At 38.9% G+C, this 72,089-nt stretch overlaps 1 protein-coding gene across 7 annotated transcripts; it reads left to right on the top strand.

The window, feature by feature from the left end:
- Positions 1 to 40,565: 40,565 nt before the first annotated feature.
- On the top strand, positions 40,566 to 70,081 carry si:ch211-195m9.3. 7 transcript variants are annotated; one of them, XM_042413371.1, is made up of 18 exons: positions 40,566 to 40,730; positions 47,086 to 47,137; positions 49,922 to 49,967; positions 55,332 to 55,492; positions 55,740 to 55,874; positions 56,196 to 56,378; positions 57,786 to 57,953; positions 60,004 to 60,138; positions 60,461 to 60,643; positions 61,419 to 61,432; positions 61,857 to 61,879; positions 61,998 to 62,098; positions 64,758 to 64,849; positions 65,646 to 65,731; positions 67,203 to 67,359; positions 68,147 to 68,294; positions 68,392 to 68,445; positions 68,554 to 70,081. In XM_042413371.1, the coding sequence occupies exons 4-18, from the start codon at positions 55,342 to 55,344 to the stop codon at positions 68,850 to 68,852; spliced, it is 1,929 nt and encodes a 642-aa protein (XP_042269305.1). In that variant the 5' UTR covers positions 40,566 to 40,730; positions 47,086 to 47,137; positions 49,922 to 49,967; positions 55,332 to 55,341; the 3' UTR covers positions 68,853 to 70,081. The 7 variants fall into 7 exon arrangements, with proteins under 7 accessions (XP_042269305.1, XP_042269304.1, XP_042269306.1 ...); XM_042413369.1 differs by lacking the exons at positions 40,566 to 40,730; positions 47,086 to 47,137 and adding exons at positions 49,350 to 49,486; positions 49,581 to 49,613; XM_042413370.1 differs by lacking the exon at positions 47,086 to 47,137.
- Positions 70,082 to 72,089: the final 2,008 nt, after the last annotated feature.

Raw genomic sequence — 72,089 nt, 5'->3', positions numbered from 1 at the left:
ACACAATAAGTGTATCTGAACTTAAAAAGAGGCTGTGCGAATTTAAGCATGTGGCACAGCAGATGTAATTTCATTAGCACTAGTTTGGTCAGGATCTAAAAGTAGTTAATGCTCTGTGTTTTGCCACACATCTACACAGGTCAACGGTTACACACAGATTCCAGGTTGATATGGTGGAATTATTTGTAATAAAGCAGCCCATATGAATGTGGATGCCACTGTCAGCTGTAATGACCAAAATAAATATTCTTCTTAGCCTCAGTGAGACACTTTGACTTGCTTCTGGGAAATAATGAGACCAAATTGTCGATGGACTGGTGAAAGTAAACATGTCAAATTATCCCTCCTTGACTCTTTAGTTCTTGAAGCCCTCAATTTGATCTGAAACTAAAAACAATTAGCTGTTTCATTGTTGCACTGATATATTGAGCTGATTTAACTGGTCAAATATATCTGATAAGCAGGCCAGTTTTGCACAAAACAGTAAAACACCTTGAGTTGAGTGCATTTTTCTGACTATAGTTAACAGTTTCTACAGCCATGTTCATGACTTTGTTGGGACTTGGTTAGGAGCAGGTTTGGTTATCAGCAATAATTAATGGTTATCAAAGATTACCACAATATATATACAAACAATACCAAAACAACTTCTCTTTAAGGTATAACAGAGTTTATTAATGTTAGCGATGTAAATTAATCAATAGCACTTCAATCAGTAAAGTAAAATCAAACACAAACAACTATAAACAACAAGTAACTACAAACAACAAGCAAGCATATGGTACATGTAGATGTGTGTGTGTGTATGTAAGAGAGGAAGAGGAGAAGCAAGATGACAGATGCAAGAGTTCCGGTCAGAGGAGGTGACCACAAGATTTGAACAGAGACAATGGCTAATGGCGTCCACTGGCTTAACACATGTCTCTGACAATAAGATAGCTTGGGGACAAAGCTAAGCTCTGGTACTGAGTTATCTGCTCATCAAATGTGTTAGTGTGAGAGTGTGTGTGAGTGTGAGTGTGTGTGTGTGTAGTGTGTGTATGTGCATGGTTAATAAAAGGAGAAAGGGGCCAAAATATGAATCAGCTTAGTGTGATAAACACAACCAAAACAAACAGCAAGCAACACGAATACTTCCACGGTATTACGAGCAGCAACAACTAGACTCATGTTCTGTTAATTCACAACAACAGCAATAAAGCTTAAAATAACACACACTTTAGTAACTTATCTCTGCCCAGACTCAAGCCTCTTACTTGTATTGTTTAAGGAGGCAAGTAAAGTGTATTTCAGACTGTCTTTGGGGTCCGGCTCGGTTCCTTGGGCTTGGGTGATGACAGGGCCGTGTTCCTGCTCTGTCGGCCGGTTTTACAGCAGCTTATCCTCAACAGGGTTGCGAAGGAACAGCAGAGTCAACTAATTTGAAGAGAAGCGGGGTTATCCTACTTTTTCACTTCTGCAGGACAGGGTGAGAGCGATGGGTTGTACAGTGGTCTTCTTCTTTGGATCGAGTAATGTGCTTGGTTGAACACAGAAAATCTGCTCATCCAGCTAGGTTTAGATTGTGTGTCCTAGTTAGAGTACATATGGGGGTACTTCCTATGGAAGCAGAAGTCACAACTGGAAGCATGGTTTTGGAAGTGTCTCAGGTGTTTATATCCTTGATGATGACATGGTCGAGGAGTGGGACCCCTCATAGGTTCCGGCAATCTTGTCCAATGGGAGCCAAGAGTTTGAATCTGCTGGATTTCGCACCTGGGTGTGAGTTGAGCAAAGCATGGTGGGAAGTGAAGTTTGTATTGGACTCCTTTTGCTCGACTTGGTATAAGGGTTATAAGGGTGAAGAGGTCCCTACAGGCTTCAGTCAGGCTTTATGACTGTGTGCAGGCCTGCCTTTGTCTCGTACACAGGACGTATGAGGCCCAACAACTTAATGCAGTTCTGGTGATATCTGCTTTGTTGCTAGACTTTGTTGCTTCGTTTATGTATAAAACCTGTTTGTTCCATATTGATAAGTTTGGGGAGGAACCTGTTTAATCTGTTGGTTAAGGCCTTAGTCTGAAATTTGTCCCCAAAATTACCCTATAGGCTATGACAGACAGACAGACAGACAGACAGACAGACAGACACACACACACACACACACACACACACACACACACACACACACAATCACTCTCTCCCCAAGTATCTCATGGTGACTTTTCCTGTCCCTCTCACTTCAAAGTGTCCTCAGTGAAAAGCTGGCCAAGTTACTTCTTGTGTGTAACGGTACGTGTAACCAGGGGCGGTGAGTACAAGGCTAGACAAGGCTAAGCCTTCCCTAAATTTACTGCTGGCTATTGTGCACCCTACACTGCATACTGGTAAAGTTTAAATAATTAAAACACCTGTGTCAGCAGTTCAGCAGTTGAAAAGACAGCAACACATTATGTAGCCCTGAAGTTAGCAACAACTTGTTAGCTACGCTGTTAGTTAACATTAGCGCTATTGAATCTCAAGCACTCGTGGTTAGAATGCCTATTTTGTCAGTCAAATGTATATCGAACCTGTGAGTGCTATAGCTCATTTTGGTCCGAAAAATTAGGACTTTCCAGTCAATATAATCTCACAAGCAAGTGGACATATCTGAGAGCATGACAAGTGAAATAAAAATACATGGGCTTTACTAATTTGGGAGGCTTCCTGCAGCAACTTCTAGTGTGGCATGACTGACATTATAAGCTATTGTATGACGTAAACCGTCATTGTTCATTTTTTATTGGTAGAGAGCTTATTGGCTCTGAGGAGACCCAAAGTGTTCATAATTAAAGAAATATTATGAAAACAATATCATCAAACAAATATTATGAAACAAATAGGTTAATCATATGAATAAATACAGACTAAATATAAAATATATCCATAAAAATGTGAAATAATCCAATAGCAAAAATTTAAAAACTCAGTCTAATATTATTGAAACCACAAAAGAGTGTATTGCATACCATTTTATTTCACTCCAGCACTTTTTATTATTGAAATTTTTTCCCCTCAAAGTCTATTTATGTCTCAGTTTTATTTTATATCATGTTTCATGTCTTTAATCTAAGTCTACAAATAGGGCAGGTTCAGTTTTGTGATTGACTGTTGCTATATGGTCAGAATGAGCGAGAGGCCAATCACATTGTAGCTACCTCCAACGTCAGCTGTCACAGTCATGGGTCATTTTAACGTCAGCTGTCACATGTTCAAACTGAGCTTGGAAAAAAACGGTTTCAAATACTTTACTCCCTACAGATGGAATGAATTATAATATTTGCACTTCCACTTCCATGCTTAATCATATATGTTTATTCTTTTATACAGGTCTCTAAAATGAATAATTGGCTCTGCCCTATTTGTCTTGTGTGAAATATACTGTCAAAGAAAACGGGCATCTGAAGGTGAAAGAAAAAGAAAGCAAAAAAAAGGAGAAATCATCATCATCATCAATGATGTATTAGTCAGCAACCCACTCAACAAAATACGTGATAATTCAACCGTCAGAGAAGAACCAGCATCAAGGGTCAAGTGTTGTGGTCAGTACTCCTGGAATTAGAAACCTGGTAATATTGCAGGGAAATGTGTGTCATGTAACCTGTATAGCACAGATATTTGTGTTTATGGAAAATTGGCATAATCTCACCATTTGATTGTAAAGTTTCATCTCTCCCAATAGAATTTTTTAATAAATCTATAGCAGTGAGCAATGCTGTGAAGAACATAACACACTTATATCAAAAATTGAGTTGTTGTAAAGGTAATATCTTAGTTTACCCAACACAGTTTCATTCAAATCATAGAAGTCTGTTTTACATTGTACATGTGCTTACTGTTTAATGGAAACAGTTCTGAAATAATCATCGGGGCACCTGTTTAATTGAAAAACTATGATGTTTTCCACAGATGATGTGCTTCTAACAAAAAGAGACAGGACAGAAAATGCATTTACAGGAAATTACAGGAAATCCACAAATGCTGTGGGTAAGAAATATTTGACAGTCACCAATGCCAGGAAGAAAACCATACACTTACAAAAAACATTTGGCTGTTGTGAAGGTAATCTCTGAGTTAAAGTTACTGGTTAAAAATGTTCACACAAAAAGTTTATTTGTGTTGGAAAAACACATTGGATACATTTTAAGAGTGGAATTATAAAGGAGTGATAGATTTCTGGAGGATCTGGAAAGGATCCAGTAACATACTGAACAGACACAGAGCTCTACTGTCTGAAACATGTTAGTTTAATGTCTGAATCTTACAATTATGTCATCCAGATGTCCCTTAATGTATCCGGGATTTCACACAAACATCCGTACCGATGTTCTATTTGTTTCCCACAGCTGGCTGCGCAACAGCAGCTGACACAATAAGTGTATCTGAACTTAAAAAGAGGCTGTGCGAATTTAAGCATGTGGCACAGCAGATGTAATTTCATTAGCACTAGTTTGGTCAGGATCTAAAAGTAGTTAATGCTCTGTGTTTTGCCACACATCTACACAGGTCAACGGTTACACACAGATTCCAGGTTGATATGGTGGAATTATTTGTAATAAAGCAGCCCATATGAATGTGGATGCCACTGTCAGCTGTAATGACCAAAATAAATATTCTTCTTAGCCTCAGTGAGACACTTTGACTTGCTTCTGGGAAATAATGAGACCAAATTGTCGATGGACTGGTGAAAGTAAACATGTCAAATTATCCCTCCTTGACTCTTTAGTTCTTGAAGCCCTCAATTTGATCTGAAACTAAAAACAATTAGCTGTTTCATTGTTGCACTGATATATTGAGCTGATTTAACTGGTCAAATATATCTGATAAGCAGGCCAGTTTTGCACAAAACAGTAAAACACCTTGAGTTGAGTGCATTTTTCTGACTATAGTTAACAGTTTCTACAGCCATGTTCATGACTTTGTTGGGACTTGGTTAGGAGCAGGTTTGGTTATCAGCAATAATTAATGGTTATCAAAGATTACCACAATATATATACAAACAATACCAAAACAACTTCTCTTTAAGGTATAACAGAGTTTATTAATGTTAGCGATGTAAATTAATCAATAGCACTTCAATCAGTAAAGTAAAATCAAACACAAACAACTATAAACAACAAGTAACTACAAACAACAAGCAAGCATATGGTACATGTAGATGTGTGTGTGTGTATGTAAGAGAGGAAGAGGAGAAGCAAGATGACAGATGCAAGAGTTCCGGTCAGAGGAGGTGACCACGAGATTTGAACAGAGACAATGGCTAATGGCGTCCACTGGCTTAACACATGTCTCTGACAATAAGATAGCTTGGGGACAAAGCTAAGCTCTGGTACTGAGTTATCTGCTCATCAAATGTGTTAGTGTGAGAGTGTGTGTGAGTGTGAGTGTGTGTGTGTGTAGTGTGTGTATGTGCATGGTTAATAAAAGGAGAAAGGGGCCAAAATATGAATCAGCTTAGTGTGATAAACACAACCAAAACAAACAGCAAGCAACACGAATACTTCCACGGTATTATGAGCAGCAACAACTAGACTCATGTTCTGTTAATTCACAACAACAGCAATAAAGCTTAAAATAACACACACTTTAGTAACTTATCTCTGCCCAGACTCAAGCCTCTTACTTGTATTGTTTAAGGAGGCAAGTAAAGTGTATTTCAGACTGTCTTTGGGGTCCGGCTCGGTTCCTTGGGCTTGGGTGATGACAGGGCCGTGTTCCTGCTCTGTCGGCCGGTTTTACAGCAGCTTATCCTCAACAGGGTTGCGAAGGAACAGCAGAGTCAACTAATTTGAAGAGAAGCGGGGTTATCCTACTTTTTCACTTCTGCAGGACAGGGTGAGAGCGATGGGTTGTACAGTGGTCTTCTTCTTTGGATCGAGTAATGTGCTTGGTTGAACACAGAAAATCTGCTCATCCAGCTAGGTTTAGATTGTGTGTCCTAGTTAGAGTACATATGGGGGTACTTCCTATGGAAGCAGAAGTCACAACTGGAAGCATGGTTTTGGAAGTGTCTCAGGTGTTTATATCCTTGATGATGACATGGTCGAGGAGTGGGACCCCTCATAGGTTCCGGCAATCTTGTCCAATGGGAGCCAAGAGTTTGAATCTGCTGGATTTCGCACCTGGGTGTGAGTTGAGCAAAGCATGGTGGGAAGTGAAGTTTGTATTGGACTCCTTTTGCTCGACTTGGTATAAGGGTTATAAGGGTGAAGAGGTCCCTACAGGCTTCAGTCAGGCTTTATGACTGTGTGCAGGCCTGCCTTTGTCTCGTACACAGGACGTATGAGGCCCAACAACTTAATGCAGTTCTGGTGATATCTGCTTTGTTGCTAGACTTTGTTGCTTCGTTTATGTATAAAACCTGTTTGTTCCATATTGATAAGTTTGGGGAGGAACCTGTTTAATCTGTTGGTTAAGGCCTTAGTCTGAAATTTGTCCCCAAAATTACCCTATAGGCTATGACAGACAGACAGACAGACAGACAGACAGACACACACACACACACACACACACACACACACACACACACACACACACACAATCACTCTCTCCCCAAGTATCTCATGGTGACTTTTCCTGTCCCTCTCACTTCAAAGTGTCCTCAGTGAAAAGCTGGCCAAGTTACTTCTTGTGTGTAACGGTGTGTAGCGCCCTCTTGATCACATTCTTCATATATATTGTAAATCCAACATAGTGGGGTCATTAGGTTGAACATTGTTACGTCCCCCAAAGAGGCTCTTTACAACAAAGGTGACACATAACTCATAGAGTCAAGAAGGAGCAGAAGAAACAATTACTTTTATTTGTAACCAACAAATTAACACTAACAAACAATAATAACATATCAGTGACAGGCCGGCCAAAATTAACAAAAGGGAAGCCACACACCCCAACCCCACAATGAGTTGTCGAATCTGGGTGCTTCCCCCAAACCTGAATCAACATTAAAACTAAGCCTGTACAGAAATAAAGTCACGAAAATAGGACTAATGGACCCATCAAAAATGCAAACAACCAACAAAAGTAAAGGAATAACTCAAGGCAGTCAGATATGTTGCTATATATATATATATATATATATATATATATATATATATAAACCACATGACCAGAAGGACTAGACAACAGAAGTGTAACCATGGAAACCCCCAAAGAACACAAAAACACAGAGTCCAAAAAACAATCCAAAAAAAGTCCATTCAGGGTGTGACAACATTGTCCAGCATCATGTAAGGAAGCTGGATTGCAAGCAAACTTAACATCAAATAGAACTATCAGTCCCACACCAAACGACTCATCCGACCACATTTCTGAATTATAACTCAGTGTTCTGCACCTGGCATTGCCCCTCAAAAGGCAATCAGTGAGAAAGAAAGAGAGAGAGAGAAAAAAAAAACACCCAAGTACCCCGCCAATGCTTCTCCCCAACCTTGAAACAATATACAGTATATGTTAATAGTCAGATCAAAAAACTATTTAACATTTAGTCCAGGCTGTGATGGCCAGCTGAATAATTGCAGCAGTATTGTACAGTATCTCTTAGGGTGACTCATTTTGGTCACCACTTCCACAAAGAAAAACCAAAAAACAAACAAGAGGCTTCATTTTATACACTGGGCCTTCAAAGTGCTCTCTGAAACTGGGAATGGGGTGGCTTGTGTCCATGAAATGAGAAACTTTGTCATAGAGCTAAACCAAATACATTGTTGGAAAGGTCTCGACTTGGAGAGTAACATATGTCAGTATGAAGATTCTACATGACTTCTGCTTTGAAATACTGACCTTTGAACCTTGACCTCGGTGCTTGTTTGAAGTCTTATAATTCAGCAACTAAAGGGACTGCAGACATGGGACTAACTGTTAAAGAGAGCTCTTGACCTCAGCTATAATGTGGGCCCTGTCAAATATGGCTAAAATATGCTTAAAATTAATTTTCACCCATTTAACAATTAGATATTTAAAATCTGATTATACAAGTGTGATTGCTATCCCCTTAAACTCCTCATTGTACTCTCAATTTAGTATTTATAACTTCCAATGCTAGGAAAAACACTAATATTTTTTAAAAAACAGACTGTCTGGACTGCTGCTAATGCAACGCCACTAACACACTATTAGCTTAGCCTCTTAGCACCTGCTACCGCCAATGTTACTGAGAAAAATACATAAAACATCTTGCAAGCTTAATAAATCTACAAACTGTGTGAAAGTTAAATTGGGATCCTTTCTAAGAAGTGGAACAAAACCAGCTGATACAGACATGGCCGAAATTATTGGTACCCTTGTATTTTATTTAAATAATACACCGTTTGCCCTTAACAGTGTTCACATTTTAGACATTTTATTATCGATGCATGTCTATGATTGGTTTGCGGTGGACAAAAAAAGTTGTGAAAATAACTTTTATTGTCTTTTTTGATGGTTTGTTACATTTACAATTTAACCATAGTTTCCTGTTTTGTTCTTGTTGGTTGTTTTGGGTTTTTTTTGTTTTTTTACTATAGTTAATCATTTTATAACTACATTTTGATGTTATGAATAAAAGATATTTTATTTAATCATGTTCAATAATCTTTTCTCATTGTCTGTTCAAAATGTATTTCCTGTCTATTTTTAATGAAATGTTGCATGGTGTATGTTTGGGGTCACAGCTAGTCTTGGGTCCCTTATTGTAACATCATATGGGCATAGGTCCTGTAATGTTTGACAATGTTTACTGTGATCATTTGTTTTTACTGGGTAATTATACAGTAAGAATGGGAGAACACATTGTTGGTTCTATGAATTTACAGAGTAAGACTGGGAGAACAGTGTACACTTCATAATCCAGCCCACCCCCTGTTTTTACTCCAGACTTACAGAGTAAGAACAGGAGAACAGCACATACCTTGTAGTTTCTGTGTAGTTAAAGAATAAGAACACCTTTTTATAACTCCCTGCATACCTTATTGTGTAATTAAAGATATACCATTACATTACTGTACCGTTAGTTTTACATTACTCTGGGAACTGATTTTCAAAAGTATAGACCCATTTCTTGACTTGTCCTTATTCAAATGAATAATTGTATTATGTATAATAATACAATGAGGTAGAAGACATAAGAATAATAGATCCCTGGAGGGTGGGTGAAGCTTGCCTGCCAAATTCACATGCATAAAAATGATTGTCACAACTGCCCTGAGCAAAGAGCGAAACATTTATTGCACTTCATCCATATACGTATGTCACAGGGTGGTGAGTGTGCATGTGTGTGCAGGCCTGGAATTAAGTAATTTTTAGGGCAAGGCCACTTTGGCCTTTGATAAATACAAATTTATTGGGGCATCGCAGCCAAAATGTAGGGCACCAAGGCCAAAACCAATGGTTCAATAACAATAAGTGATAATTACATTGTATGAAGACAAAACAGTATACAATCAACAATTAGTAGACAGTGTACTGAAAAACAGTACTGAGTTTATTACTGTACACTGAATGTTTGACTTTTCCACAAAATGCTGTCTGAAAAAACGTGAACAATTCATTATATTAATTGTTATTGTTATATTTTAGCGATGAAGTCTATAAATGGGTAACGGTGATCAAAATTAATCTGAACAAGTTTCAACACGTGTCCAACTACTAGCATTTGAGTCTGAGATCATAGGAGCTGACACAAAAATGACTTAACACTTTTTTAAATGTTAAACTTTAAACACACTGAGAAACTTCTCAAGGAGAGACAATGATGAGAACTGTGAATCAAGTAACAGCCGACACACTCTCCTGATCTGTCTTAACTGAGAAGTGTCTGCTTTCAGAGAAGTGTGTGTGTGTGTGTGTGTGTGTGTTTGTGTGTGTGTATGCGCGTGCGTGCGTGCGCGTGTATTAATGTCGCATCGCGCTGAAAAAGTAGCAACCCATCAGGTCTCACTGCAAGTTATAAACACTATGTACATTCGTAGTTAGCTAAGTTCACACCACACAGCAAATATCCTAGTTAGGATGTCAACAGTTAACTGTGAGAATATTTTTGACCGGTTACGTATGTTGGTCTACAGGTTAATTTGCGTACACACTCCACCAACGGCTTGTTCACATCAGATCTTCTTTTTCAATGGATGAAGTACTGGTGTGAAACCGACTTCAACACAGAGTTTTGCATTATGGGTTGTTAGTAGCATTAATGTTGCTAAGCTAGTGAGTGTCATAAAGTCTGTTTATAGTGAGTGTGTTAGAGTCAGTCAGCACTAAAAGTGTTTTGTTAGTTCAGTTTAACCTGCAGCAGTTTCTGAAGGATCGTATATCGTGTTTTTCTGCCATGGAGGAAATAAATTCATGAAGAGTGAAAACGAGTCCAAAGTGTCTTCCAAGGTCTCTACTGCAGAAATGGATTACATCAAGCTGCCAGATGAGTTTTACCACTGTCACAGACAGGTGACACAGGCAGTCTTATAAATACTACGTTAACAGCCAGGGAAAAAAATTTTGACTGCTCCCGAGAGCCTGTTACCTTTGAGAGCCTTTGTTACGTGTAGTTTTAAATGAGGAAATGCGCAACTTTCTTTTAGGGGCACAACGGTCAGTTCAAAACAGGGCATGCCAAACTGGCCATGTGGGTAGTTAATTTTTGAAGGGCATTACGGCCACACTCCAGGGCATCTACGGCACTAGCCGTTTGGATGTGGTATAATTCCTGCCCTGTGTATGTGTGAGACATCCTGCGATGATTATGCCCTTTTTTTTATGGGGGGCCCATGGGTGCCAAAATTCAGCGGCACTGGGTCTGAGGTTAAGTTTGGAGAATGGAGATCCCAGATGGAGACAATGCTGAGTTTCCAGCCAATCAGAGACTCTCAGAATGCAGACTTTATATTGGGCTCATTAGAAGGGGAGGCAAAACGGGAAATTTTGACTTTAGAAAGAACAGAAATTTTTGATGTGTTGTCCGAACTGTACAGTGATAACACACATGCCCTTGAGGGCCCAGTTTCTCAACTGTAGCCACGAATCTAATCAGTCACTTATGGGGATGTCTTATCGAGGGATCACTTCATCATGGGTCTGAAGGAGGGCCCCACCCACCAGGAGCTCCGGTGACAAGTGAGGAAAGCCCCCCTTGTGATTTTTGATAAGGTAAAAATGGAGGTGTTAGTGCTGGAGGAGGAACAGGAGGAACAATGGATGCCCTCTGGCTGCTTGGTGGTGAGTAAGCCAACCTTTGGTGGTCCAAAACCTGAAACAGATTGGAAACAAGAGCTGCGTACTGAGATTTTGAATGAGGTAAAAGAACAAAAGACAATGACTAAGACTATTTTAGATGAGCTGAGGGACTCTAACAGAACAAGTGAGGTTGGCCCTCGCCCCCATGCTGCTTCAGAGGGCCCCAATCAAGCTCATAGGCCCAGAGCCCAGCACAATAATGTTAAATACAAATGGGACTCCCAAGGCTGCCCAATATGCAATGTTTGTGAGGAAGTGGGACACATTAGCCGTTATTGCCCCTCCAAGGCATCTAATCAGGATTATTAAGATCCCCAACCGCTGCGGGTCAAGTCCCAGATAGCATACGGAAGTGGGCCACTTCAGGCAATGATGCGGCACTGCTGGCCTTCTTCTGGCCTGGACAAAATGGATGTGAGCCTGAAGTGGCCTACATGTAAAATAACAAATATGGCCCAAATATCCCAAAACAAATGTGAGCCATTTTTGGCAAAGATGTGGTGCTCTTGGCGATGTGTAAACTGGATGTGACCCTAAAGTTGCCCATGTGATACATAGTGAATATGGCCCAAATATCATAAAACAAATGTGGGCCACCTTTGACAAAGATCCGGCACAGTCGACAATAGTTAATGTGGGTGTAAACCAAAAGTGGCCCACATATGGTGCAGCAAATGTGGCCCGGTTATCTTAAAATATACCTAGGCCAGTTCTGACAAAGATACGGCACAGTAAGCACTGGCTTTCCTGATAGCATCAACATTTGGGCCATATGTGGCATTTAACTGGCACATGTGGCTGAGATATGGCATGGCAAAACACATGTGGGCCAAATCATAACCACTTACGTTTCGCCATACCTTCAAAATTGGAGGGAATTTCACTTCAGGATCACCTCTGAAATGTAGGTACCTGGCCCAGATAAGAATTGACAGCTTGGGACCACACCTGGTATGGTAATGGCAGTCATGAGAACTTACATGCATTCATGTTCCCCAAACATCACCAAAATACATTTATACTACACCCGTGTCAAATAGTTCACCTAATCTAGATCTATGCTACACATTACAATAGAATCATAGAAAACCTAAACAGCAGATTATAATACACTAACACCCCTACACTAATTACCACATAGTATCTCCCAGAACCTTTAAATTGGTGCTCAGGTAGCCTGGGAACTCTTTTAGCCCGAACACCCTGGAGAGGAGACAGAACAGAGGTTTGTCAGTGTCAGAGGTTTGTTAATTGTCAACATCATAAGTTATTTTTGTTTCCTCCCACTGTAAACGTCTCTGTACTTATAAACTTGAAAGGAGAGAAGAAACTCTCCAGAGGAAACAGAATAAACTTTTAGGTTCTGAAATATTTTAGACAGCTGCGATGGAGCCACGGAAGTGCGGGAGCCAAAAAGTTTCTGTGTGAGTGTGTGTTTTGCAGACACGAATGCATTCCACATGTGCGCACTAATGAACTTGGTTGCAGACTTTCCAGAGTTGTGAATGTCACCGCTGTGCAGTGTTTTTCCGAACAGCCTTTAAACGCAATAATCTGTTACTCCACCCGGACTGCTGGATCATAATTCATGTGTCTCACTGACACTTTAAACAACACGTCCACACCAACGCAGCCCCTTATTATTTTACACAGGACTACTTTTTCACCATAAGGGCTTCTTTATTACAAACAGTTCCACCGTATAAACCTGGAATCTGTGTGTAACAGCTGACCTCTTTATATATGTCAGTGGTGTAGATTAGTAGCAGAACACAGAGCATTAATTATCGTCAGATCCTGATTGATCCTTTTTAATGACGTTACCGCTGCTGTGCCAAATGCGTAAATGCGCACACCACTCTGTCAATTTAAAGACGCACTTATCGTTTCTGTTGCTGTGTGAAGCTGCAGGTGTTTAATAAAGTCAGAGGACAGAATCTGACGCACAACAGCTGTGAGCAACAAACAGAACATCAGTACTGATGTTTCTGTGAAATCCTGGATACAATCAGTGACACCTGAACAACATTAATGTAAAATTCAGACATTAATCTGACATGCTTCAGACCTGCCTGAATCATATTAAATGCACAATATGTAATTTCAGCCGCTAGGGGTCTCTCAATCAAAACAATAACAAAAGACGGAGTGTGATGACGGTGTGAATTAGCAAGGGATCATGGGAGTTGTTGTCTTCGTCATTTAATAACCAGCTTCACCGGAATAGGATTACTCCAGTGTTAATCATTCGAGATGTTTTTACCGGGAGCCGAATTACCCGCGGAGGTATCCTTTTCTCCAGAACAAATGAACCCGGAGATTACAGGTAAAAACACTAAATAAAGCTGTTTCACAAAAAAATCAGTGTTTCTCCGACGATGTACGGCGACCACTGGACGTCTGGTACGGGCTGTTTGCTGAGCTGCTGCTAACACTTACGGTTTATTTCCACATGTGCACACTAATGAACTTGGTTGCAGACTTTCCAGAGTTGTGAATGTCACCGCTGTGCAGTGTTTTTCCGAACAGCCTTTAAACGCAATAATCTGTTTCTCCACCCGGACTGCTGGATCATAATTCATGTGTCTCACTGACACTTACAACAACACGCCCGCACCAACGCAGCCCCTTATTGTTTTACACAGGACTACTTTTTCACCATAAGGGCTTCTTTATTACAAACAGTCCAACCTGTTTGCCCATACACTTGAGATTACTCCACTACCAAAAGGTAATTTTTAAGGCTCAACAGTCTGGTTCTCAGCTTCCCATCCTCTGGGCCCAACAAGACTTTGTGGGTAAAGTCAATTGTCTTTTGAGTAACTTTGATGCAGCGCATAAATCAGTGCAAAAAGCATGACAAATGTGTCAGCAAATGTGGGTAAATCAAATGACCACAATCCTCTCTGGGCAGAAGGACATGGCATCTGTTGAATTGGCACTGATCAAGGGGAGCCCAGTTGGTATGTCGCCAATGTTTGGTTCGTCAGACTGCGCCACCTGCAGACAAGAACAGAGAGGTTACCTGTGACCCTAGACTGCCTCAGCTACTTCCAAAGGCTGCTTGCCGAAAAATGCATCAATGGCCTATCAGAAGACGAATAGCAGTCAAAGACAATGAATTACAATCCATAAATGTGATTTGATTCAGTGGTTTCAATTAATATGTGCAAGTATACGTTTTGTTAACACATGGCACAGTAACTATAGCATTTATTAAGATCAAGCTCAAATTTGGTAATATTACCATTGTTGCTTCAAGTGCAGAATTTCAGCATTACAAAATAGATTGTGGTATGGAATTTATTCAATGTTTTCCATTACATCACAGCAACAAGAAAACCCTGTTTATTTTCGTGTAGCTATAGATTGAATTAACTTACACTTGAGTCTGCAGTCCTAGTGACAACAGTGAGAAATAGCTGCTTAACATTTAAGCATACTGCTCAGAACTCGTAGTTATGGCTACAGGTCTAGCACATCATTTTACCATTGAAACTTGATTTACTTTACTTTTTTAACCAACCAGCTTGGAATAGATCATGAAATTGTATATTTTAGAGAGTATGAATGATTCAAGCCAACAAACATTGGACAAGAATCAGTTACTAATTTATTGCAATTATCAATACCCATGTAATATGGAAATTTTGAATGGTATGTACTATTAATTGTTTTGTGCAAGATGTGGATTTTCATTCATTCACACAGTGGAGGCATTGCTTTTGATTAATAACATGAAAATAGACAATTTTGATGATGTTGTCTAGATACTTATTATACCTCATTCCAACCCTACAAATCTTGGAATGTGTACTGTTATCGTAACCCTAACCCCTAAAGAAAAACATAACCTTAATTAAAGTAGGATTTATTGCATATGGAAAATTTTAAACTAAATTGAAAGAAATGAACAATGAAATTACATTAAATGTGTTGTTTTTCCTATTTATGTATGCATGCACTGTACCATAATTAAATTAAAACATATGTTAAATGACAATTATATTGAACTTTATCTTTAATGACTGAATTAATTGTTTTTCATTGTGACATGAATTTTCCATACCATCTTTAAATGAAATCACAATACAGAAATCAAATTGAAGATGATTACTGCATTTCAGTGTTGCCCAGCAGAGAGAAGCATAGAGCTCCCAATACTAAATACAAAGCATCATTAGGTTTTCATGAGGATGTACAAGCTTTTAAAATGAAAAACAGTTAATTCAGTTATTAGAGACAAAAAGCTAAATTATTTTCATTAAAAATATGTTATATATTTAACTATGACACAGTAAATGCATACACAACAGGAAATGCATATAGCATTATACCATTGTTGTTGTTGTATTGTATTTCTGGCTGGACCCAAGGATCAGTTCTAGAAACACTAATGTCAGTGACTGAATGATGAAGTTACACCATTGGTCAGCCAATCACTTGCCTTGCCGTGTGTCGCCACTTCCTGTATCTGTTGTTTCAAATAAAAATCCCTCTATTGTTTCACACACAGTCCAGCCATATAACAGGTTTTGACCTAGTCTTGTTTGGTTTGATTTGTTTTCGTTTTTTGTTTCATTTTGGGACATTTAAATTTTTCCATAATTAAAGGGCTGTTGAGTGACTGTAAATTCTTAAAGCCGGCTTCAAATAATCGCCAAGTCTAAAATGATAGCCAGGGGCGCGGCCAGCACGAACAAGTAAAGACAGGTTGCTGATAAAGGCCTGGTGAAAACACACTGAGGCGGTTGGAATTACCTGTAGCCAACTTCAACACCTCACATAGTAAATTTAATATAATGCTCATTTCCACAGCACTAGGTCTTGTTACAACAACATTGAGAAAGTGTTGATTTTGTATCAAATAGAAAACATGAGAAATTGAAAATGAAGGCCTGTCTCTTACAAAAGCCTTTCCCAAATGAAAACTTTGGCCATCATTTGAGACTGCAGAAAGAGCTTAATTTCAAAGACATCCATAAGTGGACAGCATATTCAACACGTGCTTGTTTTCTGATTTGTGTCCATTCTATACTTTATGATCACTACAATTTTAATGGTAATATTCAAACTCATAATCACAAAAAAGTGATTTACTGGATTAGATTAACAAAAAAATGTAACTCCAAAATAAGTAATATACTGACTTACATCCCATTGCTTCAGAAATCCAGAGTCATCCTCATGCAGATATGCAGGGAGCACACAGAGGACAGCAGCACGTTTGACATGGACATCAACTTGTTCCTTGGGAGCGAGAACATATTCTTGCCTTACTATGGATGGTAAACAGCATAGCCACACAACACTATATTAAAACTATATTAAAAGTAGCCCAACCAAAATTCTACCAAAGCGCTGGATATCCGATGTCTTTAGTCACTGAAATCGTTGACAGAGCAGCCACGGAGGCCTGACCAGATGTTTGGTGTATTCCTAATTCTATAACTACATATGCACAACATTTGCATGCATATGCAAATGAGAACTACTACATCATGACTTTGGCTTCATGAAAACACAGTAGCTATCTAGCTATCTGTGACCACAGAGGATGGGCCAGGATGGAGGTTTAACTGGCCATCCCGGCTGTCAAACGGGCATGATTTGCAAATTCTTGCACAAAATAAATAATTTAAATTAAACGTTAATTTAGAGTTTATTTCAAAGACAATTTTTAAGCTTAACCACTCATTTTAAGAACTGCTGTTTGTTTAGAACTACACTGTAACAGATTTCCCTGTAAAATTACAGTAAACTACTGGCAGCTGAAGTTGCCAGCATTTTACCGTTTTTAACAGTGTCACTACCGTAATTTACTTTAACAGTTAACTGCTGTAAAAATTATAACAGTATTCTGCTGTAGAATGTGATGAATAGTTTCTTACTGTAAGTGTTACAGTAAACAAATGAAAAGTTTTCCTCTTATGCATATTAATAAAAACAACTATAAATTGCAGACATATACTATAAATAATGTGTTTTCAGTCTTCAGTTTTATATTGAAAAAATGCATAACTCTTAACATCTATCACAAAAAAGGATGAGACAAGTGGCAGCTTTATGGAACTGAACATTTATTCAAAGGCTTTCAAATATGTCAAGTAGCCTATATTCAATAGGGGTGTGTCCGAATACCGATACGTTATTGGCAAAGCACAAAAAAATGTTTTTTTTTTACGAACATTTATTTCATACAAATATTTTAAAAATGATTTGTTTTTTGGGAAGAAAAAAAACTCAAAACATGTCAAATACCAGCTTGCAGGTTGGTTACATCGCTATCTCAGCCTCTCTCCTCTGCTCCACTGTTACTTCTATCAGCAGGTCTCAACAAGGGGAGTCACATCCACCTGCTACATGACACACATTTCCTAATTCCGACATCACTCCCGCATTTGGGGGTGTTCCCCAGAGATAAAGCTGAGCTACTGACACAAGTGAAGTGTTTACAAGGGACTCTCCATAACTTGTTGTTCCCCTTCTCCTTCCTCCTCGCTGTCTCTGTGTTATGTGTGTATAAATAGATAGAGGAATGTAGAAAGAACAGTACCTTAATGTTAGAATTTGGCTTTATTTTTACAGCAATTTATTACAGTATACTTTGTTTATTTATGCTGGTATTTAAAACGTGCCTAAACTTGCGTCAGCAGACTCCCACAGACATTCCTTTCTACAGAAACTAGAAAAAAACACTGCAGGACAAAAAATAAGAGGAGACAGACCATATAAGTTGTTATGCAGTTTACATGTAGTTACATGCAGTTTAATGTTTGTGGTGCTGCACATAACAAGACGCATAACAACCATAATAACCAGGCCATGGATGTATTACAGGCAGTAAAGTTACTAAACTTCACAGTTAACTGAGTGGTTTCCAGTGCTTCTTGCTTTCCTCCACATTTCAACAAGATTGGTCAATAATGAAAATGTCAGAGAGCACAAAAGCCTCAAATTGTGTGTGTGTGTGTGTGTGTGTGTGTACACAAACATAAATGTTTTTTTTAATATATTTTAAATGGGAGATTTAAATCCTGTGTACTCCTCATCTTCATCAGGGTACTCTGTCATCAGGGTACTCCTGATGAATACAGAGCACAACACAGGAGGGTATGACAACCCCGTTGTGCTTGCCCAGGTATCCCCAGCACCAGGAAAGCTTCTGTAGGCCAGGTATCGAGCACGCCTGTAATGACAAATAACACAAAAAAGTCATGTGATAATTTTACATGTCTTATGTTTACTGTCAATTTTGGTAATTCTGGTAATTTCTTACAGGACACCAGAAGATGACAAACTATGGGTAGAAGAGGAGACCAGCAGAACAAGATCCCTCAGTTATTGACCTGTAATAGGTTATTGTATGTGTTGAAATATATTTGTGAATCTTTTTCACCACCTATGTACAGTTTTGCGCTTTGGCAAACTTGTTTACTGATTATGAGGAGGTATCTGGGTGCTTATAGGCTGTTAGTCAATAGAGGTGCAACAAATGCTGATGATAGTTTAGTGTTGAAATGAGTCTGTTTCCACCTCTCTCCCTCCTGCTTTTATTAAAGGATCACCATTATTATATTCCAGAGTACTGTTCTACATTGTATATAAAAGCACTACATGAATGCAAGCTATGTATTATCAGCATAGAGCTAGTTTATTATTAGTGTAACATTATACTTGCCTATATATTAGGAGCAAATTAAATTGGATTCAGTGCACATTGATCCTCAATACTTACAATACTGTAACGTGAACCCTCCTATAGTTTATTTTCCAATGGATTCATGTATATTTTTATCAACATCACTAATATGATTACATAAAGAGTGCAACTTGGTTGCAGCAACATACTTGGCATATGAATACCAAAAGTTAAGTGTGTACATGGTGGAATGTGATTTCCCTGCAGAGATCCTTCCCAGCCAAACATCTTGAGTGTGGCTGATGACATCATCTTCCATAGACCGGGCTCCTCTGGACAATTGTAGATAAGGACGGATAGTAGGCAAGAACCCTATGCAAATTGGTATCATCAAAACAGTCACACAGAGCATAACAGTCATCACTCTTTTACACAGTAACCAATAATACCACCACTGTAGGAAGGATATGGTTGCTGGAGTCTCCTGTGCCGGTGATGGAGGTTGTCTGCTCCTCTGGGACGCCATGACTTCAATATTCCTCAAGTCCACGAAGTGGCAGCAGCAGCCCAACAGCCCTTCAGCTCCTAAATACTCAGGGCCCACTTTGGAAACACACCGAATTCTTCACTGGTTTGAGACGACACTGCACCTCTATCTGCACTGTGCCCCCTGTGTAGCCGGACTTACAGGTCACCTGAGGAGTGGCTGAGAAGGCAGTACGGACTCACTACTCACTCACCGGTGGCACCCGTTTACAATGTGTCTTATGTACCCACGTGGTTCGGCCCTCAACTCGAACTGCTGTTGGAGTGGTCAGTAGCACGGTATAAGGCCCCTCCCACCGTGGCTCAGTCCACTTTTTCCTCCGGAACACTCAGGACCAGGTCACCCGGCTTGAGATCTGATTCTGGTTCTGGAATAACATCAAACAAATATGGTGGTAAAACATTTGCACGCAACTGTCTTTGACATAAGGTTTTTCTCATGTAGTCAGTTAGACTGTCCTCAGCTTCCTGAGCTGGTGTATGTCGTAGTTCAGGAATTTGGTAACTTCTACCAAATAAGACCTCGAAGGGTGACAAACCATCTTTTGTGGGTGTAATGTGCATTGCTGTTAAGACCAAAGGTAAACAGTTTTTCCCCGTCTCTGCCATTGCTTTTCTCAGTTTACTTTTAATAGTCTGATTTGTCCTCTCCACTAAGCCTGCTAATTGTGGATGATAGGCACAGTGGTATTTAACCTGTATCCCAAGACTTTGTGACATTTTAGTAATCACTGTATTTACAAAATGTGTCCCATTATCACAATAAATCTTTTCTGGTATCCCAAAAGATGGTACAATGTGTCTACACAAAGCCTTTGCAACTGCTATAACGTCTGGATTTCCTACAGGAAATATTTCAACCCATTTTGAAAACTTATCCACAATCACTAATGCATATTTTTTCCCTTCACATCTAGTCAACTTGATAAAATCCAATGTACTGGAAAGGATACCCAGGTTCTGGAAAAGAGCCTGATTTAACCTTATAATTTCCCTGAGGATTATTTTTGGCATAAATCAAACATTCTGAACAATATTTTTTGAAATAGTTCCCCAATCCATATGCTGTATACGTTTATTCAACTAATCTCACCATCTCACCATCCCCCCTAATGAGACATGAGTAACCCCATGGCTCGTCATAGCTGCATAGCAATAAAGAGACTTGTAAAATTGGTTTACCTGCAGGTCAGATGTAAAGACCATCTGCGTCTTAACTAACCCCCTTAGTCTTCCAAAACTGTTTTTCCTGTTTAGGAGAGCTCATTTGCATGTCCATTAAAAAGTCAATGGTTACTTGAGCTTCATCAATCTGTACAGAGACACACACACACTCGCAGGCTGCTTTTTTCGCTGCTTCGTCTGCCAGCCTGTTCCCACGAGACACACTGTCTGTATTGTTTGTATGTGTCACACACTTACAGACAGCGACCTTGGCAGGCAGCTGTATTTCATCAAGTAACTTCAACAATAGATCCTTATGTGTTACTGGCCGACCTGTGGATGTTATCATTCCTCGATTCCTCCACTGCTGTGCAAAGGTAAACAAAGTGGAGAAGGCGTGCTGGCTGTCTGACCAGATTGTGACCTTCTTATCTTTCCCTAACCTGCACGCTGCTGACAGACTCTAAAACTTTATGCAGTGTAACGACAGCATAACCAACTCTGTTAGTCCCATCTACATGTTTGCTTGCAGAACCATCTACAAACATCACAATGTCTGCATCAGGCAAAGGTGTGTCAATTAAATCAGCGTGAGGTAGGGTTAATTCATCGGTAATTGCCACACAATCATGAGGAATCCCCTCTACAGGTGTTGGGAGAAGCGTAGCTGGATTCAAAGCCGTACATCTCTCAATGGTCAAATTTGGCTGGCCTAACAATGTGGATATGCAAGACAAGTGTCTTGCTGGTGACATGTGTGAATGTTTGTGCTCCAGCAATAGCAAAGAGACAGCATGTAGCACTCTAAGAGTCAGTGGCCTAAACAAAACTAAGGCAGCTGAGGTCTGCACTGCCATAGCCGCTGCCACCACCGCCTGCAGACATCCGGGCAGGGCTCTGCTTACTGGGTCAAATCTGAAGGAATAGAAAGCAACAGGTCTTAATTTATCCCCATACTCTTGTAACAGGACAGATGTCATAAAACCATTTTTGCAATCCACTGTTTGTATGAAATCTTTTTTCATGTTGGGTAAGGCAAGTACAGATGAGGAAGCTATCAACTGCTTTAACTTTGTGAAAGCCTGTTCGCCCTCCTCAGTCCACACCACGTTATCTGACGCAGCTATTGCTTTACCATAAATCATATTCTGTAATGGTTGTGCAATTTCGGCATAATTAGCAATCCATAATCTGCAGAAGTTGCAAGTGCAGAGAAAAGACATCATCTCTCACTTTGTTGTAGGCTGTGGTAACTGCAGAATAGTTGTTTTTCTCTGTTCATCCAACACACGGCCTGCAGGAGTTAGTGTGTAGCCCAAACATTTCACCTCCTGACTTCACAGCTGGAGTTTAGACTTAGAGACTTTAACACCAGCTGCAGCTAGATATTTCAACAAGGCCAAAGTCATGTTTTTGCACTTTTGCTGCGAACTAGAAGTCACAAGAATATCATCAACATAAGTCAAAATCTGAGACTCATCTTCAGGAGGTTTAAAAAGATCAATGCACTTTTTAATTTCTTGTGAAAAAAATAATAGGGCTATCTTGAAACCCTTTAGGAAGCCTTGTATATGTCAATCGTCTGTGTTTGAAAGTAAACGCAAACCAAAACTGTGACTCAGGGCTCAAAGGAATGGTAAAAAATGCGTTTGCCAAATCAATCACTGAATACCAGACATTAGTGGGTTTTATGTTGTTCAAAAGAGTGTAGGGATCTGGTACGAATCACAGCTCGGTTCACAGCTAAATCATTTACTAACTGCCACCCGGATGTAGGTTTTTTCACAGGCAGAATTGGTGTGTTGCAAGGTGAGTCAGGACAATCAACCAAAACCCCTTGTTTTATCAAACTGTCTATCACTTCTGAAATACCTTCCTCAGCTTCCGGTTTCAAAGGATATTGTTTGACAAATGGTCTATAAGAGCTTTTAGGTTTAATGGTAACAGGTGTGGCAGTACGTAACAACCCGATATCACCATCTTTCCCTGTACTCCACAGTTCAGAAGGCAACTCTTCTAACTCTTTTTCCTGCTCCTCTGTCAACAAACACACTTTGTCCTGCAATGTTCACAAAGAGGGCTGCAAATGAGTTGTGGCTGCTCCCACTGTTACCCAATTCAGCGCCTTCTTGTACAGACCGTGTCTCTGGTGGAAAAACACACTGTCCCCACCTGACTCATTCTGCACCCAACCCTTTAAGGCCATCTCCCCCAACTCCACTAATGCACCAACGTCCGTCCAGTGCGTCCTAGGGGCATTAGCAAGACCAATATGGGGCAGGGAATGACCTCTGTACACTCTGTCCAGTTGCTCATCCCCTTTTACTGCGACCCCCACATTTCCCAATTTATCCCAGTACAGTGAGGTCAAAGTCAGTCGGTAATTGGGATATCGGAAAAAAGTTTCCTCATAGGCAGGGTCTGGCCCTGCTTCTAAATTTGAGTGTGTAAACACACAGGTCACCCTCCCCTTGAACTTTATTACTTGGCCTAGTTATACTAGCCGCTCCTTGTGATGAAAAATCTGATCCCTCCCCTTCCTCAGAATCATAGTCATCATCTTTAATTTTTGTTTTCTGTATTGTGTGTGTGTGTGTGTGTGTGTGTGTGTGTGTGTGTGTGTGTGTGTGATTGCATGACCTGATTCTGTGGGGGAAGCTAGTCAAAAGTCCTGCTCTCTGTCCTTCTCTCTATCATCAGGTCCTCCTTTTTCTCTCCTGCCGCCTCCGCGGCCCCCGTGTCTTCCTCTGCCCCGTCCACTGCCTTGACCTCCGCTCCGCCCGTTGTCCGCAGCTGGCATGGGACTTCTGCATTCTCTGGCGATGTGGTCCCTTTTCCCACAGCGATAACAAACAATTTCCCTCCTGCGGGACTCAGAAGAGAAAAAGCAACCATCATCGCTATCACTGTCATTATAAAACACCTCTACTTTTTTTGTTTTTCTTGAGTCTATTTTCCAGAACTTTTTCAGCGTGTTTCAGCAAGAATAACCCTTCTCTCCTCTCCTTCCCATCCAACCAGATGCTCTTTGATCCAATTTGCAATCTCCGGTTTCAAACCCCTCCGAAAGCAGGATGTTAACTGCAACTCATATCGCGCATTGAGCTGAATTCTTTGTGATACAGGGCTATTCAGGCTCAATCTGTTATGCCATCTGTAAGTCCACTTATCTGTTCCGAAGCTGCGGCTCCTTACGGTGGCGGAGAAGGCTGTGTGGTCGGAGGCGAGGATGACGCGAGGTCGGGGATCGGAGCGGTTACCTTCACCTGTTCAACAACAACAGAGTGCAAGACAACAGAGCTTGCCACAGTATTAGTTCCATCATCATCTTGTTGTTTAACTTGGGCTATAGACAAAAGTTTCTTTTGCCCTCTGCACACACACACTTTTTTTTCTTTTTTTGGTTGAAGTGCCTTTATCTCACTATTTCCCCTTAACAGCCAACCAGTTTGTACGGAATTCACCCGAGCAACTGGTCCGATCAGTGAAATGTAGACTTTTGTTGTCACCGTTAGGTTTCCAGTCTCCAGACAATTTGTTGACACCGTAAGGTTACCCTTGTCTGGTTATTTCACTAAGACACTGTTAATAACTACCTTCTATAACAAGATCCCAACCTACGTTTGATATAAAAGAAAAATTTTGTAGTTTTTTTTTGTTTTAATTTTATTTTTTATTTGTTTTTTGTTATTTGTTTTGTTTTAATGTAAGCTACTCCTCTTCTATTTTTATTGCTTTGTCTTATTTATCTTATTTTAATGTAAGCTACTACTTATTTCCGCCCTTTTATATATATATATATATATAAATGTCTTTTTAGGTTAACCTGTCTCACACTTTTAACCTAGGTAGACGCACCTCTTCTCCCTGCACTCTCCCAAGCGTTGCCAGTCTTACACAGCCGTAAAAAATCACCACAAAACTCTCTCCCACATAGCTAGATGCTGGGCTTACAAATTCAGGCCTTTTACACAACTCAATTGTTGATTAAAGAGACAAACTTCTCAACTCACAAAGGAATCCGTGGGGCTCCCGACCTTCTCCAGCCCGCAAGCGCCTTTATCTCTGAACGTAGCAGGAAAAGGATTTTGTAACCTATGTCGTGCACTCTACTCCGCCCCGGCTTGGAAAGATTGCCGAGAAGCACATCCAGGAATCCGGCCAAATTTGATGGATAAATTATCAATAGACTGAGGTTGGTTGAAGTCAAGCGTCTCTTTAATTCAAACAGAACATATGTTGCAGACACGGAGAGTCTGCAGAGTCTCCGTGGAGAATTCTGACAAGACAAAGGAAAGTCACTAGTATATATTGACGACCTTGATGCCCTTGGGAGGCACCTTTAGTTGTTTACAGATTCCTTCTAACAGACCTAGACAAAGCTTTACAGAACTCTCCCTTCCACATGATGACCATGATGTCCATTATTATATTTTGTGGCCCCCACCTTGATATGAAAGTTTAATGTTAGTGCAGCCCGCGAGTTTTATATGAATGACACTTTACTGTGTTGTGTGTAAGGTCCCTTTATTGCACAAGCTGGGGCTGAACGAACCTGCCAATCACAGGGGTATATGGCTGTTTCACAACAACAATGCTATTTCTACAGGAAGAATGTGCGCTGAGAATGTGCGCACCTCACGCTAGATTGTGTCGTTATTTCTGCTACACAGCTTTCAGTAAAATTCAAAGGTGAATTATTAAAGCATCATTCTGTTTATTTCAGCATCATCTCTCTGTTAACGATCACTTCATTTTGTTTTGAAGCATTTTGTAAAGTCCGTTTCAACACGAGCTCTATCAATAAATCATTTATCATTCTTCTGATGTTCTATAATAATGAGTGACACTTTACAGTGGTGACGGTTTGCAGAAAAATATGATGAATTAGGGGTAAAGTCGTTTCAAATATCCACAGCAGCCGTGCGTAATGATCAGCTGTTGGAGAGCCTGTGCGTAATTCTCACTGAGGTCTGATGAGCGGAATGGACACAACTGTTGACGTGCAAACGGAGGTTTAAAGACCTTTACATCAATTTTTGGCTCACTGTGACAGCAAATGAGGCTCGTGCATGTGATTCCACAGTGTGTGACATTAAAAAAAACAGAATCAGGTGTATCTGCGTCTTTATAAGTCTGGCAGATAATAATGTATGTGTATATTTCTGTTACATAATGCCACGTTGTGAAGTGAATTAAAAGTTAATATATACGTTTTCATGAACACACTTATGTTTATCCGACAGAGATCATAAATACAGAGTGTAACAAAACACCGTACAGCTGATGCTGCTGTGCCATACGTCATATTTGATTTGACAACGCCGCTAGCCTCGCAGCGCTCGCTGCATCCATGGAGTTATAGAAAATAAAAGCCAATAAATAACGCCTCCATGGCTGCATCCCATGGTTTGCAGCCATGGATGTGCAAACCATGGGATAATGGTGTCCCACTGTCCCGGCTTCATGTTCTCCACGTTTGCTCTGCAATGATGTGACATTCACGGACAAATTATTCGAAAAAATCTTTTGGGTGAATGGAATGTACTGAATCATTTGCGGAAAGAGATTTATTCCTCAAAACATTTTACTCCATAGTAAATGCCTTGCACAATAAACATTATAAAGATATTTCTTTATGATGCCATTTGTTTCACTTGTTTCTATGGCGACGTTTACAACAACAAAAGCACGGCGGGTAATGAACAACCCGGTAGTAGTCGCCTTTTTTGCACCTGCTATCCTAGCCTGTACCTGCTAAGCTTTTTTGTGGAATACCTGATGCGGTCCAGCCTCACCCAGACTCTGCCTCCAGTGGCCACCAGGTAATTTGAGTTTGAGACCCCTGGGTTAGGGGCTCTCCGGGGCTCAGCCCCGGCACAGCGTCTTACACACATTCCGCGCGCGCGCGCGTACACACACACACACACACACACACACACACCTGCGTGGGATTGATGTCAGGTGGATAAAATGTTTTGTTTTTTTTTGCTGTGTTTCTGTCCCCATGCTCCACAGTGCATCGCTTTTCTTCTGTGTTCCCGCTCTGCTCCTACAGTGCTGAGTGCTGCCTGCTGCAGGTTATACACTGATTAGGTATGAGTTCCGGTTATGTTATGTCAAATAACTTATGATAATAATAACTATCATTTTAATGACTGTGACTGGGATGAATTTTTACAAAGTGTAAATTTTTGGAGGAAAATTTCATATGGTCATCTTGAGTTCTTTCATTTGTGTTGCTTCTTCAGGAGACATTCAGATCAACGCAGAGGACCAATTCAACCTCCCCAACTAAGTTCTGTGTGTCAATGACTACACATTAGGTAAGCATTTATATCACTTAGAGTAATGTAAAGGTTTTAGAGCTTTATGCGGTACATGTTTTTGTGTCAAACTGTTGAGAAATATGCAGGACATCTAGTAGCACTGATGTTACTATTAAAAAAAAAGAGTTTGTTACTTGTTTAACATTTTAGTTTAAAAATGTAGTAAGAAGACACTGTCAAAAATTCCCTGATACTTAGGCCTGGGGGTCAGTATAGGCCAGTGGGTCATCCGTCATCTGCTACAGCCCTAATAGAAGGTAACGCTGTTCCATTGCACCAATATATGGGAGCATTCTTTTCTAAATTTTTACGTAGTTAAGGCGGGAGGTGTGTGTTGTTAGGCAGCTTAAAAATAAAGTGCCACGGGAAACACTGTTATCCATCTAGAGCTCTCTATCTATCAGCATCTGATTCGAAACTCATAACTTCTCTTTACTTGTATGAAACAATTTCTTAATTTCTGTTGTTTGTTGCACAGGGAATAGCAGAGACCAGTGCACATGAAGACCTGAAAACACACAGTGTGAGGATCTACATTTGCCATGAGCCAGATGCAGTGGAAATCATAATCGAGGGAATCCCTGTGCTGAAATCTCTCGACAATCTGGCCAGAGGATGAATCGTCATTACCCAGCGAGACTTCACAAAACCTTTGAGGTGTTTCAAAGACTGTTTGTTGGACTTGACACTCAAAACCGCCCAAAACCATCCCCCAGGTTCATGAGCCTCAAAAACATCTTCTAGCATAGACAGTCAAAAGTGATTGTTGACCTCACACGCCATACTGGCTGTTTTATTGTTGTTGTTCAATAATGTTATATTTTTCTGAGTCTGAGTGTGATTCTTCAGATTGATGTACCTGAATCTCCAGTTTCCTTCAACACTTTGTTGGCCTTTCAAGGCCCTTTTGTGGAACCGGGCCCAAAACAAATGTCTGGCCTGCACAGTGAAATATGTTCTTCAGTTTAAGAACGCCAAATATTATTCTGAGCCTGATTAGTGTGATTTCTACAGAATGATGTGTATGAATCTCCACTTTTCTTTCAAAACATTGAAAGCCTTTAAAGGACTTTTTGTTGACTGGCTCCAAAACAAGTGCCTGGCCTGGACAGTTGTTTCTGTGCAATAATGTTATTCCTTTTTCATGACCTTGATGAATGGGATTATGTGGGCCATGTGGTTGTATTGGCAGCTCAATAAATGTTGTAAAATAATACCACTCTTTCTTTGATAAATTTATGTCAATGATAGCTAATTATTTTAAGTAGATTGTGCTTTGATATCAGAGAGGAAGCATTCGTAAATATTTTTTAAAAATAAGTTTTTTTAAAAAATAGCACTTAATTTAATGAAGTTGGATGTAGTTAAAATGCTGTCTATTTTTACAATGGTTGAACTCAATTTCTTGGGGTTTTTTTTTTGAAGACTACTTAAAAATTTTACTTTATGCTAAAATTTTATCACAGAGTTTGCTCATCTTAAAAAAACACGAAGTTCACTAAACTAGCAAAAAGTGCTTGGAAAATGTTGCCTCATATTTTTTTTAGTTAGATCTAAGTAACAGTTTTTACAGTGCTCCAAAATATCCGATCTTGTATTAGCCTTCAATAAACGATGCGTCTCGTCCATCCACCCTCAAAGCAACAGCGCTTCATTCATTCACAATAACCGATAGCGAACATAATCCAAGAGGCGATAATTGTGAAAACGATTTAAGTGAATTATAATCGCAACATCAAGGAGACAGTGTCGACGTATGATGAATGCGGGTGTTGCAGGAAAAACGCATCCGTCAAAGGAAGGCTGAACATACCCACGCAGCGTATGAGTCAGCGGAAAGGCGGCCAACGGATCAAAAAGACGAGCCAAGAGGAGATGTAAAGGACCGATGGACACCTGGTTTGGGAATACGCCAGGAGGCTCAACAATGAACAGGAGGAGACAGTTGTACTTTCCCTGGCAGACATAATGAGATAATCATTCTGCGCGTGCAATAAACGTACATTACAGTTTGATTGAAACAGTGAATTGAAAAAATGCACTATTTATTTCACTTTTTCATTAAGGAGGTTATGACTCGGGAGAATTCACTGTGGGATTAGAATCTACAGAGTCTTGACTTCACTTATACACATTAACAATGTCTCATATTCAGCATACTATGAAAAGGAAACTGTCTGTTTCCAATCAATCATTCCACTTCTCACACATCCTACTGGACCCCCAGCTAGCTGCACAACAACTTCCACAGCATTTCATTGTGGAATTAAACAATAAAGGCTCATTGAAAATATTACACACCAAAATATGTTTAAAAAATTATTTAAAAAAATCTCTCTGTTTCCAATCAATCTTTCCACTTCTCACACATCCTACAGCACCCCAGCTATCTGCACAACAACTTCCAGAGCATTTCACTGGCAAATTTCACAGTAAAGGCTCATTGAAAATATTATACACCAAAATATGTTCAAAAAATTATAAAAATAAATCTCTCTGTTTCCAACCAATCATTCCACTTCTCACACATTCTACAGGACCCAAGCTAGCTTCACAACAATTTCCAGAGCATTTCACTGGCAAATTTCACAATAATAATGATAAATAAAAAATATATCAATAAAAACAGAAGGGTGCATATTTGAAAGTTCACACAAATATATAATATCATGCAGCAACTACAAATATCAGATTGAAAACAATTAAAAAAAAATTGTATTAATGTTGCCCAACTCCCTCCTGAACTGGCAGAGCACGGTAAGGTTCACTCCAAACGCTAGAGGGTGTATGTTACTGTGACGTCACCTGTTAGTTTCTGAAGAGCATTTTTGAAGCTCAAAGTGAGCCGATCTAGCCATCGCCATCTTGGCAGTGCGTGACGCTGCCTAACTCCCAGCCAATCAAAAATGGGCAAAGAGGCGGGCCGAATGGCTGAAACATGCCACTTAGCGGCTGGCGGACCTGTCACTCAAAGCAGCCATGTCTTTCATTATGCATAACTTTACAGCTTAATAAAATTTAAACGGGTGAGTTATAAAAAAAAAATCACCACCCGTACAGTTGTCATGAAAGGGGAAATTAGCTATAGAGACCTAAACCGTTTTTTGTACCAGGCTGTAAACATGTTTATTTCTGCTGTAAAGTTGGGCATTTTAACATGGGGGTCTATGGGGATTGACTTGCTTTTGGAGCCAGCCTCAAGTGGCCATTCAAAGAACTGCAGTTTTTGGCCCTTCCGCATTGGCTTCACTTTACAGCCCCAGAGGTTGCCGCTTGACTTTCACTCCAAATCATAAGAATACTTGATCGAGAAGAAGTTGTAAAATACATCTGGTTGCCAATTTATTGGACGTACTACAGATTTGTTAATGGTTAATTGTGGATTAGTGTTTTGTGAGGTTTTGCAAAGACTGCTGATATGGTCAACAGGTCAAAGAAACAGCAAGGGTGAGTATTCCTTCATAACTAGCATAGACTTCATCAGCTAGCTAACAGTTTGCAATTATGGTTCAAATATCCAAACCATTCAAATACATATTTAATACATATATACATATTTTTCTACCTTGGTGATTCACTTTACGCCACCCTTTACGGGCCTAAGATGAAAGAAGTTAAAAATTGCCTACATGTTTTTAAATACGTTAAAGCTCAGGTGCACGACGCGTTTATAATGCATCTACTAATGGGTCTGTTTTTTTCTTTCAAAAAATATAGTTGGAAATAACAAATTAACATATTAAAATGGGGGCCAATTACATGTTGCTTAATGGTAAAATTCGGCCCGTTAGGTTGCTTTTCAGTTCAGTTTTTTCCTCTAAAGAGAGATTTACACAGTCAAGACCGTCTTAATTGAAGCGCTGCGAGTTTGTTGTAAGGACAGTGGTTCGCGTTGCTTCGACCTGGTCCACCATGGTACAGTGCATTGAACACTTGTGTTTTCAACTTTAATTGGCGGTGTGTTACCGAAATAAAACTCCAAAATTACAGAAACCTCTGTTAAGTATGTTTTGCTTTCTGCTGCATTTTGGCATGCCACTCTCAACTTCAAAATGCAATCTCACCAAGCGGGTAGGTCCCGGTTTGAAAAGTGAAGCCATTGCATAAGTGCCTTATACTTGCATTGTTTCTGATGGCCAGCAGGGTGCGACTCCACTGGCTGCAAAAAGAAGTCCGATTGTATAGAAGTCCATGAGAAAATGACCCTACTTCTCACTTGATTTATTACCTCAGTAAACACTTTTCTAATGAGTAAATGGTCACAGTCGCTAGTGTCAAGTCTTTTTCAATGCATCATGGTGTTCATTTTGTAAATTATGTCCCCATTTAAAAGTAAAATAGACGACAAACCATCATATGCATTAGGGCGTGGCTACATTGTGATTAACAAGTTGCCACCACGGTAACAACTTTGATTATGTAACTTAACCATGGTGTAACCTTATTCACAGAATATAGGTGTAGCTGCTGCTATTTCACAGTGTGTTTTCAGTTCATGAAAGTTAATTGTAACATTTTGTCGCCTAAAAAGTCTTGTCCAGCGTTTGGTTGTGATTAAATATCCTTTAAGGAGTCGGATATTCAATTTTTTTATTAAGTACATTTTGTTTTAATGGCCTGTTTTGCGCTAGCGGAAATTAGCATTAGCATTATTACTGTTAGCCATAGATTGTAAATGCACCGTGCCAACCAAGATAGCAGCGCCACCCTCTCTTCCAAATATCCTTTCTCAAATCCAAGAACGCAAAGAATGGACTTGTGCCCTTGGAGAGAATGTTCTTGCTAGTCGTTCTTGGAAGAATGAACTCGCAAGGCCACGAGCACACAGACAGCTCTGTTGACAGTTTGAGACGGTGCGTTCTTCCTGGTATTGCACAATACCCCCAGCACAGAGGCCACCTGCAGTCCTCCAAATAACAAAATTTATGGCCCAAAACAATTGATGTTGTACAATTTGCTAAACTCAGCTGATTACTTCACAATTGTACACTAACAATGCAATGTCTATTTATAATAATAAAGTAATGACAGTCCCCTTTCATACTACTTCTGTTGTTTGTTTTTTTTCCTGCTTCCCAGGTGGCAGCAGTCAATCCACCCGCCTCCACCCCTTTCCCTGTCGGAGGATCCCTGAGTTCCTAAAAATAACATATTAATGAATGAATATTTGTTTCCAGCTTGACTTTTTTGAGCTGATGAATAACAGTAGTTAGTATATATGTAGTTTAGTTTACAATTTTAGCACATAACTACTGATTAATAAGTTATTTGTCCTTGCCCAGTGCATCTGTATAATACATTTTCTCCACTAGTCAAAATAGTTGCATATTGAAAAGCAAATACAGTGGCAGATTACCTTGTATTTCTTCTTGAGATTGTTCCATTTTTTCATGGCCTGTTTGGCTGTGATAGCCAAGCCTGACTTGTTCACAAATACTCTGGACAAAGCAAAAAAAAAAAAAAGAGACAACTTAAACATCATATTACTGTGAATAACACACAAGCTGAGGGAGACTATTGATTATGATGTAGTTATGGTATAACAATGCAGAAATTTAGTATAAAGGCAGTATTGCACTTTGGTGTGCAGGGCAGTACATGTATGCAGGGAACAGTCGAGTGAGTTCTACAAATAAGTTATTATTGTTAATGTTAGTAGTAGTATTAGCAACGGTGTTTAAGTTGATAACTACATCATAATTGTCACATGTGCTATTTCTTTTGCCTGTCACTAGTGCTTTGCACCGTTTGATATTGCACTACAGCCCACTTTAAGTCATATATATTAACCAGATTACAATTTACACAACTTCTTTGATTCCTAGTTTTATAATATTTTCTTTCTGAACTTTATAGTATCCATTTGTTTCTTTCTTTTTTGATGCATCAAAATTTTCTAAGGGGCTGGCAACTTTGACACAACTAAACACACTAATCAACCACCACCACTGGCTTGCAAAAACACAAAAGGCATACTCACTCCCATCCGTTTTTGGAGGAATTCCTCCGACCGGTGACCGGTTTGCTGCTCGAAACGAAACAAGACCCTCATTATAATATAATAACAGCGGTAGTAGTACTGTTTACCAGTACATTTTCTCAAAAATGAGTGTAATGACAGAGTAACAGTGTTGCCAAAATTGAAAATTAATTACAAATTATTATTAAAATTAAATATATCTTACAGTTGTGGGCCTGGCTTTCTTCTGCCATTATGGTCTTGACTCGGGGTAAGGAGGAAAATGAAACAAGACGGGTCAGTGAGCAGACTAGCCGGCTGGCAAGCCAGTTTGTGTAGCTTCTCAACTCCGAAAACGTTTGAGCAAATTTTCGATTCGCCATCAAATTTTGTAAAACTGTCGATATTTGAAATGTGTACAGTTGATTTCTCGCCTCAAAATTTATCAGAATTTAAATTTACCGCTGTTCGCCTCTCTCTCTCTACTGCTTTCTTGCCGCTCTTGAATGCTGAAAGGAATGCTGGGATATTTGTGTTGACAAGTTCACACAAGTTAACAACTGATGCATCCTCGGTAATAGGGGCGTGTCAAGAACATGTTAACCATTCTTGGCGAAATGCGAACTTGTGTATTGGGACATTTCTTGGGCTGCGACTGATGATGTTTCACAAGAACACAAGCACGAAGAACGCAGATTGAGAAAGGCCAAGAATGGCCACTTCTGGCTCCAAAATCAAACATGGCAATGGTCAAATCGCTAAACTCGAGGCTTCCAAATGGCAGTTCACAAACCCATGGGTGACGTCACGTTGACTACATCTATATTTTTTACAGTCTATGACTCTAACGAGGGATGGGTGCAAGTCGTTACTGTTACGTATTGCGGTTTTTGCTGACAATTCTATATAGTTACAGTGACTTCAGAATCTAATTTTGGGTCAGCATTTTATTAATCCATGAAGGGCTGTCTGTATACATGTTTTCAGCCCACAAAACATTAAAGCACACGATTTCAGTAATTTGACCCTCGGCTAAATTCGGTAATTTCTGAGGTATTGAATATCATAAATACTTAAATGTGACAACATACCCGCAATCTCACTCTCACTACGTGATATCCTTTGGCAGGACTGTTATGGCTTAACTGTCATGCACCAAACATGTGTTTGTGCTTTACATGGTTAATCACCTTTCTATTCTTAATAGATTTTTCAATAGTGTGAGGTCACAGATTTCCATGTGTGTGTGTGTGTGTGTGTTTGTGCGTAACTTATGTGTGTTATCACTCATGCCTGGAGTAATTGTATGTCTGAGTGTATGTAAATAAATGCCTAAATTCAGAGGCCTTCACTGCATATACCCTCTTTACGTTTGTCATCCAAAAATATGCCTTATTTAGATATGTATTTCAATCCAGCATTTGTAATATAGAAAGAACTAAACTATTTATTTAATCTCCCCTCACTCATGCATTATTTTTCCAAAGTTCACACTAATATTTGGGAAGGTGAGTATATTGTACATATAATTACCATTACTCTTTTTTTTTTTTTACTTATTATAATCATGATATATTTATCAGAACAGTCCTAGTCAGACTTTGAAATTACAGTACATTACTTTACATCCTATAGGGAAAGAAAAGTAATCACTGATGAAGAAATAGCGGAAAATGTTCAAGAACTTCACAAGACCTACAGAGAGCAACAGGAAATTGGGTCTGCTTCTCTGAAAATTGGGTTTTGGGTAGATGTCTGCAGTGTATTTGGAATTTCAAATACATATAACAACAGATACAGGCTTAAAAAAGCCTACGACAGCCAAAAGGTAAATGGTGTCTTGCATCAGATCAAATTGATGTTTAGTTTTGAAACAATTGTAATTCATATGGGATATTTACTTTTAACAAAATTGCCAGTGGATACTTTGAAAAAGATCATAGTTCTTGTTGCAATGTACCTTAGATAGTCTGTACTGAGTTAAAATAATTATACTATATTATTTTCCTATCTGATGTTTAATATATGGCTGTATTTCCTCTGAAGGCCAAGTCATTATCTATGTCGCCTCCCCACAAATCAGAGTATTTCACACAAAAATTACCAGAGGAAGAAACGTTTTTTTTCATTGATCAGAAAGACTGGAAGAGACTGAAAATTAGAAGGGGAAGGAAGGGATTCAAAGTTTTATGATGGACAAATGTAATTGCCAAAGGTATATGAAGTACTTTCCCTTATTGCTCCTTTGGCTTCAAAAGACACAGATTGAAGACAGCTGGCAGTCAACACCACACACGTGATTTCTCATGTTAGGGGTACTGTCGCTTTTATGATTGCCCTGTGACCGTGGAAGTCAACATTGAGGATGAAAAAGAGTTGAAGGCAACTGTGGAGTTCTACGGAGAGGAGTGTTGTCACAATAGCAAGGAACTTCAAAGAAGACCTGTAAGAGCTTGTAAGGGACCGAGCTGGCAGACAAAGGAGACTCAGGTGGTTTCAAAAAAGAGGGTTTTTATTTTACCCAAAAATGCAAACAAAAGGTACAAATAACAAACTATGTAAATAAAGTTCAAGGCCCATAAAAGAGGTCAAATAAACAGAACTCAACAAAAGTGAACTTAACCCTACTAACAGATCTTCCAAAATGAACACAAAGGGGAACATATATACTGGCTGATCAGACCATAACATAAGAGGGGTAAGTAACAAATGACAACCACTATCAACTAAGCAATAAACAACAGAATTCCCCCCAACACAGGTTAACTCAACTAAACCAAAAATACCCAACTAAACATTCAATAAAGAGAAACAAACAATATGACTAAACTTGAAATAAACAGTTCCCCCCCTATGAGGTGGCAGGACTTGGTATGACTCAATTGGCCACTTCCTGTATTTAACCATTCCATGATCTGGTGCACATCCTTTGCCCAGGCCTGACCAGATGTCCTCCAGGAGCAGCAACACTGGTAACTCAAAAAAAAAAGAGGAAAATTAGAACTTAAACTAATGACTGTACAAAAGTTAACTAAATGTGCTCGCTACAAATAGAACTAATGTACTGCCAAACTGTAAAATAAAATGAGTATGATGTATGAAACAAAATCCAGTGTGTTGTTATTTATTTGTATGTAATGTGAAATGTAATTAAATTAGCTAACTGAGGAAAGAATTAACTACAAATGTAAAAGAAACCAAAGTGTGAGTGCCAGCTGGGATACAAACTTCAAAACGGCTGTGTGGCTGCAAGTGCGGCCATCACAGAGCTAATGACAGGACAACCACAAGCGAAAACCTCCAGTCCAAGTTACCGAGAGCACTGTATTTACAAAATTTAAATGCTTTAGAGGACGATGTTGTGGAATCTGGCTGTAGGGACGAGGCACCAAAGCCAAGCGTTTTAAAAACAATATGGTAGGAGGCACGGAAGAAGAACCGGAGACATGACAATGAACTGCTTAGCCCTCAGAAGATGCTTGATGAGAAAACCCATGCACCAAATGAGGTGCTTCAAAAAGTGTTTATGCACCCTAAAGGAGTTCTTCTGTGGTACAGACGGAGTACTGATCATGAAGACAAGCAAAAACTCTGCACCGTACTATGTTTATGAGCTGGTTGTGTGTAATCCCAAAGTCATGTGATGAAGAATGCCAAGGGCTTCTGCAAGAAATAGTAAGCAGAGCTGAAACCTCCTAAAATTTCCATTTTATGTAACTTTTTTATTTGAGTAGTTATTTACTGACTTGACTTGAACGACTCTAAATCTATGTATCTGTGTTATAGCTAAACGTGTTTGAGGTGATATGGTCAAAATACTATATTCTAACAAGAGAGATCGGTGGTAATTTTTTTTTTTTTTCTCAGAAAAAGACACAGAATGATCATGGTAGCAGTGCAGTTCCAGAGGCAGCTGGTGATTTAAAGACAGAAGGAGAAAAGGATGAAATCCTCGAGCTGTCATCCAAGGTATCACTTAATAAAAGCAAACTTTGAAATAGTTAGTAGTGTATTTTTACTCAGTGAAAGTACTTTACAAAATTATGCAATACAAATGTAATAAACATAATATAGTTGCTGTATTGCACGCAGGCTCACATCTTCTAAATTTATGAACAATTCCTATACACAATGTTTCCTTTGTGCCAAACACACAAACTGTCTACAGACTGATTCAGAAATCATGGTAGGGCCCAGTGGAAGAGAGTCTGGTGTCTCTTCAAAAAAGCAAATGCAAAATGTGGATTTAACAGAACAGCAGGTAAGAAGGCCCCCTTTAACCTCCTATTTTGTTGTAAAAAACAATTATATCAATCATGACCACAAAGGTCCATTTAAATATGCAAGTAATGTGTCAACAATATTTTTCTGTTCCCCTTACAGCTCCAATCCATGTGGAAAAGAAAGTACAGAGGTTGTAGTGTCTGTCCTCCCAAGCCAGAGCAGTGGAAACACCGTGGTGATCCACCACAGTGAACTTTGTTCACTTAGACCTCACTGGTGGCTAGTAGGCAAGATATCTTGTGCTTCAATTACAGTCAAAACTTTGAATTGATACTACACATATATCATGGTCCCTTCATGTACGACAGGAATATCATCAGTGGTTCAAGTAACCCAGTCCACATGCATTGGCTATTAAATTGTTACAATGTAAAAACAGTAATATATTTCTGTGATGAAAGTGTTTGACAGGTTTGCATTAATAATACTACAAAATTAAAGCGAAAGTAAGATAAAGCAGTGGCATACAAGGCACTCCACAGACAACAGTCATCAGTGTTTGCATAAAAATAACATACAACGGACATGACATCTTCATCATCATTAATAATTGCATGTACATCAGTGCTTAGACAATGTATAGGAGAGGGCTGTCTGTATGAAGTTCACAAAAAGAGGACATTTCTGTAATATTGCGTGAGAGCACTAGAATTTCCTAAATAAAGTAAATGTATTAACAACATTAACATAAATAATTTTACAAAAATTAAGTTATGTAATTTATCATACAGTAACTGAAATTTTGTAGGCAGAAATACTGGCGTTTGTAGACTGAAAGGAAGGATGTGTGATGATATCGTTCAAAGGAAGAGCTGGCGAAGTTCTTATTTTGAAGACGTTTATTAGACGATGGCCATCGAGTCCATTCCATGTACAAAGATGGTCTGGGCAACGTACCACTGTCGGTGCATAGCTTATATGGGGTTACACATCTGTATCTTATCACATGAATAACATAGGTTTTCCATGGGCACTAATTCAGTTGGGAGCCCTCCAATCAAGTGGTTGACAGCTACCTCACAACATATTATGTATCATTACATACCACATCTGGAACAGTTCCAAACTTGACCATAAACCCATTATTTGTATTTAAAGGTCCCCCTAAGAAGGGCTATATCATATTACCTAAAATGACATGCAAAATATGGAATATTTAGGTCATCTGTCCAACATCCAAAATCAGTAAGATACATAGGGTCAGATAAAAGTCATACTAACATAGACTGCAATGTAAGCCATTAGATGTAAATTTTCAGTAGTGGCAAATTGCTCATGTTATAATTTACAACTTTGTTATGTTTATCTCAATCCTCTAATTAAGGTTATTGAGGGCCTACTTCACCTTACTGCAAAGCAACTCAAGATGGAGAACACCATATACATTTTAAACCACTACTTGGCAGGCGTAATTCTGTTTGGGGGAAAGAACACTGGTCCACTGGCACAGTTTGTCAAAGGTAATGCATGTTTTCTTAGAGGAGGGATACAGAGGTCATAACTGCCAAAATGGTCAGGTTAAAGTTTTATGAATTTCGCATATATGGCTATGTATGGTGGGGTGTGGGTGGTCTATTGTTAAATTTGGATAATTCATCACCTTGTTGAAGAAAAAATAAATTCTTTGAAGGAATTTTAAAATTACATTTAATATGGGTTGATTTACTTTAATGTGGGGTTTAATTTGCAGTCCTATTTTATGCCATTATTTGATTTTGTATTATGTTACAGGTCAACTTAGAAAATTACCAGGCTGTCATTTCTGTTTTCAACACAAACAATGTCCACTGGAGGTTTCTTGTAAGTATTTACTCTTACATGAAGTATGCATGCAGAATGTCTTGATCTAGTTATGATTCTCGTAACAATTGAGTAATATTATTTTGTTATTACAGTTCATCCATCCAGCCAACAAAGCGGTATATTTAGTGGATCCAGCACCGAATTCCAGTGAGGATGTGGACTCCAATCATGCTGCAAAAAGAATATGGTCCCTCTACATTTATGAATAATGTTCTTTATTGACCTGGTAAAATGAGTTAAGATATTTTCAACATGCCAACTGTACTTCTACCCACTATAGATTGACATATTACACAGTGGTCACAATTCTGATAAAAATACAGTTGTTTAGAATGATGAAAAATTTGTTGAAATAATTTTGAAATCATTACATGTACAATAAGAGACATGGAGCTGGCCTTCATGATGTAAATTGCATTTGTTGGTGAACACCTTGCACAGACTAAGGGTTTTGCGAACAGAAATAAATAACCTACTTTGACAGAGGTTTCTGAATGAGCTAAGGTCGTATTCAGACTAAATCAGGCGGTGCGGCGAAAACGCCAGTCCTCCCGTTCATTTGAATAGGGGAAGTGTGTTTCGGCTGCGGGTGTTTTGGCCGCTGCGGCGCCGCACCAGACTGTGGCTGGAAAGTTGAGCCAGAGTCAACTTTTGGAGAAACGCAACCCGACGTCACTGCGGCTGAAGGCTGCAGTGACCAATCACAGCGGGAAATCAGACTGATCAGAGCTGTAAACTCTGCCATGAGGGAGTACAAAGACGTTACAAGGACAAAGGGAGGATGTCTCTCTTCGTTTGATAACATTAAAAGTAGAGTTAGACTGTGTTGTTGGCTTCCCGACTCATTTTACAAAAGATGAGAGAAAGAGAGAGAGCACCAGCAAGGGAGAGAGCAGCTGTGGTTGAGCGAGCTGGAGAATGAATGAAGAGAGGGAGCGCTGGTGGCGAGAAAGCCGGTGAATTAGATCAATAAAATAATAAAATGTTATTTTCTGATTGTGTCACAGCAGTTAAGTTCTAGAGCACAAATAAACACGCCCACAGCCCCACACACCTCCGCTCAACCCTGCAGCGGTGGGATTTGGTCTGAATACAGTCTAAGACAGTGTGAGTCTTTGATGTTGGTCATATTCTGGGTTATTGAATGATGAATTCACTATCAGGATTATCAAAAAATACAGATGCAAATAATCAATAAATAGTAAACGCATTCTGCGAGTAGAAATGGTTCCTGTGCCTCTGAACAGGACACAGTATAAATGCAGAATGCAGGTTGTTATTTAGGTGATTGTTAAACAGGTAACAGGCTGCAGAGAGGAAACAGCTGCTCTAGCGGTGATAACTGTGAACCTTTATTAGTATTAGCGCAGTGCACATGTGTGCAGACACAAACTCCATCAGAAGTTTCTACAGCTGTTAAAGCCGACTGAAAGCTGATCCAGCTGTGATCAGCTGTCGCCGTTATCAGAAACGGACATCGCTTCACATGACGCTTCAGAGGAAAGCCCTTCTCAAGTCTCTTAAAACAAATGTCCTCGTTTCCTCTCTCCTCGCTTGGTTTCCTTGCGTCTCTCCTTGCATCCACAGTGGGAGGGACTAAGATGCAAGGAAAAGACACAAGTGAGGGAAAAGTGGATGCAATTTAAGAGAGTTGGGATGCTCCCATAGTCCCCGGTGATCAGCTAGCAGACAGGGAGTTCGGCCTTTCTGTTCGCGGTGCAGGCAACCCCAGCTTTTGAACACCCAGATCCGTGGGAGACAGTAGATTTCACCTGTAGAGGTAGGCACTAATAGTTGTTGTTTCCTGTTTAGTGTTTTATTGAGTTGTATCGAAAATGATGAGTTCTTTGTGATTTAGGGGTCCAGTGAGGAGGAGCAGTTGAGCTGCGCCATAATTAGCCGGGGTTATTATGGTAGAGGTAGAATGAAACAATTAAGCATATCAATTGGAAACAAGGAGATTTTTTAAAAATAATTTTTGAACATATTTTGGTATATAATATTTTCAATGAGCCTTTATTGTTAAATTCCACAGTGAAATTCTCTGGAAGTTGTTGTGGATCTAGCTGTGGTCCTGTGTGAGAAGTGGAATGATTGATTGGAAACAGAGAGATTTTTTTAAATAATTTTTTGAACGTTATTTGGTGTATAATATTTTCAATGAGCCTTTATTGTGAAATTTGCCAGTGGAATACTCTGGAAGTTGTTGTGCAGCTAGCTGGGGTGCTGTAGGATGTGTGAGAAGTGGAATGATTGATTGAAACAGAGAGAGAGATCTTTTTAAAAAAAAATTTTGATCATTATTTGGTGTATAATATTTTCAATGAGCCTTTATTGTTTAATTCCACAGTGAAATTCTCTGGAAGTTGTTATGCATCTAGCTGTGGTCCTGTAGGATGTGTGAGAAGTGGAATGATTGATTGAAACAGAGAGAGAGATCTTTTTTAAAAAAAAATTTGATCATTATTTGGTGTATAATATTTTCAATGAGCCTTTATTGTTTAATTCCACAGTGAAATTCTCTGGAAGTTGTTGTGCATCTAGCTGTGGTCCTGTAGGATGTGTGAGAAGTGGAATGATTGATTGGAAACAGAGAGATTTTTTTAAAATAATTTTTTGAACGTTATTTGGTGTATAATATTTTCAATGAGCCTTAATTGTGAAATTTGCCAAGTGAAATTCTCTGGAAGTTGTTGTGCATCTAGCTGTGGTCCTGTAGGATGTAGAGAAATGGAATGACTGACTTGCGCCATAGGAGCATCAATTGTCAGTTATCGCTCCCAGTGCGTTTAGGTCTTTAGAAAATGAAACGAAAATATCAAAGCGGTGCTCAAAAACGGCACATCAAAGAAAAATCTGCGGAATTTTCTGCCAAACTTACGAAAATCACTATTATATTTGGAACGGTAAATCCTGTCAGACGTGAAGAAGGATGCAGTATGTTAACAGGTGGGTTCCTGGATAGTTGACAGTGTTTAGCTACTAACAGTTATCGATCATTTTGGCAAGATGAACAGTTATTAAACAGACTTATTGTGTGAAGTTAGTTAGCCTATATGTTTTTTTTCAGAATAATATAATGTTGTAAGGCTTTCATATAGCCTAACCTACGGGGAATTTGTCTGTAGGCACAAAAACGGCTATAGCCCACATACAGAGAAAAATATAGCTACTGCCACTCAAGTGTCATAAATACAGGATAGGCTATTTCATACATCAAAACACAAGCTATAATGAAAATGTTAACGGGATGTTAAAAATTCAGCTTCAGCACTGGGACAGGGAGAGCACAGGCCCGCAGCGTCACCATCCAGTCAGGGGGAGAGCCCCGTGCGCCCCGCAGCTTCAGCAGGACAGTTTTTATTTCTCTGTATTGAAATGTTTTGTCAGAAAAAATAAATTGCTTATAAAAGGGAAAAGCTTGTTCTTTCCTCACAGCACAGTTCTGTAAGTAGTATTGAGTATTTGATTATTACATCTTGCATTCTGTGACAATGTGTAATGGGGAGGAGTCAAATGGACCATGGACAGTTCCTGTAGCCTATCTTTACAGACACTCGCTCGCTCTACTGTGTTAATTTGTGCTTCAACCCAAAAAAGCTTGTGGGAATGTTTATTTAAAAGCACCGTGAAACAATCAGAAAAGCATGTTCTCTTCCTCTCATTCACCGGCTTTCCCGCTACTACTACCGCTCTTCTGATTGTTTCACAGCAGTTACAGACATTAAGAGCACAAATACGCCCACAAACCCACATCTCCGCTCGACCCTGCGGCTGGACGCCACACCGCCTGATTTGGTGTGAATGCAGCCTTAGTGCACACATACACACATTTTTGGACCTGCACCTCTGATATAAATCTGGCGCCCTGATGGCCGTCCAAAGGCCAGAAACAGTCACGCAAGCAAGCACAATTCCAATAAGATATGTGTTGTCTTAACCACAAATAGACTTCAAGAGTGAGTATTGCTGCAGTGGGTCTTGCTCACAACACCCAAGAGTTTTAATGCTGCTATGAATTATATTACAATTAAATTAAATCTAACAGAGGCTTATGTTTAATCTGCCAAACTAAATGGGAAACTGGGTGTCTTGCTCTTTACATGTTTTACAATATGAACAACATGAACAACATGAATTCAGTTAAATGACCATGACTCCGTGGAAAGCAATATTTATACTGGATGGATTAAGTTCAAAATAATGTTCAAATAAAGTAAAGTGTACTGAAATTGAAGCAATTATCAAAACTGTGATTTACAATTTTGCATTTCTCTGGGTAACCAAACTAGTTACATTTTAGCAGTAATTTCAAGTAGGTCTCCTCCAAGGTTACTAGTTACAAGTGGTACAGAATCGTTCTGTTACAGTTTTAACTGGAGCGAGGACAAGTGCACACACCAGTTCTATATGAAGTCTCTGCTTTGGCTTCCAGTTAGTCAGAGTATATATTTTAAGATCTTAATATCTGTCTTTAAGCCATGCACTTCCCCCCTTTATAGTTGATATGCTGCCAAAATATGTTTTTTGTAGAGACCTCAGATCCAGAGAATTACTGCTTACAGTGGCAACACCTCAGACCAACTGGGAACGCGCCTTAAGGTGTTTAATATAATCCCTCTGGATCTGAACACAGAAACATCAATTGAGGTTTTGTTTTCACTGCTTTAAACGCAACAGACAAAGACTTTCAATCTTGTTTTTTTAAATCATAATCCATTATATACATGGCTCACACTGTAGTAAGAGAACTCAGTACAAGATTTCAAATATTATTAATGGTTTTAATTGTGACTTCTTCTTCTTCTTTTAATGTTGGTATACATTTACTGTCAATTTGCTTTCACTTTTTGTTTTATAAACTTTATTTTACTGCACAAGGCTATAATTATCTGTTGGTACTGGTTTTGTTTTACTATGCATGTCAACCATGTCAACCAACAACTATTTGCTGAAATTTGTTGATATCAATATGAATCTGCTGGGCTAGTGAATGATAATACTAATGAGTTTCTCATGTGTTTCAAAAAGTCCTGGGAACACAATAGCTATAAACATCCTTAAAGTGCAACTCTAGTGACTAAATTTAGTAGTGAGTAACCAGAGAGTCATCAACCAGAGCACAACAATTGTCAGCAAAGCTCTGGCTTCATCCTCCACATTCTTACAACTTTCTATTGCCAATACATAGAAAGTAAAATAACCCTTCATTTCACTTGCTAGTTTTCTCTCAGCATTTAGATTAGAATGTGCCTATATAATGTATTGTTAATGCTGTGAAAACAGTAAGCACCATACAGAAAGATGATGAAACTGTCTGGTGGCTGCAATTTGGCCATCTCCTACAGTATGTTTCCCACAATAAGTTGGTCACAGGAGAAGGGGTCTGCTATTGTTAAACCAATCTCAGCCTCCTCCACTTATGTCTGTACTTTGTGCGTGATACCTCACCACAATCATGTACATGCAACCACATTGACAATCGGACATGAAATATTCCCCAAAGACAGACATATGTTTTGTGTGTGCCTTAAAAAAATGTTGGTCTATTCTGTATTATTGTGTGTGTGTATGTGTTGCTTGCTTGTTTGGTGATGAATCACATTCACTATAAATGTTCTGATGTGAATAATTGAAACACTGGCAGCTGTTATCTATATATACATGTTTGAGGTTTGAGGTCTCTATCTGTGATTGGTCATCTTTTACAACAGCCGGAATGATGAAGATTAAGCTTTACGTAATCAGGTTCTTCTTACTACTGCATCTCCCAAACAAGTGTACTGTTGAGACAGACAGGACAAACAGTGAGAGAAACTCTATATATACAGTATATATGTATAGGGGCCAGGGCTTCTCCAAGTTTGGGCCGCGGTCGGAATGGCAAGTTGACCAGAGCCCATACAAATACGATACATTATGAAATGTAACTTTTTCTATTTTTAGATACATTTTCTATCGATCAATAAATTAAGAGTAGGTTTAAAACTTTCCTTTTTGATAAAGCTTATAGTAAGGGCCGACCAGGCTCACTTAGTTATGCTGCTAAGGGCTGATCCAAAGAAGTCCCCCTAGACTGCTGGGGGGACTTCTCATGATGCACTGATCATCATGAGAAAGCACTTTTTTGTGGTTTCTCATCTCGCAGGAAACCCTGGGTTGCAGGCCGAGTCATCGTGGTCCTTCATCAAAAATGGCAAGCATAATAATCATCATCTGTTTTTCCTGCAACCATCTTGAGACAGTGAGAGACTTAGTGCCAACTTTTTTTGTCTACACTTTTGACAAACAAGGAGGTGACTCAGAAATAAACTAGATCTTACTTGCTTAAACTTATTTTTTTTAACTTTACATTTCTTGCGGCTGTGGTCAGCCATAGTATGATGCACTCTAAGATCTTTCCTTTTCTTTTTTTTTTTTTAAATTTTGATAGTGCAAATGATTTATAGATAGCATGCCCCTCTTGCAATCCATAATGCAGGCTAATCAGTAAGGAAGGGATAGTAGTTAGTAGATAGTAGAGTTGTTATCAGCTCCATCAAATAGTGATTTTTCCCTCTGAACTTCTCACATGGTTTCATTTCAAGAAATGTTCAAATGATCCAATATTTACCAAAAATCAAAGATGAGAGAAAAAGCTATTAGTTAGACACCTCATGCTGCTCAAGTGGAAGTCTATTACACCCTCTTCACATAACAATGGGTTGGAGAGGTGATGACTCATTTGAAACTCGAAAAGTTTGGGATCTGTCCAGAAAGTCTAGCAACCATTCTTGGCTTCCTTTGATTCCATATGCTTTTATGAAGAGTAAAAACATCTATCTGCATTTTCTGTTTCTGTAATGGGGTTATGATGTGAACCTTAGGAAGTAGCTATCGCCTGTAAGAGCTTTTGTTGGGTTTTGTTTTCTGTCTGTTTGGGTTTTGGTTTGGCTAATGTTATGTGTGTTTTTCTGTTTGGAAAAAAATTTAATAAAAACATTTGAACTAAAGATGAGAGAAAAAGTCCAAAAACTGAAAACTGATTTGTCTTATCAGAACTTTGTTTTTTCTTATTTCCTTTCCCATTAATCATCTCACGACCCCTCAGATTTATCTGGTGACCCTTTGGAGGGGCCCGACCTCTTGGTTGGGAACCACTGGACTAAACTAGCTAACTGTATTTAAAGTAGTTGAAACTAGCTCCACCTCCAACAGCTACAACAGTTATAATGCCAAAGAAGTGGCAAAAAAAAGAGAAGAAAAAAATATATGTCCATGCTCCAAAATGTATGAAGTATGTGAAGTTGCTGTCATACATTTTTGAGTATGGACATATATACATAATTTTTTTCTTTCACTTTTTTGAATATTATTGCTTATTAGTATCTGTTGGGTATTTTCAGGTTTCATTTATTTCCACTTAATGTAAATCACTTATTGTTATTATGCCTTGTTGAAGATTCACATTTCTTTGGCATGTATGCATGTATGGGGCCCATGCTTGTGTTTTACCGCCCTCTATTGGTTATATACAAAGCCTCATGTGTTAAGTAGAATGTCACCCACGGCTGGTATATAATTCAGATTGATTATGTGTTTGTCCGTTTGTCAGACCCTGATGAAGACTTAGGGCCAGATCCACAATCTCATATCACCGTGAATTGTACAGCATTTGCACCCGCAATCTGGCCCGTTTTAAGGGTCTATTCACAAAAGATGTTGCGCTGATGATATGCCGCGCAAACACGCCCATGAAGTTTTGCAGCAGAGTGCAATTTGCCCTGATTGAATATGCGGAGCTGTTTCCAGTGTTTCAGGCTTTTCTCCATATTTCAGTACACAGATTGGTTCATAATGACAACTGCAGAGAGCACATAAGCCTTTAGCCGTCTTTAATTAACAGAGGTTCTGTGTGACTATCACACAGAGCTCTACACAGTCACAAACCAACTTTCATGTATTTTCTTTTACTTCTCTAATATTTCGCATCTATAACATAATCTACTGAAATGTCAAATGTCAAAACACAGCTGTAAATAATGTCTCAGGAGGGTCTGAAACATGTTAAATTAATGTCTGAATCTTACAATAATGTTGTTCAGGTGTCACTGAATGTGAAACATTAGTACTAATGTTCTGTTTGTTGCTCACAGGTGGCTGCAGGTCACAGCTGGCAGCAGCATCACACAGCAGCTGAAACTATAAGTGCGTCTCCGAACTTTTATGTTCTTGTACTTAACTGAATTTGCCCTTATTAACATTCTCTTTCATTTGATTGATCACAACTATTACAGGTTGATGAATGATCTGGACTGTTTTGTCTCTGTGTGGTGTTATAAAAATGTTCTGTGTTCCATTGATGAGGAGGAGCTCTGTTTTGGACGCATGCTGGGCTGAATATTTTGGTGTTGTTTTTTAATGCTCTATTGGTTTGATGACTAGGTAAATAAAGGTTTTTGAAAATTCAAAAATTCTCTCTCTCTCTCTCTCTCTCTCTCTCTCTCTCTCTCTCTCTCTCTCTCTCTCTCTCTCTGTCTGGTTGCTCAAAAAATAAATTCACTATATTATTTCACCTGAAGACGGAGAAGACCACTTAAAGACACATATCTAGCAAGACATGCTGGATCTTGTTTTTCATGAAAAGGGGAATAACACATAAAAAAAAGAAACGTATTTGATATAATATTGCTTTATATGCTATATTATGTCACCATCATCATAAGCCACGATCATAAGCCATGGTCACCACTTATTTTCTACATTTTGGGCCAGAATAAAAGAAGAAACTATGCAGTTAGTTTATAGTTTAACAGTGTCTACAAGGTGGTATTCACACTTTTACGTTAGTTAAGAATCTGTCACCTGTGTCCAGTGCATATAATCTCAAATTAAACGCATAAACATTTTGCTACAAACGTAATACTGGTTGAATTACTTCTCTCAACATAAATCAGACAATGTTTGTAACTAACGTATTTGGCAAATTGCAAAATTGTTCATAATGAATGTATGAGTGAAATGTTCACTGACAACGTACCTAGTTGTTTTTTCCCCTCCAAAATATCCGATCTTGTAGTAGCCTTCAATAAACGATGGTAAAGCAATATTAAACTTTTTAACGTTTATGGTTAGTATGTGCACTGGCGGCACATGGTTATGGTTAATGAAAGATCGCGGTCTTGGTTTAATATACCGCAGAAAAACTCTGCAATGACTACTATGCTCATTAAAATAAGCCACATAACGTACATCCTGCGTGGATTTAGGATGTGACACTGTATTTGGTAATTAAACATAACCAACATTCCAGGTCACAAAATCTCATGGGTCTTCAAATCCGGTATATCACAGGGTCTGTGGAGACAGAGTCCTGCGTCTCGTCCATCCACCCTCAAAGCAACAGCGCGTCATTCATTCACAATAACCGATAGCGAACATAATCCAAGAGGCGATAATTGTGAAAACGATTTAAGTGAATTATAATCGCAACATCAAGGAAACAGTGTCGACGTATGATGAATGCGGGTGTTGCAGGAAAAACGCATCCGTCAAAGGAAGGCTGAACATACCTACGCATTCTATGAGTCAGCGGAAAGGCGGCCAACGGATCAAAAAGACGAGCCAAGAGGAGATGTAGAGGACCGATGGACACCTGGCTTGGGAATACGTCAGGAGGCTCAACAATGAACAGGAGGAGACAGTTATACTTTCCCTGGCAGACATAATGAGATAATCATTCTGCGCGTGCAATAAACGTGCATGTAAAAAACAAAAAGTGAGCCACTGAAAAAGAATGCAAGGAGCAAACTGCATGCTTGATGATATTTAGTCTACACCCGACACACCCTATCTGCTAAATGTAATTGTCATATTGTAACATCATCATTTAATAGCAGCCTCTCCACAATGATTAGTGCTCATAACGGTGTCAAATTTTTCTTTGTACAACCCATTATCACAAATCACAAATTTGCATTACAATCTGTATAACAATATAAATACAACATAATCTATCCTGTGATCCTTGGTTCGGATAAGGAAAAAACTCCCTGACAACATCATTTAAAAGGAAAAAATTGAAGAAACCTCAGAAAGAGCAACAGAGGAGGAATTGACAGAAATAGCCTACGGCGTGAACAAAAAGGATGACAAAATGAGATGGATTGATAACATACATGAAGAAAACTGTGTGATATTAGAGAAATGTTGTGCAGTCTTCCAATATCTTATCAGTTCAACTTGCACAAATTTACTTTATTAAATTTTATACATATGTGACATTTGAACTGAATAAAGCTAATAAAAACATATTTCTGTATTTGTTAATTGATTATGCTCAGGGGTTGGTCCGTCTATTGTGAACGTTTGACCTTTGCTCCACATGTTTACAATGATGTCATATTTTTAGGCGATATCACATTAAGGAGGAGTGGCCAATTGTTACTATTTAGGCTCATATCTTTGCATCTTTTTGCATCTCACTCTCTGGTTTACCAGGCTGGCAGATTAACAAACAAGGCTCCAACATGTTGTCGCTTTGGGCTTTCAGATTAGGTACGGACGCACCTTTAAACAAATGGATTTAGTTTTCTTTCAGTGACAGTTTGTAACCAATAACTAATCATGTTTCTGGTTACGTTAATTTCAGTTTGGCTGATTTGCAGCTTAGTCAACGTTTGTGGTAAGTTAATTTTCTTTGATTGGAATAGCTGGGTGAAAGGATGTTAGATCAGACAGGATACAGGGTACAGAGGCTGTGAATGAACGGTCCATTGAGTCCAATCACCATGACTATGGGCTTCTACATGCCTGGGTATCTTACTTCACCCATGCATTACTTGACACTTGTTGCTTGCAAACGAAATCCAATCATTTCATTTGATCCCGAACGAGTGATCCCTCCCAAAAAGTTTCCAATTTAATCAGTTACACTGTCGTGCTATTCTGGATGACTCGGTTACCTAAGAGGGAATTTCTGTTTGTTGACAGAGTTTGCCACTGGAGCGGATGCAGCGTCAAAAAAGGACTGTTACAGGTAGGTGTACCTTCATTATGCCCTGTTTGTGTGTGTGTGTGTGTGTGTGTGTGTGTGTGTGTGTGTACTCGCTCTTGTACATCTGTCATTGTGAGGAAGTTTTTGCAAAGGACATTCAAAGGGCTGTTTTTGAGAAGTGGTTCTGGAAAGTAGACTGGAATTAAGATTAGGGGAGGAGGAAGACATAATTAAAGTGTGCGTGGGATGCACCGACAGTACATGCTGTTTTGAGGTTGATACTAAAGTCCTGACAACAGTCTTCGTAAAAATCCATCTGCAAGACGATTATCGGACACATTTGCCATTATTCACAATCTCTAGAGGATTACTCCTAACCATTTTGCCCCCTGACCCTCGTGCCCAGGGTTAAAGGGTTAAAATCTCACCAACAGTTTGGGCCATGCTGTCTCATGTCTTTCTAATAGTTTACAACAGGAGGCGGAAGCGCTGCATGGTTCCGATGGCTCATGTGACAGGTGCTCTTTAGTGGTGCAGGTGAAAATGCAAAAAAAAAAAAAAAAAAAAAAAAAAAAAATCCAGGAAGTCTTGCTAAATATTTGTCCTTAAGTGGTGCAGACAATCTTGGGGGGGGGGGGACTGAGGCACTCCGTCCTCAGGTGAAATAATATAATGAATTTATTCTTTGAGCACAGGCAATCAAATAGACCAACACCTATCGACTCTAGACCAAATCAGGCTGTGCGGCCAATCACAACCGGAGATCGGACTGATCAGAGTTGTAAACTCTGCCATAAGGGAGCACAAAGACGTTAATAGGACGAGGGGAGGACATTTCTCTTCGACTGATAACGTTAAAAGTAAAGTTAGACTTTGCTCAGGGCTTCCCAACTCATTTTAAAAAAGACGAGAGAGAGAGAGAGAGAGAGAGAGAGAGAGAGAGAGAGAGAGCTCAGAGCACCAGCGAGTGAGAGGGAGAGATAGAGAGAGAGAGAGAGAGAGAGCTCAGAGCACCAGAGAGAGAAAGAGAGAGAGAGAGAGAGAGAGAGAGAGAGAGAGAGAGAGAGAGAGAGAGAGAGAGAATTTTTGAATTTTCAAAAACCTTTATTTACCTAGTCATCAAACCAATAGAGCATTAAAAAACAACACCAAAATATTCAGCCCAGCATGTCCCCAAAACAGAGCTCCTCCTCATCAATGGAACACAGAACATTTTTATAACACCACACAGAGACAAAACAGTCCACATCATTCATCAACCTGTAATAGTTGTGATCAATTTTCAGTCTGCTTGTTATCATTTTTGATTAGTATGGTGATAACATCAAAATTCAAAGAACCATTTATCTTGTTCTTTCTGCTGATATAAACGGCCATCTTAGCTTGGCCCAACAGAAAGTTTAACAACTGGCACTTGTCACGAGTCCTCCTCGAGTATTTATAACCCAGGATGAAAACATAATTGGAGTAGTGGCAGTAGTGGCTTTCGCCGGCCGAGCCGGCTACTTCCAGTTTAGCCCTCTGGCTAACTTGAATGGGGATAAAACAATTCAACTGTGCGGCTCTTATAGGTTTTTGAAATGTGATCTGACCAAATGAATCAAATTCTGATAGTAAGACGAGTCATTTCGCGGGGGTTGTGATGCTTAAAAAAATGTATCTGCTGATTTACGGATGTCTCTGTCATAATGTAAGTCTATGAAAAAAAGTCTTTTTGGACCCAATAGCGTCACGTGACGTTGTAATTACACGGTTTAACCGCTATGTCAAATTGGCCTCACAGCCTCACCTGGCGCATACGCCAAAAAAGTTTCTAGCTTCCGGGTTTGCTTCCGTGTTGTGCGGCCCACTGAATATGGCAGTAGTGTTTCCACCCGCTGGCCCCGCCCGCGAGCTCCTGCTCTGCCCATAGACTTTACATTGTGATGATGTCACAGATTTTTAAATCGCTTTTCTCAGCTCGAGGAAAGTTTTACAAACATAAAATCAAATCAAAATTTCTTAACAGAAAGAGTCATGATTGACATCTGCAGTTTGAGGGGTTCTGTCAACAGTTTTACAGGCATCTCTTTCACAATGGTGGTCTATAGGGAAAATCCTTTTTGGGCCGCAGGGGGATTTTTCACTGCAGTACCGCGAGTGGCCACTGTGAAAAATTGGCTGCAAGGCTGAGCAGCTGCGCCCTATCCAGCTCTTATTATACATCCATGGGACGGGTGTCTGCTGTCCTCCTTAGGGCGGGATCGCCTACATCAATTTAATGTACTTCATTTTTTTCATGCTAATCTATGATTGGCCAAGACACATAAAATGACGCTCCAAGGGAGGACATTCTCCCTAACCAATCAACCATCAGAATGCAATATTGACATCTCGTTGGTCCAATGATAGTTTCCAGATTTCATTTTCAATTCTCTCCACTGTAAGGCAGAGTAGCAGCAGTAGATAACAAGCAGTAGATAGCTCCTTGTGTTAGCCAACACAACAGTTAGCTTGTTGTAGCAGCCTGAAGGACTCTTTGTACATCCATGGAAGGACTGTTAAGGACTGTTGTTAAGCTAACAGGAGAATGGATCTGGACTGTGCGGCGCAGCAGTGACAGGACGCCGCCAGGGAGGCTGGAGAAACGAGCTACCGGAGAAACAACCAGGAGAGTTAGGTTGTTTGTCATTGTTGCTAATGATATCAAACTGGTTAACCAGCAGCCACAAAGTTCTGTTAACTAACAAACAAGATGACCAACAGCTACAAATGGATGTTATGACATAAATACTTCATCTCCATGATAGAAAGAAGAAGACGTCATATAACGTGAATCAGATACAGCTTCTCTCTCTCTGTCTCTTTGGTCGCTAATTTCATCTCTGATAGTTAAATGTCTCTGTGGATGTTGTGCGAAATTATCTCCTTAACAAGAATGCAGCAGAGACCATATAATGTGCAGTAGGAGGTTTGCTTGTTGAAGTTACAGTGAGCTGTCTGGACTCACTCATTCATTTGGAATTTATCCAGTTTTTAATTGAGTGGTTGTTCAGTCACCTGTTGATGTTGTGTGATTAGTGAATGAGTGTGCAGGAGGTCTGGCTGCTTGCTTGTGACAATTTCTTCAGTTCGTTTTTAACCTGAGCTGCATATTGAGTAGTAATCTTAAAGTAACTAGAATAATAACAGTACTGATGAGAAAATTAAATCTGCTGTCACAATAGAACAATACTATAAATTTGAATTTTACTTTGTTGGTAAAATGACACATTCTGACACACTCCACAGCTAAAATGAACACTTCTTTGTTTAGAAACAATATGTATATGCTAAATGTCTTTAAAGAAGCAGCCTTTTCACCACTCAGGGGTTGTTGTTCTTAAAAGCAAATTGTTTTATTGGCATATAAAATTGCTCCCCACCCCTCTGATTTCATCAGGTGGGAGGACTATGATATAGTATGATGCGTTTGTTGTAAGATTCCATGTTCATTTACCTCCTGTCCTCCTCAATTTTTGGAGTCACCAGCCGCCACTGGTGCTGGTGAATACTGTACATACCAGAGCTACAAAGATTCGTTGATTAATCGATTAGTCAATTGACAGAGAATTAATCAGCAACTATTATGATAACTGATTACTCATTTTAAGTCATTTTTAAGAAAAAAATACTAAAATTATTTGATTACAGCTTCTCACTTGAGAATATTTTCTGTTTTTTTTTTAGTTTTTTATGACAGTAAACTGAATATCTTTGTGTTGTGGACTTTTGGTTGGGACAAAACAAGACATTTGAGGATGTCACCTTGAGCTTGGGGAAACAGTGATCGACATGTTTTAACCATTTCTAACATTTTATAGACCAGACGATTAATCAGTTAATGAGTAATCGATTTATTAATCACAATTTCATGCAATTTGTCAATTGCATGAAATTGACAAAAAAGCAGTTCAGCTCAGCAAGGAGATTGACATCAACTGTGCATCCTTCAACTCTACTGAGTTCTACCCTAAGCGGGACTCGAACTCACAGTCTTTTGATTTAAAAGGAGTTAAGAAGCAACATGACCTTAAACCACTGAACTACTTAGACATGCCCTGTAGATCAGGAAAAGATGTATTTAACAAGCATATCAATCTGCATTTTAGGTAATAATGTTAAGGTAAGCTAGAGTGGAACTGAACTATGGTACATGATAGAGATGGAAAGCAACTTTGTACATGAGAGCAATATTATGAGGAGCACTGCAGTGAGCGGGTATCAAACACATAACCTTGTCATCTAAGGTGACACTGATCAGGAGAACAGTGTTCTAAAACACTGAGCCAACAGACATTCACAAAAATGAGAGGAAAAAAATCTCCATTTTGATGAGGAAAATGTATTTGTCTCAAACTAGAGCTTGAAGCCAAGAGATTTGTACATCATTAGGGAAAGCAAGACTAGTTTAACATGAGAATGAATGATATGTGTAAAAAGTGTTTGAAGGAAGAGAGAATCTGTAAGTTTAAGAAACTGGAGTGAGAGGAGACACACATCCTGCAGACTGTATTGCAGTCAATGACAACATGACAGGAACTCTCTATCAATTAAGGTTCAGATCTCAAAAGCTATAAGTCCTATGTGAAATGTATTTACATTTTGAGAGAGAAGAGGCTTGTGGCAACATACTGAGGCAGGATATGTGCTTGAGGAGTTAAAACTGTGGAAGTGAAAGCTGTTTAGAATTTTTTTTCTGGTCTAAAATTATCTGTGCTCTCCACTGTGCCTGATCACATGACACACTGGTGAGACCTGGCAAAGTCTGCAAAACCCCCGACTTTGGGCTTAAATTGCTGAAAAACTAATCTGATAACTTTGAAAATTCAAAGTTTTGTGAACATTTTAAAGTTTGAATGGCGTCTGTAGGATAAGAGATGTCCAAGCAGTTGAGTGTCAAAGTGACAAAGGTTCCAACTCAGTTGGATGATTCGTCCCATAGACTGCCATTATAAATTTTAATGATTTAAAAAATTATATAAAATCGCTGAAACATGTTTCATTTCATTTCAGAAAAATACAAGCACACATCTGCTGAATGAGTTGTACAGATTGACATTTAAATGGTTTTTATAGCACAAAGTACGCAGCAGATTATTGTGTGATTGCTTTCAGCAATCACACAATAATCGATTAATCAATTAATGAATACAATTGTTAGTTGCAGGCTTAGTACACAGATACAGTGTATCTTGGGTACCTGTCTAGTTACAGTCCATCAGAGGGCAGTATTGCAAAGGATAAGGGTGAAATGTGGATCGGTGACACAGGATGCTATCGGTTTACCTGTAAAATAACTGCATTTTCCACATGTTTACAGCACTATCTATAGAATATTTGTGACTTGTTTGTGATAGCCGGGGTTATATTATCTATGCCTTCCAGAAAAACCTGCATGTCTACAGAGTATGACACCCGCGAGGCTGTGTGCTGTGAGAATCAACTTCACAAAGGCGCAGAGGCAGAGTTGTCATGTTGTGGACAGGAGGTTTTCAACCCTGCCGTAGCCACTTGTTGTAAAGTAAAACATGAAAACACCACGACAGGTAATGAGGAATTTTGGTTTTATGCAATTTAGTTGATACATGTGTCTATCCTTCAGAGTCTCTTCATTCGCTGAATGAAGAGTTAGATCTATCATAAACCTCTTGATGCTCATGAACACAAAGAACACCATGTGAAAAGCCTTCTTCAAATACCCTCTCGTCCTCCTGAGCCACAGCCACCCCCAAGTGTAGCACTGTTCAACTATAGTGCTGATGTCTGTATCTTGACTTGATCTCTGTTTCACAGTTAATATCACGCAGGGTATAAGCAAAATGGTGTCAGATTGCTGTGGACTGAAGGCCTTCAACTCACTCAATGAAATATGCTGCCAGTCAACTATCATAGTCAGACCTGTGCCAAATGCCCAATGTTGTGGTAAAGGTGAGCAGAGCATGGACACAATTTATGGATGAATTGAAATAATGTCAGCAATAGCAGCTGCACCATTACAAATACATATAACTTATTGGGTATTTTTCCTTACATCACATATAGATAAGATGATTTTCTGACACAAAACGATTGAAGTAAACGACAAAAGAAACTTTATTCTGCTTATGTTGCAACTGTTTTAGCTCAGACTTGCACAATTGTTCATGTAATGCATCTTCTGTTCACTTGTTGTCTGCAGGATACATGGTAGCTTGTACCCTGAGTTGTGGCATGATACAGTTTTAAGTATAATCATGATCTTTTCCACAGTGGCTTTTGATGAAGAAAAGCAGCTGTGTTGTGGTCCGAACGAGACGGTCTTGACCAGGAAATCACCAGATGAGCAATGCTGTGGACATGAGGTGTACAACACCAAGACAGAGTGCTGCTATGAGGCAGAAGATGTTTTAAAGAAGGCGTCCATCTGTTCACAACGGTGTTCAAAGGAGTCAGGTGTGTCTGGCCATCATCCCTTATCTATATAAGGCAGTTTAATGTTATTGCATTGTATTTTTTGGGACCATGTACAGTGTTAAACATAAATGTTACTATTTGATGTACTGCTGGAACTAGCTGGAACCCTGAAGAGTATTTGCCAGATGATCCATGACTGTGGTTAGAGAAGCTTACTATTCAACAAAATACAGAATAGTTCAGAAACGGGCTAACAGAAGTGCAGAAAAAGGAGATCTAGCCAAAGATATGGAAGGGAAATCATTCCCAAATTATTTTTAATGTGCACTGGCTTCTTTATAGTGAGAGTGGACAGGCTCTGTATTTCATCCCATGCCATCTTTTCTCTCATGAGCAGACAAAACCATCCACAAGTGTGTTGGACAGCAAGGACAGAGTTAAGCTAGCAAACATCAAATGGCAAAAAATGTACAAAAAAATTCCTGAACATGAGACACACAAGCCCCATAAGCAATGCTATTTATAATGGAAAAGCCTTCAGTACTCATTATTGGCCGCAACAGGAGCTGATTCTCACTTTCAAAAACACCTGCAGACTGGAAACTGACAATTATATTTTACTTTTAAAGACACTTTCCGCTTAAGTCACATTGAGGAAACTGATTAGAAATGACATGTGTTTCACCCATCCACCATCCAAAGTGCTTTACAATGTTTCTGCTGCTCATTCACCCATTCACTCTCACATTCATGCACAAAGTCACACTTGGATGGTGGCAAGCTACCATGCAAGGTGCTGGCACAACCAATTTGGGTTCAGTATCTTGCCCAAGGACACATCGACATATGGACAGGAGCAGTTGGGGATCGAACTACCCACACTCTCGTCCTTCTGAGCCACAGCCACCCCCAAGTGTAGCACTGTTCAACTATAGTGCTGATGTTTGTATCTTGACTTGATCTCTGTTTCACAGTTAATATCACGCAGGGTATAAGTAAAACGGTGTCAGATTTCTGTGGACTGAAGGCCTACAACCCACTCAATGAAATATGCTGCCAGTCAATTATCATAGTCAGACCTGTGCCAAATGCCCAATTTTGTGGTAAAGGTGAGCAGAGCATGGACACAATTTATGGATGAATTGAAATAATGTCAGCAATAGCAGCTGCACCATTACAAATACATATAACTTATTGGGTATTTTTCCTTATGTCACATGTAGATAAGATGATTTTCTGACACAAAACTATTGAAGTAGACGACAAAAAAAATCTTCATTCTGCTTATGTTGCAACTGTTTTAGCTCAGACTTGCACAATTGTCCATGTAATGCATCTTCTGTTCACTTGTTGTCTGCAGGATACATGATAGCTTGTACCCTGACTTGTGGCATGATACAGTTTTAAGTATACTCATGATCTTTTCCACAATGGCTTTTGATAAAGAAAAGCAGCCGTGTTGTGGTCCGAACGAGACGGTCTTGATCAGGAAATCACCAGATGAGCAATGCTGTGGACATGAGCTGTACAACACCAAGACAGAGTGCTGCTTTCAGGAAGGAGATGTTTTAAAGAAGGAGCCCATCTGTTCACAACGGTGTTCAAAGGAGTCAGGTGTGTCTGACCATCATCCCTTATCTATATAAGGCAGTTTAATGTTATTGCATTGTATTTTTTGGGACCATGTACAGTGTTAAACATAAATGTTACTATTTGATGTACTGCTGGAACTAGCTGGAACCCTGAAGAGTATTTGCCAGATGATCCATGACTGTGGTTAGAGAAGCTTACTATTCAACAAAATACAGAATAGTTCACAAATGGGCTAACAGAAGTGCAGAAAAAGTAGATCTAGCCAAAGATATGGAAGGGAAACCATTCCCAAATTATTTTTAATGTGCACTGGCTTCTTTACAGTGAGAGTGGACAGGCTCTGTATTTCATCCCATGCCATCTTTTCTCTCATGAGCAGACAAAACCATCCACAAGTGTGTTGAACAGCAAGGACGGAGTTAAGCTAGCAAACATCAAATGGCAAAAAATGTACAAAAAAATTCCTGAACATGAGACACACAAGCCCCATAAGCAATGCTATTTATAATGGAAAAGCCTTCAGTAATCATTATTGGCCGCAACAGGAGCTGATTCTCACTTTCAAAAACACCTGCAGACTGAACTTGAGAAGAATAAAGCCATTTTACACAGATTTTTGGATGTGACCCTTCGCTTGGCGTCAAGGAATCTAGCATTAAACGGAAGAAAATAGACTTGAAGCTTAAAAATAGGCTTTGGGTTGCAGCCACACATGTAAAGGGTTAGCTGCTATGCAGCCTGTGCAGACAGTTGGATTGATTAATAAAACAAAATTGGCAACCGAACGTATACATACTTTGTTACAAATGACAATTATACACAAAATACAGAAGTACTTGCACAATTGTCCATGTAATGCATCTTCTGTTCTTTTCTATCCAAGCACTTGTTGTCTGCAGGATTTGTGGTAGCTTGTACCCTGAGATGTGGTGTGATAAAGTGTTAAGTATAATCATGATCTTTACCACAGTGGCTTTTGATAGAAAAAGCAGCTGTGTTGTGGTCTATCATCTATCATAAACCTCTTGATGCTCATGAACACAAAGAACACCTTTGTGTTGTTACTTATCCATGTGAAAAGCCTTCTTCAAATATTTTTGTGGTTTTGTTTTTACAATTCAATTGAAACTGTAAAACCTGTCACATGAATAGAATAACACACAGCAACGTAAATGCTGGCAGAGTTACAAACAGCAGAAGGTAATACACCTACCTGATGACACCTATTGAAAACGAGTGCAGTGTAATACAACAGCCCATCATTAAATTTACATTAATGAATGTAATAATGTTCCATTTTTGTTGAATCTGTTTTAGAGAGGTGTTGATTCAACTTCAGAGTCATTTTGGAGGCTGTAATTTGTGGTGCTGTTGAACTGTATTGTTTTTAATATTTTTCCCACCATATTTCATATCAGTTAGGGTAGACTATATAACTAAAAATATCAGGGCTATTGTTTCGTGCCATGTCTACGCATTCCTGTGCATAGACTCCGTCAGTACACAGGAATGCTTTCAGACACAGTGCTGTTACTGTTTGGCAGTTCTCAGAGCCAAATATGCAATAGCTGCACAGACTTGAAGCATAAAAATATGCTTTGAGTCACAGCTACGTCAAAAAAACTGTGAACAGTGGGATTGATTAAAATTACAATAAAATAAAACTGCAATAGACCGTATATATACCAACTTTGTTAAAAATGACAATTATATTTTACTTTTAAAGACACTTTCTGCTTAAGTCACATTGAGGAAACTGATTAGAAATGACATGTGTTTCACCCATCCACCATCCAAAGTGCTTACAATGTTTCTGCTGCTCATTCACCCATTCACTCTCACATTCATGCACAAAGTCACACTTGGATGGTGGCAAGCTACCATGCAAGGTGCTGGCACAACCAATTTGGGTTCAGTATCTTGAACCAAGGACACATCGACATATGGACAGGAGCAGTTGGGGATCGAACTACCCACCCTCTCGTCCTCCTGAGCCACAGCCACCCCCAAGTGTAGCACTGTTCAACTATAGTGCTGATGTTTGTATCTTGACTTGATCTCTGTTTCACAGTTAATATCAAGCAGGGTATAAGTAAAACGGTGTCAGATTGCTGTGGACTGAAGGCCTACAACCCACTCAATGACATATGCTGCCAGTCAACTATCATAGTCAGACCTGTGCCAAATGCCCAATGTTGTGGTAAAGGTGAGTAGAGCATGGACACAATTTATGGATGAATTGAAATAATGTCAGCAATAGCAGCTGCACCATTACAAATACATATAACTTATTGGGTATTTTTCCTTACATCACATATAGATAAGATGATTTTCTGACACAAAACTATTGAAGTAGACAACAAAAAAAAACTTTATTCTGCTTATGTTGCAACTGTTTTAGCTCAGACTTGCACAATTGTTCATGTAATGCATCTTCTGTTCACTTGTTGTCTGCAGGATACATGGTAGCTTGTACCCTGAGTTGTGGCATGATACAGTTTTAAGTATAATCATGATCTTTTCCACAGTGGCTTTTGATAAAGAAAAGCAGCTGTGTTGTGGCCCGAACAAGACGGTCTTGACCAGGAAATCACCAGATGAGCAATGCTGTGGACATGAGCTGTACAACACCAAGACAGAGTGCTGCTATGAGGCAGACGATGTTTTAAAGAAGGCGTCCATCTGTTCACAACGGTGTTCAAAGGAGTCAGGTGTGTCTGGCCATCATCCCTTATCTATATAAGGCAGTTTAATGTTATTGTATTGTATTTTTTGGGACCATGTACAGTCCCATGATGTACTGCACCAGAGTTAGCTTGAGCTAATTTTCAACTCCAGTCCCTTAGGCAGGACACAATTAAAACATATAAAAGCACAACAGCAAACAGTAGACAATAAAAAACACACAGGAAACATGCAAATCAGTTTAACTTGTACCCTCAGGTTTATATTTTCTAGTAAACATTTTTAAGTTTGCATGCCCACTGCAATTCACCCCCATGAAATGAGAAAGCAGTAACTTCGAATTATTACATAGACATGTTGGTGATGATAGACCCTCATTGAATATATAGCCTTTTAATTATATAAATAACACTGCAATCTGATTTTTAATCACAGATTTCCTTTACTTATTTGAGGAGAAATGATTGCCGTGTGTTTGAATGATGCGGCTGGTGGGACCTCCAACAATGCAATACTTGTTCTTATTTCCTCAATCTGTTTCTTTGGAAAGCCATACTTTATCTCCCTAACACAGACATGTGTGATTTATTTTGTTGGTCAGGTTTTTTTTTCTGGTGTTCAGAGTCTCCAGGAGCCAGAGAGTAATTAAGGCAAATGTCTTGACATGCAGGATGTGTCACTGACACCAACGCCTATGGTTTTACAATGACTGAATACAATGAATACAATGCATGCACTTTGTTTTTCTGCTGAAATGACATGTATTCCATCCTAAAAGTACAATGTGCTCTCTGTCTACAGGTGCGCAACAACAGGTAAGAAACAAACGCCTCTCTTCAGTTCATGTTATAAGAGTCTCAACAGCTAACCATAACAATAACTTCACTCATATATGTTCCTTATTCAATCAATCAATCAATCAATTTTTATTTATATAGCGCCAAATCACAACAAAAGTCATTTTGTTTTCATTTTGGTGTTCTGCATACAATATAATATAAAGGGGGTAAATAAACAGAACACCTTACAGTATAATTAAATCCACTACAGTAGTTCTGCAATAAAGCTGACCTTTGTGAGGCTCATAATGTTTTTGTTGAGACTGTGTTAATTCAACAGGATCATGATCAGCTTTAAAGCCATAGTGTATATTGTATTGATAATGATGATAGGGGTCAGAGTTGTGTAGTAGTGTGTTGCCCTATAATATATTTACATAGTTTTTGTTTTGTTTTTTAGAAACCAAGCTCCCAGCCCAACTGGTAAGGTTTTACTTGTCATACTGAGACCAACACAACTATATATATAAGGAATTGTGTGTCCATGCATTGTGTTGCTGCTTTTGTGTTTATTTTTTTGCTTATCTTTTTAAATCCACAGCACCAAGCCTCAGACACACCTCTGTGGGTCATCATGTTACAATCCGAATGAATTCCGCTGCTGTGAGAGAAACCAAACAGAGCCCCATTGGTGCTGTGCAGGTATGACTGTGGTTGTGTGGGTGTTACATCTGTCAGTTGTTATCTGATGGTGTGGGTGTTACATCTGTCAGTTGTTATCTGATGGGACATTATGTTATTATGTTGGTGCCTGTCTATGTAGCTTAGAGTAAGTAATTAGAGTAAGATGACATCATAAGATATAGCTGACAAGCAGGTTTATTTAACAGAGCTGTTAATCTTTTCATGATTGACATTTGTCTGTGGACACATTAAGTAACTGAAGCATACAGTAAGATTAACATGTTACTGGTTCAGTAGACCTTGTTAAGCTATTCTTTTTATGCAATTAATGTCTGTAGTCCCAAATCTTTATAATTTATTTTAAAACATAAGTGGTTTCCTGTCCCCCTAAATAATGTGTAGACACAAGATTTTTTGCTCTTAAAAAAGATATTAACTTGCAGCTAGTGGTTAAACAGCATTCTCTCGTCAAGGAATCCAGATCACCAAGTTTGTAAATTCATCCCCAGATTTTCTCCTGAGGTGTTGATTAGAAAAGAAAATATCCTGATTGTTCATTTTGTCTTTATGGTAAACCATTATACAGGAATGGCCAAAGAGGATGGGCTTCTGAAAAATGATTCTCTGCTACAACTTGTCAATTTAAACCCTTGCTTCCACAAGTGTGTTGCCTAATCGTAGTTCCAAATTGTCCTTATCTCTGACACAAAATACTGTGTGGATAGATTCAACAGTAAAAAAAATATAGTATGCAGATGACATGTTTTGGAGAAAGTATCTCTCCAAAGGGATGGGAAAAGTAAGATATGGGTGTGGGAGCAGGATCAACTAGAAGCAGTCCTTTTTAATAACTTATTTATGTACTTATTTATTTTTGGAATTTCACAACTTGGGTGACCTGCTGGGTGACAAATTAGTGTCTAAGGAAGGTATTGGGCCACCCTGAGCATATATTGCATACTTTAGCATACATCCTAAAGCTCTACCAGAGGCATGGAAACCATTCCTCCGATAGATATTCCCTCATTTAGTGTTTGTGTAGCATTGAGATCTGGTGACTGTGGTGGCCATAGCATATGAGTCACATAATTTTCATATTTAATAGTCACTGACCCCCTGTACAGAAGCAGCTGTGTTCATTACGTTTCTCCACTGCATATACTGTATATTATAGTTAATATAACTCCCCTGCATAAGGTTTGAGAAATTATTGATTCAAAACAACATGTGTTAGTGATGACCCAACATAGCCAGTGCCTTCTAAATCTGTTACATATGACTGTCACAAAACACTGTCTGCTGATCTGCCACAGCTGTTGTTAATACTAGGTTAGGTTTAGGCACAAAAACTATTTGGTTAAGGTTAAGGAAAGATCATGGTCATGTGTAAAAGAAAGCAAAGTTCATTGTTAATTGCACCTTCCACTTGTTTCCTGATGAGAGAGTCATATTTCACACAGCTGCTAACGGTCACATAAATGTAATCACAGTTTGTTTTGGTAATTGAAACAATGATAAATCACCCCCTTTCCCCTTTCTTCACTGAATGAATGATTTTTTAAAATATTTATTACCACACTTAAGATGACAGCACACAGGAGCAAGCAACACTAAAAGGCTGTCACAATTCAGTCCAGGAAGTACAAAAAGAATCTACCGGAGAGGGCAGCTTCAGTCCTGAAGCTAAATGACTATTGCACATCTGTGCATTTTACTCCTCTGTGCTGAACATAAGAAACAGAATTAAACTTGCATTCTGATGTTAGGTTTGTCCTTTTTCACCTGCTGCATTTTTCTTTTGGAAGAATGAATGGTAAAGGACTTCACATAAACCACACTGACCGATGCCTTTGGAATGCCAGTCCTCTTATCACCTCCAGGGAAAGAGTGGAGTATGTCTGGTCATAGACCACAAAAATTAAATTCTTATTTTTTTAATGTACAAGATTGATGTCAGGGGAGATGTGGGTGGTATCTGTGGGGAAAGAGGGCAGGATGTACATGTGACAAAAGTTGTTCACATGGTTTAAAAAGGTACAATGCCAGGACACACCCAATAGTTAACCAAAAGTGTTGAAATATCAAATGAGTCACTGCATCAAGAAGCTTCTGTAGGTCTTAATTACATGCAGGTCATCCTCTAATCAATAAGCAACTCAAGGGAACATGTTTGTAATAGAAAATCAGTAATAATATGTAATAATAATGTTAACAACAATAGGGTCTGTGGCACAAATCATGAATAATGAATGTCAAAGACTTCCAACTCGCCACTTTCCCTATCTTTCCCTTTCCCTATCTTTGCTGCTGCAGTTTTCATTTATCTTTTTTGTGTATTTTTGTGAACAGTATAAAATGGGAGTCCACACCCTTCCACTTCCCTTCATTTGCACTCTGGAGGTTTAATGACATCATGTAATATTTTATCAAAGAGGGTTTTGTCATGACAAATGTTGCAGCTGCTAGAGAAAACCTTAACAGGTGGTGCTGAATTTTTCTCACCCTCATCTATTGTTGTCTTTATCTTTGTGATTTCCCATGAAGTCATTTCTCTCAGTCGTCATTCATCCCCAGGCCCACTTCCAAGACTCAAGTTACTGCCAAGTTACTGTCACTGCTCCTGTTAATTTCTCTGTCTTGTATCCACCCTTGCACACCCACACACCCCTCTGTTTAGGTCAATGTGATGCTGTACCGACAGTGTATAACCCACGTACACATGTCTGCTGTGACGGCTGTGTATCTGATGGGAAGCCTTGGATTGATCAAGTAATGTACCTATAACCTTTTCTGTTTCTCACTGCAGACTTTGTGTTCTTCTGTAAGAAACTTAAACTACCCTCCCCAGTGGGTGTTGTAGGCTACTAAAAAACAGTTCAATCACTCCTTGTTATTCTAAATTTTGTTCTAATTAGTTATTTTTAAAAGGAGTTAAGAATGAACTCACTGAACTCCAAGAAAAAAGAACTTCAGAGGTTAGAAAAAAAATTCCAGTGCTTGTTTTTCTAAGTGGCTGGCCTTCAGGCAGGCAGCATTTCTAGTAGATAAAGTAGTTTAGCATATTTGCAATATAATCTACACAATGTCCCAGTATCCCAGTTATCACTGTAAAGAAAACAACCTCTGTTGTGTTGGTGCAGCATCACAGAGAGAGCTCGGAGCTCCTCCCAGCCCCTTACTACAGAATTTGAGGGTGTTTTTTATTTAATGGATAAGAAGTCCTGCTAACGTTAGTGCGTATGCAAAAGGATGATATAACAATGCCTTGGTAAGACTTGCACAACATGTACATATTTTATGTGTAGAATGTAGTATTTGAAAAGATTTTTATGCTTTTAGTCTGCATTTTTTTCCTCATATTTTTGTCAGAATTCATGAATTCATGCACAATTTACTGTATTTTCTCTGATTCTTCAATTGCTGCGGAGAGGCTCTGTATAGTTTCGCACAACCTGGAGTTCTCTGTTGTAATAACACCTTGTACGCGGGCAGAGAAGATGGAGAAGAATGTTCAGAAGACAGTATTCCTTACAACCTGGCTAAAGGGACTATATGTTTTTCTCAGTTTCATGGCTTACCTGGACTGGAGCAGCACTGCTGTGGGAGAGAAGTCTACCAGCCTGATACTGAGATCTGCTGTGATGGACACAGGTGAATGCATACATGTGTGCATGCTTGTCTGTGAAAAGACAGATTCAGTGAGACTGAAGACCTTTTTTTATTAGCTTAGTATATTGCTGTGCCTGGCGTCTGGTCTTTTCCCCTCTTGCTGATCAACAGTTGAATCTGTTTTTTTCCATAGTCTGGAGGACATGTGGGAAACAATTATGTTTTGTTTCTCCGAGACAGGGTTAGGGTTTCAGACAGGAGTGGCAAGGAAAAAATTCTCTGTGGCTTATTTACACAGTGTCGAAAGCACGGGGCATTCCAGCAGCCAGAATGACCTGGTCTCTTCTTTGTTTAGTTTCTGGCATGCAGCGACAGAGTCAATGAGTTTGTCTGGGTAATTTTTTTTTTTTTAAGTTTTAAAATTTAAAACAGATATGTGCATGGCCTTGTTACAAAAATGGAAATACTTCCCCCCAAAGTCCCTTTAACAGGGAAAAAACTGTATGTTTTTGGTGTGGCATTCTGATTACAGCTGCAGTAATCAATATTTTTAATTATGTAAATTTGTGATAATGTGTAATATGAAAGCAGCCACATGTGGTGATTAATCCACAGGGAATGACTATTATTACCCATCCAACTCTGCAGCTCTCTCAGCTTTTTACCATTACTTTAGGTCACAGTTTTGGTTTTGGGGTTATTCCTGTGTGGTCAACTCTCAGCTGCTCTCATCAGTCTTTTTTCCAGCTCCAGCAGCTTGTTGTTTTCCACAAACAAACACTGTACGCTACCTGGCCAGCATCAAACAGCACAAAGACAAAGTTAGCAACTAGCTGATGAAGAAAGTCAAACATCTAGCTAGCAAAAAACCTAGATATTTTTTTGGAGGAGTTGGTGGGAATCAAAAGGAGAGAGGATTTTGTATCTGTCTGGGTCAGGTGGCCAACTCTGTGCCTGCCAGGTGTGTAAGTTGGCAGTGTTTGTTAATGTGTTAGCTAGATCAACCTGATAATAGGGCTTTTGTCTGTCAGCCTCTTTTTCCGTTCCCCCGCTCTTAGCACTAAAAACTTGATTAATATAGCTCCAAAGAAGTTATCCTGCAATGTGACATCCAGAGAAAACTTATTCTAACTCATACTCCTGTGAATGTAGAATTATCTGTCTTAGTTAGAGGTGGATTTGGGTATGACATAACCAATCCACATTAAATACAGTTTCTTTGTCAATATCATGTCATGTAATATTAGTTACCTTTATTCAGCACTTATGGGCGGCCAACTAATTTTTCAGTGCAACAGCAACACCTGATATCATGTTACTTCTTACTGTACATAAATAATGTTCCATGCAGTGAGGTATTAAGATTTTGAATTTAGGAAAAAGAGAGCACTGGTATTGTGTGTTATAATTGGTATTGGCAGATACCCTACATAGAGAATATACCTTATTTATTTGTCCCTCCTCATTTGATATTAATTAAGATCTGTGTTTCTCCACACGTACATCTCAATAGAGAGAAGATTCCTTTAAAATGCTGTGGGATTAAAGCCTATGACATTAAAGACCCACAGATGAAGTGCTGTGCAGGGAGACTGTACAACCTGACGTCCATAGGCGAGCAAGGACATGACGAACAGTGCTGTGGATCCATTCTGCATAACTCCTCATCAGTAGGTTTTATTGATAACAATGATAATAACAACAGTCCACTGGCTCCTTTGTCAGAGACAATTTCATTTCATTTTTTTTTATATCTATGACCTAAAATGTATCTTGAAGTAGTTTCGAGGAAATATGCTCATTTTTCTTTTTACATACTGTCTTTTTTTTTAATTATACCGTAGTCCCAGGGTGTATTTAGCTTGTCTTGGCAGTCAAAAAATGATAGGAAACAACTAGCAAAGCTCTGTCAAATGTAACAAAAATATGCCTTCAACAACTCCAAAGTTTCACATGTCATAAATCATCAGTGCATTCATGAGTAACCTTTTGTTCAGAGTTGTAAAAAGGTGTCCAAAGACAGCAACCTCACTGTAAGCAGTGGTAATGTGAGATTCTGTGTGCTTGAAATATTGTATCAATATTGTGTCACCTTTTTGTCTATTTTTCTGCACATGTTTGACAAAGTATGGCAAACTTGCAACCATCGCTCAGTCTATTTGTGAATAAAGACTTACAGATCCTTCCTTAGTTATGGGCAAAGGCAGAGGACCCTGCACATATTCTTAGACCAAATGGAAAGAAACATTTCTAATCTAAACCTACACACAATCATGTGTTTACTTTAGAGTAAATGTAGAGTAAATGTATGTATATGCCTAAAATTCTGCCCCAATGAGATCCATGAGAGAGACAGATATCTGTATATGTTATATGTCTGGAAAGAATGGCAAAGAAGAATTTTGTTGCTGCCAATTAATGTGACCATTCAAACTGTTTATAATATTCCTTCTTTGGGTCAAGAGTGTATGCTGCTCGAGTGAGGACAACGAGGTGCTCTACTCTATCAAGACAGGATTCGGATGCTGTGGTCACCTCTACTATAACTCCACCCTGTGGTCATGCTGTGCAGGGAAGCTGAGCCCAGTCAGTCAGTTGTGTGCAGGTTGGATGTTTTCCTTACGGAATTGTGCTTTGTTTTTTGTCATTTTGACTCCAGTGGTATGTTTCCTATCAATAATTTGTGAAATCTTCTTTTTCAGAATCCAGACTTCTGTCACTGAACAATCTGAATGAAACAGATCTTTGCAAAGAAAGTAAGTATTTTGGGGGGGAACATGTGAACTTGGAAACAAATTTTGTTTATGCATACAGTATATGTGGATTTGTGTATTTAATGTGTATGTGTATATATCCCTGTTTAGTGTACATCGGGACTGTGGAGAGTGTGTCTTTGGTCACCGTCGTGTTCAGAAACGTGCTGAAAATCCATGGAAGAAACGGAACGGTGAAACCTCTGGCTTTGCCTCATTTCCTGAAAATACCTGATCACTACAATTCTACTAAACTGATCCCTGGCAAGACCTACTTCTTTCATGATTCTACTAAACTGATCCCTGGCAAGACCTACTTCTTTCATGATGTGAATTTCTTTGCAGATTTCAAACACCACTCTGACCTTCAGTCACTCGATTTCATTTTTTCTAAGTGTTATGAGCAATGATGGTCTGGGGCTGCATGCAGCCCTCCAAAAGCCCTGTCCTCACAGTGAAGCTGCAGGGTTTATGCACTTTCCAATTTTGACCAAAACCCAGGTGATTTCTGAATGTAGTCTTAATCGTGCCTTGTCAGCTACCTAAGAAGATATAATGTATGAATATGACAACTTTGGAGTTACGTGAGTTACCTTAGGTGTATTCTTCCTCTTCCGATGGAGGCTATGCACGGACAAAGACAAAATTGATATCAACCCTACCAACCAACTACTGGTAAGACATTAAGCAAGTAAACAATCCCAAATTTCAAAGTAGCAGGGCATTACTTGAATTATTTACTATGATGTTTTACTGAGTTTCTAATTGTAATCCTTATACCACTTGTTACTAAGGACAGTAATTAGTACATTGACCAATATGGTGACAAATTCAACTGTACACTGTGAAGTACTCCTCCTATTCTACTATGATTATTTTCCAAAGTTTGACAAAAGCTACAGCATTAAAACCTTGGTTTCTGCAGTCTAAACTATACAACCAATATTAATTTGGTGTGAAAGTAACCGACTTCCTAGCTATCATGGTGGCAGCATGCAAGTGTATCAATACATAGCTTGATTCTTACATAAGCTAAACAGCTAATATGTTTTGTTTTTCAGAATATTATGCTAATTTTAATTGTTTTTATATACCTTTGAATTTTGTCCAGATCTACTCATAAATGTCAATTGTTTGCACACGTCCTCCACTCATATGATTGTATGTTTATATGTAAATGGCATAAAATATTGCTCGTGTCATGATTTATGAAGCTAGTAATGAATTTGCCTTTCATCAAAAATATCAGGGATACAAATATGTATGTGGATGACCTTATCACCTAGTGGTTCCATTGTGGTGACTTTGATTTGTTTTTCACCATAACTATTTTTTTTCTCCTTTGGTGCATTCATGCTTCAGTTGTTAATCAAGTGAATATAATTTTTGTACTGTAATACACTAAGAAATTGTGAAAATAGCATCTGTTTTGCATTTGTACTGTACTTTACTCATTCATACAACTGTATGTGAAAGACATAAACAATTTACATCTAACCAAAGATATTTTTCATAAAAGCAACATAAACACTTAGTATTGCATGTTTTAATACAGTATGTTTGACTTATAAACATACAATTTTAAATTGCATGTTTATTTTTAATTGACTCACATGTGACACCACATACAGTACTTTGGGTGCCTAATGTGTTTTTAAGTTTTCAGTAAAAAAAAAAAAAAAAACAGTTATTGTTGTATCCTCTCTTTGTTTTTCACCACAAACATACTTCTGAAATCACAGGATGTACATTTTGGTCTGACGTTTTTGTGTGGGCTTTTTTGGCTCTGAGTAAGAGCTCCAGCAGTCAAGAGGAGACTGTTTTGCTGTGTTTCTCTGCAACAGTGTGAGGATTTCAGATAGGAGTGGCAAAGGAAAAATTCTTTGTTCAGTTTCTGGCAACCTTTAAAACACACCCAGTGACAGAGACAGGAAATGTTTGTCTGTCTGGGACAAAAAAAAAAGACACTTAGATGCTCATAATATATTTGTGAAAAGGTTATTGTCACAATCATTCCTCCTCTCCTTAATTACTCTCCTACTGATGCTGTGGCACGATTTTCCTAACAACTTCAGCTGAACATGTGTTCTTGCACAGATTGAGGACTATGGATTTTGTCCAACATTCTTACAGTAGAGTAGAGAGAGAGATAGAGAGAGAGTAGTTGGCAGTTACATATTTCATTTGGCAGCAAGTGAACTTCGTGCTTAATGACTTAGCAGCAAGAATGACAGCGGAATAAAAAGGAAAGGTAGAGCAGAGAAGGAAAGAGAGAAAAAAAGAAAGGTAAGTAAACATGCTAGCTAGCTAACGTTTGCTACCTAGCTAACGTTTGCTACCTAGCTAACGTAGCTAATGTTAGCGATGCATCATCATCATCCCCTGTCAAGATTGAAACTGCCAAGAAACTGGACAATCAATAATAAAAGTGGTAGTTCCCTTTCTAATTTCCTCAAAAACATTGATATCTAGTCTAGTTAATGTGGTCAATATTATTTTAAAATTCATCCGTTTTGGTGAAAATTTCAGTCAGTTGGTTCATACTTTGAGCTCATAATTCAAAATTATTGAGACAACACAACATCTTCTGTCACACTATTCTATATTATTTAATGTTTGTGTTGGTTAAAGGGCTATTTTAACCTTTGATGGGTAACGGTTAGTGTTTATCAGTAAACTGAGAAGGTTATTGTGCTCTTGCTCTGTTCTTTGAATAGGTGAAGAGAGTTGTTAACTCTATTATATTGGTACATTAAAAGATATGGTGTGCTGTGCTATTGCTTTTTTCTTTTTGAAGGTGGGGAGAGTAGCATTGGTGCATCTAGTAACATCTAGCATTGGTGGTAGTAGTAGCAGTGTTGTCTCCCTCCTTAATGATATCTACCTTTGGTTTTACCAGTTTTTGGCTCATTAGTTTGTTATTCACATTCACTAAAATTCACCAGAATGCAGGAAATCAAGTCTTTGTAACTAAAATTTTCCTAGTGTAGGACCCCCAGACCCCCCGCTTAAAAAGTGGCCTGACTGGGGTTATATTTGACGGTATATTTCCCAGCCTGAATGATTTTACCAGTCCGGCCATGTATATATCACAGTCTCTTGACTTTGTACTACATTGTACATTGTAAATAACTTTAGTACAAAGAGGTTCTGATATGTAGCACAACAAGCTACCAAAGCTCTGTAAATGGAACAGTGTTCCTGTACATGCATAGTGGCGTTTGCTGTTATTAGTCTTTGGAATAATTTCTAAACAAAATACCATGACTATAATCTTCATGTTGAAGGGACATGTCACCTAGTGCAACAGTGTGGCTCATTAATGTATTTTAATAGCTTTTGGACAACAACAAGCACTACATTTATCAGTGCTAATGATATACTACTACTGACATTGACAATGTCCTGGCTTCCCTATTTAAGATGTGGTTCAGAACATCAGATATTTGAGAGTTTCAATCCACCCTCCATCGCTGTATAAGAAATAATTACAAGACACATAAAACAGAAATAGACTCTAATTTACAAAGGTAGAAAATTTCTCCCTTATCATTTCACTCTTGCAATTTTTTTTAGTTATATTCAACCTTTCCCATGACCTTAAGAGCACTGGACAAAATAGCACTTCAAAGCTCTGGTTGTATGAG

The sequence above is a fragment of the Thunnus maccoyii genome, chromosome 6 (assembly GCF_910596095.1).
Source record: "Thunnus maccoyii chromosome 6, fThuMac1.1, whole genome shotgun sequence".
Lineage (NCBI taxonomy): Eukaryota > Metazoa > Chordata > Actinopteri > Scombriformes > Scombridae > Thunnus > Thunnus maccoyii.
Note: the sequence above shows the minus strand (reverse complement) of the source record. Positions and strands in the feature narration are given on the sequence as shown.

Coding starts and splice junctions, on each gene's coding strand:
- si:ch211-195m9.3 (XM_042413367.1), top strand. CDS start 52,454: ATGGAAGGACTGTTAAGGACTGTTGTTAAGCTAACAGGAGAATGGATC. Junction 55,493..55,739: donor ACATGAAAACACCACGACAG/GTAATGAGGAAT, acceptor TCTGTTTCACAG/TTAATATCACGCAGGGTATA. Junction 62,099..64,757: donor GCCCCATTGGTGCTGTGCAG/GTATGACTGTGG, acceptor CCCTCTGTTTAG/GTCAATGTGATGCTGTACCG.